Here is a 72,089-nt window from a genome sequence, read left to right on the forward strand (position 1 = left end):
TGAATAATTTATACCAATAGTAAACAAACACAGCTTTTGACAAATTTCATATTAATATATAGGTTCTCATCTGCCTAAATCGATTTGTGCCAATAGATGTGCGTGAAAATACAAAATAAAAAAGTTCCACTTTTTACGGAATATCGGGTGCGACTTTACCGATCTTCATATCCTTGCTACTTTAATACACCCTTCCCGTTTTGTGATTGTAGCACATACTTCAATGCTAATATTAGAGATCTGAAGTATAGAATTAAAACTATACAATATTATAAAATGTGTGTATATATCTTAATAAGCACGTCTTTATTTGTCTGTCCGTGCGCCTAGATCCGATCTATACGAAAGTTTTTCATATGGGCGAATAAGTCATAACAATCGCAAAAACAACGGTTTTGACACATTTGATATCAGATGACAAATTTGATTTTAATTGATACGTTTCTAATCATACTAAATCGATCTGTGCCAATAGACATGTGTGAAAATGCAAAATAGAAGGTTTTGTTCTTTTTACTGAAAATCGAGTGCGACTTTACCGATCTTCATATCCTTGCTACGTGAATCTACCACTGCCGTTTTGCGATCGTACTACATATTTCGATGCTATTGTTATATATCTAAAGCATATAATTAAAGCCGTACAACTGTAAATAGCATGTGTATGTATCTTATTAAGTATGTCTTCCTTTGTCTGTCAATTCGCCTAATGTCTTCCTATACGATCGTTTTCCATACAGGTGAATAACTCATAACAATAGTAAATAAACCCCGATTTTGACAAATTTGATATAAATTGATAGGTTTCGCATCAGTCTAAATCGATCTGTGATAGTAGAAATGTAAGAAAGTGCAATATGAAAGTTTTGGTATATTTGACTCTGTATCGCTTGTGAATTTAACAATCTTCATATCCTTGATACGTGCATCTTCCATTGCCGTTTGCCTCGGTACCACAAACTTCAATGTTAATTGTATAAATCTGAAGCATACAAGGAGAGCTATACAACAGTATATAATATGTGTATGAATCTTATTAAGTACATCTTGATGTGTCTGTATGTCCGCCCAATGTCTTCCACAGCGAGCGTTTTCCATATTGTGTATTGTTCCACTTCCTATTTTTACACTACCTAATTTTGACCTAGTTTAATAAACACCCATTTCTACAGAGGACACATCTGTCGCAGCCTCGACATTTTTTTACACTTATCAGCACCGAGTCACTCAGACAAAAAGATTTGTCAGAAGTCATATCATTATTATTAATGAAGTGAAACAAGGACACATACGATGAAAAAATAATACATTTCTCCAATTCACTTTTTTCCAACCAGGAAGTCCTCTTGAAATCTTTACCAACTATTCTGACAAGGCAAATACAATTAATACCATACCAAGCATCCAGTCTGCTACTCAACATGTGTTAGCTATGTGACTCACAGCTGATAACTGCATCTCCAACACTTTTTTAGAATTGTGTTTTGTGTTTTACATGAATATGTCATTCCTGATTTTCTGAGGTGGTTCTTGGGGATTTTACTTTGGAGTAATGAACATGAAACACACGTTTATGGCATATTTCATAAATAAATCATCATCCTCTACATTACTGCTAATTTAAATAAAATTACGTGCATTACTATTAGGATTTTTCTCTCAAAAATAGGCAATTTTACTTTAATAGTAAATTTTCAAACGTCCATTAAACTAGTCTTGATATTTAACTTATTTTGACAAATTAATTCTTTCTAAATGTCTTCTGTCTCCTATTATTTGCACTATTAGAGAAATAAGTTATGAAGTATGCAAAACAGTTTTGTACCTTAAACAGTACATGTACATTAAAGAATTGGGATTCTGCATATTCACAATGCCAATTAATTATTCCAAGGATGTTGTACACTAAATCTAGTAGTCTTTTATTATAAGTAAACAATTGTATTATATACCATCATGATTTTCCCCCAATTTTATTCTTTCAGCTTTTCCAACAAAATCTGTTCCAAAACAAAATTTTTTGATAGATATAGGAACAAATTCTGAGTAAACACCATTTTTCTTTTGTTGTTGTTGTTAATGGTAGACTGAGAGAAGAAAATGCAACAGCATATAATATGAACTTAAGTGAAGTTATGAACTTACTAAGCCTGGATTTAAATAAATGGTATCACTTGTATTTCTAATGACTGCCACAATCCTCTTAGTTTGGGCTCAAGACCAGCAATAGTGAATAGAGGTAATTCAAAAGACATATAACAGCTCACTCATTATAATGTTACTAATTAGCATTATTGAAAACTTCTTAGATATCATAATAAATAGCATATATGTATGGTGCTTGTTGGCGACATTGGCAGATTATTCACTCCACATCCTGGTTCCCGGGCAGTTGTGATCTCTCACAATAATAATCACGGGCACAGTGGCTCGTTACAAAGAAAATCAACAGATTTGGGTTCTAACCTGTAACACTATTAACATATTATATTGTTACAGGTTAGAACCCCATCCCTTGATTTTCTTTGTAACGACCACCTGTCATCATGGGCAGTAAATTTGAAACATACTACTTCCGGGTCAATCTATTTTTAAGGTGCAATAAATGCTAGTACATAATGGGAGGTAACTCAAGTTGTGCTATTCATTAATGAAAAAATGGAAATAAATAGGTAAAAAGGCAATTATTTATTTTGCAGATGAATATTTATCGAATATTTAACATTCAGCAGCGTAAATATGCATTTATTTTATTGATATTTATGGCAAGAGTGCAGAAAAGGACGACGTGCTTCGTGGGCAGATGGAAATCTGCCCACGAAACCGGTCCGAGGACGACAAAACTGCCCACGACCCACCTTAAATAATAGTATATATATATATATATATATATATATATATATATATATATATATATATATATATATATATATATATATATAGGTTTGATCACGAGCACTCAGAAATTTTAAGCTATTGAATTTTTAATAGCATCGTGTTTGCATAGGTTTACTATGGGAACTAAATTAGTACCGTGAGTCCTAGAATATCAAGAGCTGAAAATGTTCCGATTGTGATGCTGTCATCTTCCGCCGCCGATTTATTCTATAGGTGGCAGGGTACAGTTTCTTAACTTAAGGCTATGGTGTGACTTTTTCAGCTATTTTTGTTTACTGTTTGAAGATATGGATATATTTATGAACTAGGTGTTTCGGGCTTGTGTTGTTCTTGACATTGATGTCAGGCATGTACACCTTCCATAGTTACTCTGCAGTATGTTGATAGTGAAATACCAATAGTCCGCTAGGAAGAAGAACTAGCCTCCCATAGCAGTAAACACATGGGTTTGGGTCAAGTAGAATATTTCAAAAACGGCTTTCATGACAACTATTTTCAATTGCATTAGTCAATTGCATCAGCCTGTTTAGTACACACTGTTTTGCAGAACTGTCATCTTGGAAAAGGGCTTGTGTTTGCACTGTGAACATCACATACAGTCAAAATGACCTTCGGACATGTTGACGATGCGGGGTTTAACGCCATTTTTTAGCACACGATAGGCTATACATGGCGGCCAGTATTAATGGTGGAGGAAGAAACCGGGAAAACCCCGGAAAGAACCACCGACCCACGAGAAACTATTGGCAAGCTTTCTCACATACCCACATTAGTCCTACATGTAAGACACAGCACATTTTGATTTTGTTCAGGTGCTGACGCCTACAACATAAATATCAGCGTCGGGTCTTACAGGTAGGACTAATACCCACATTGGCTGAATCTGAGACTCGAACCAACGCAGAGGTGAGATGACAGTGATCAGTAACGGAGAGCGCTTTAGACCACTCGGCCACCCCCTTCGGACATGAAAATTGCAGATAGAAATTTGTGATTGGGGTGCATAAACATCTGCTATGAAATGCCATTGACCTTTTTGGTCAAGTGGATAATATTCTTATGTTTTGTTTCAATATAGGTATCCAAACATGTATACCTTTTGACCTCACTTGTGTGTTTGATTTTTTTAATGATTTTTTTCAATACTAGGTCGCTGATTGTGGCATTTAGTTTGTACGTTAAAAATTGGCTCCTGCCCCTATATGAACGAAAGTAGTTCAGAATATAGTTCTCGACGGTGACGAATTAAATCCAATGTTTATCTCCACTTAGTGAGAAAGACACTGGAATATGCACGAGGCTTTCCGATTAAACCTTTTTTTTTTATTAGTCTGGTTGCCTGCTTAGGTGGCAGGGGCCAATTTACGAAACTGGCCCCTGGCAAATTTCTTAACTTAAGGCTATGGTGTGACTTTTTCAGCTATTATTGTCTAGTATTTATAGATATGGATATATTTATGAACTAGGTGTTTTGGGCTTGTGTTGTTCTTGAAATTGATGTCAGGCATGTACACCTTCCATAGTTGCTCTGCAGTATGTTGATAGTGAAATACCAGTAGTTGGCTAGGAAGAAGAGCTAGCCTCCCATAGCAGTAGACATGTGGGTTCAAGGCAACTAGAGTATCTCAAAAACGGCTTGGATGACAACTATTCTGAATTGCATCAAACTATTTAGCAGACAATGTTTTTCAAAATTTTCATCCAGGGAAAGGGCTTGCGTTTGCACTGTGAGCACCACATGCTGTCAAAAATGGCATTTGGATGTGAAAAATGCATGTATAAAATAGGGGCTGGGGTGCATAAACCTCTTCTGCTGTGAACTGCCATTGACTTCTCTGGTAAAGTGAATACTATTCTTATGCTTTGTTTTAATATAGGTATATAAAAATATGGACCTTTTTGACCTCACTTGTGTATTTGATTTTTTATGATTTTTTTATACAGGGTCGCTGATTGCGGCATTAAATTTGTACATAAAAACTGGACCCTGCCCCCTTAGTATGCTCCATGTGTTGCACAACGCAGGGAGCATACAAAGCAGGCAACCAGACTACCCTTCTTTAATAGTAGAGTAGGCCTAGTCTGGTTCCCGGCTTAGTATGCTCCCTGCGTTACCCTCCGCTATACGCAGGGAGCATACTAAGTAGGGAACCCGACTAAACTAGGCCTACATAACATCGGTTGCATCAGCTTTGGTTTGCAGACACGTGGGGGAAGTGGTGCGTAAATGTTTCGGGGACAACACAACGTGGTACAGGACTAATCGGTCAACATAGCAACAGCTTCTTTAAATTGGATTTAAAACAAGCTTGGTTTGTTTAGAAACTGCGAAAGAACTAGAAAGGAAAACTAGGAAAATGGCAGACGGATTCAAAAACGTGGAAATTAAAGTTAATCCAGATTCAAAGAATTCCTCAGAATCAGGCTCGTCTGAAGCTGTTAACTTAAAACCAAAGATAACACTTCTCAATGGCATTACTGTTATCGTGGGAAGTATCATAGGTTCAGGGATCTTTGTGAGCCCTAAAGGGGTCTTGGAACACGCGGGGAGCGTTGGATCTTCACTAATAATATGGGTCCTCTGCGGTTTGTATTCAATGATTGGCGCTTACTGCTATGCTGAACTTGGAACTTCCATTTTAAGATCTGGAGCCGATTATGCCTATATATTTGAAGCATTTGGACCTTTCTGTGCTTTTCTAAGACTCTGGGTAGAATGTATGATAGTGCGTCCGTGTTCCCAAGCCATTGTGGCACTCACGTTTGCCTACTATGTTATCGAGCCATTGTTTCCCGATTGTGACCAACCAGACACGGCTGTCAGGTTATTGGCAACCGTATGTATCTGTAAGTATATTTCTTGTAAATTTACTTTTTCAGTTATGTTTGTAAGTATGTTCTAAAATACGATCTTCACAATAACTGTCCACAGTTGTCTACAGTTTCTTTGTCCTGAAAAATAACAGTATCCAGCGGTGAGAACATTGTGCTCTGAGTATAGTCCTACTTGACAAATTTAATGTATAACATATTGGAAATGTTCATATTTATTTCTGACAGAGACAAAATCACGGATTGGCGCCCTTGTTGAAAACAAAGCACATGGATTTTGCCAGCATATTGACCAGTTCTAAGATGCGGATGGATGACGCAATGCATTTTACAATAGTATAAAACAATCTTAAGCAGTCAAAGCTACCGTCAGTTTAAAAAAACGAAGAAAATAATAACTTAAAGCAGTTTTAATAAGAAATAAACAAGACAGGTTTGGTTCACCAATACCTTGAAGGTTTTCTAATTTAAATACTTTAAACTTAGTACTGTTAAGACTTGGAAAAGATAAAGTTGTTTAGCCGTAACAAAGGGACGCAACTCTAATTTCCTCAAAGCAAATCGCATTGTTTTCATGCCAGCTTGGGCTGATTGGTATTTAAATTATACTGATTGGTGTTTCCTCCGAATTAACAAAAACAGCGCATTTTAAACACAGAAAATAACATTATTTCATTTTGAATTGTTGATTTTGCTGCTGTTATTATCAAACTATTATTGTAAAGTAAAATAAAAATATTTTCAGATTAGTTGTCGGGTTAAAAAAATCAGTTTCAAATGTATTCCCCTTCTAACCATGCAGGAAATAAAATCCTTATACAGTCTTTGATTTACTTTGACTTTTTGACCATTTCGTGAGATATTGTACATTAGGCAGTAATGTTGATAGGAAATTTGGGGCATAGTTACTTGCAGGCATAAATTAAAAATAGTATCAAGTCATAATAATTGAATACATTGACTATATATGATATATGACAAATATTTTAATTTTGCTATGCTTTATACTTCATCTTTTATTTTCATGCACCCATTAAATTTCTTGCTTGAACAACGATGTAATGTATTGAAAAACAGAATCTGTGTATTTATTTGTTCACTTTGTCTTACGAAAAAGATTGCTATAAGCATACGGTAACATTTGATGTGCCCTTCTGTTTACTCCTTTTGTGAAGATGCCCACTGTTAAAATATCAGTAAAGATCAGATTTGATATGTAGCTTTGAATTGAATCAATAAAGATGCTGTAATTGGCATTGGATGTGGGAGGTCATGGGTTAGATCCCCATTCCAGTCATACAAAAGACTTACAAATATGGTACTAACTGCCTTGCTTGGAGCTCAGCATTAGGAGGTTAGTGTTATGACTGGTTGGCCTGGTGTGAGGATAATGTTTCTGGGTGCGGCATCACGCTACATGGCTGCAACATGTTGCCCCAGTGCTAAGCATCACTGTACAGTGTAGACAACAAGGTTACGGTGGCAAAAATGTCAACAAAAGCAAGATTTAAATTTTTTAGCACTACTTTAGTTCATCGTGACATGACAGAAGATGGCATCATCAATAAGGGAATTTTCTGATTTGCATCTGGAAATGTAGATCAGATCAACTTGTTTGAATTGATAACATAATTTTTGTCACCACACAGTAATACCACCCATTTCATCCTTCCTGAAAAAGTGGCATGTGCTCGTGTAATTATTCATTTTGGTCATGGAATTTTGGGATTTCCTTTTTAATGCATGACTAAGTGCTGATGGAAGCTGTCAACAGGTAAACAAACATAATGTGCATCTTCTAGTTTTCCATAAACTATTTTAAATTTCTTCTTAATGTCTATGATAAGATTTGTCTAATGAGTAGATAACGTAGTTCTTCCATGCTTTCCTTGTCAGCCAGGAGATTTTAAGGCTGCTAAACCAGGTTTTCACATTGGGGACAGTGATTGCCTGGCATTTGATTTTTAGTAGTTCCATGCTTCTGATGATGGATTTTTCTACCCATTTGGTGCTACTTTACTGAGATCTTAGTAGGGTTAGCAGGTCTACAATGTGGATTGTTCGTGCAATATTCAGTTGTCATTGGCATGATGTTTAATGTTAAACTGAAACATGGCTGAGGAGTAGTTTTACTGACAGACCTGTCTGTCCTTAATGGTTGAAAAAGATAAGTCTGTTCTTGTGATGTATCTTTGATACCTTGTTGATAGAAGGGAGATATTTTAGGCAAAAAGAGCAGAAAATGAGGGCTGTTAATTGCAATACTGATTCTTTGTACTTAGCAAGTTTTGCCCTTTTACTAGTTCCATACTTAATTTGTGTTGGTTGTTTTTTTGAAGTTAGGCTGAAGAGCAAGGTTGGTCTAAATCATGCATGTACATGTATCACACACTCTAAAATTCTAGAACTTGAAATACAATGAGAAGAAAATTTACGTTATGATAGTCTTTAAAAAAATTGTTTCATTTGATCAGGTGAAAGAGATCATTCATAGCACCATGTCTTTTGCTGCATGCACAGCACGAAGTATGGGTTGTTGATCTTTGGTTTAACGCCATTTTTTTAGCACAGGATAGGCTATACATGGCAGCTAGTATAACTGGTGAAGGAAGAACCCTGGAAAACCCAGGGAAGAACCACCGACCCACAAGAAGCTACTGGCAGGTTTTCCCACTGTATGGGTAGCTCATGTAGCAATTTTAAAGATGTACCATTCTGATGTAAATGTACCCAGGTTAAACCAGGTCATGAGCTGCGTCTGCCAGTTGGATGCAAGATTCACATAAATATTTTATACCTTCTTTTTATTGTAATATCAGGTACTAACATTGGTGTTGCATCACTGTAATGGTTGTTTTTATGGTATTAAAGCATGTGTTTGTTTTAGTTTTTGGATTGGGTCTGTTGTACCTTCTAGCATGGGCAGAGGTGGTTTGCAGGTCAGAGAAAAAGTAATGCACCGTTTACTTCAATTGTGCATTGGTATCATGATTGTTCTAAAGCACAGTGCTCATATCATATAAAAGATTAGAAAACTTTTCAGTTGGCTTTTTGCAGCTCAAGTGACTACAGTGCTCTGGTCATATAAAGAACTTGAAAACTATTCAGTTGTCATACCTGACTTGAAGGGCAAGTAACTTGGAAACTTCACTTGACATATTTCCTGATGATTGACACCTTATCTGGTACAATAAATGGAATTAAATACACAATTCATTAACATCTTGTTTAGGGCATGGATTCATTATGGTTCCTTGAATTTGGAGAATTTTTTATTTTAGCTGTGTAATTTGTAGCCAGCAAATCTAGTTCCATGATGTTTTCTTTTTCAGTAATTTTAACATTTGTGAACTGCTACGATGTAAAATGGTCGACCCGTGTGCAAGATGTCTTCACCTATGCCAAGCTTCTGGCTCTGGTCCTTATTATTATAACAGGCATAGTACAGCTGTGCAGAGGTGAGTTATAGGAATAAATTTAATAAAGGTTTCTGGAGATCCTGGTAACGACAAGTGCAAGGTCACCTATCCAAGGCCATGTGATTCCTTTGGTTTCCAGTTTTGTCCATTTTGATTCAGTTAGTCACAGTCATGCTTTTTAAAATGTAAAGTTAGCATACTTAAAAACAGTGCTGGGTTTAAACAGTGTATCCCCCAGGGGTGTAAAACTGAGGGTAAAAAACAAACTTCCTTGGTGTCAGAACTGGGGGTAAAAAAATGGTACTGGCAAATTTTCATCTGACTCGTACTTTTTCAACTTGAAATAGGATATTGCAACCTGCATAACATAATCTCTTTCTCTCAATATACAAAAAATCTAACAAACAAATGCATTGTCCATTCAAAGAATAATTTTATTAGTTCATTTTTCTTTTCAAGTCGTACTTTTAACAGTCTCCTTTCCTTATAATCTTTTTGAAGCAATATTATGGACCAACACATTAAATACAAGCCAATACAAAAAGCCTAATAAATCTTTTTAACCAAATGGCAGTTAGTTTACTGCCTGTCATAATTTGCTTACTATCATCGATTTCATTGTACTTTGTCCTACATCAAATTAAACAAAAAATCAAGGAGGCTAATGATTCATCTTGTTTCAGTAAGTTACACTTGAACTTGAAGATCTTTTATTGCAGCAAAGTTAAAAACCAACAAAATCTGTAATGACCCCTGACTGTGTAATCCAAATAAATGCATTTGTCTTGGCAAGTTTACTGATTTCTTTGTCGTGAAAGAATATCTTTGGGTTATAATGCGTTCTCCAGATATCTTGTGGCAAATAAGGGCAGATTTTAAAAAATTCTTAAACCCTGCCACTAAAGGATTATTCAGTTTTGCAGTCTTTGCAATCACGCAATCAGAAGTCACACCGGTAATCCTAATGGATGTGCCGTATTCCAGTCAAAGGAATTCTCCATTTTTCATTAAAGTTGGATGCACAGAGCTTGATGGAAATCACGTGAGAGCTTGCGAGATATGGGGAAGCTACTCGGTCATAACATTGCCTATGCTAGTCTGGTTCCTTATTTCGTATGTTCCCTGTGTTGCACTCCGCTATAAGAATAGAGGTAAACAAAGCAGGGTACCAGTCAGTGCCTATGCTCGAAGTATACACGATGCCACCCCTCGTCATTAAATAAATCCTGACCCATTTCAGCCCAATTTAGATATTTTAGCCAGTTGCCTACAGAAAAGTTTGAAATTCTCTGCCACTGTACGGTTGAAGCTTATGGTAGCTGTTTTCTAGTGGGTCTGGCATATTTAAACAACCTTAGGTCGAGCCATATCTAACCTGCATGAAATCGATAGGAAGATGATACATTTTCTCATAAGTTTTTATTATAATATTTGTTTATTTTATTAATCTGTTGACAGATGAGATGTAACTACAATGTTAATGAAATTTGACCTTGTGTTTGCTCGTTGCATGGCTAAGGAAATGATTAAACCTGCATGTCATCGGAGATCCAGTAATCAAGCGATATCAACATACACCAGTTCCATTGTTGTTGTACAAAGAACATTGAAACTATTAAATGTTGTGTCCTGTTTCTAAAATGAACTCAGGCATACTTAATTCTCAATATATTTATTTCGTGAACAATGCCCAAAACCGAGAGAAAACCAAATTCTTCAAGCAGAGAGTATATTCCAGCGTGGTAGAAACATGATGTCAAGAAAAATATTGCTGATATGCGCTTCATGAATCTGGCTTTCTCCTCCAGGTGGCAGAAGCTTCTAACTTTCTGATATCCAAGTGATTCTGTACCCACATGCCACTGTAACTGACAAAAGAATCAGACAGTAAAATCACAAAGGATTGCTCGTATGCTAGAACGAAAACAGTTCAGTAAGAAAATCACAGAATTGAGATCATCATTGAAAGTTTGTATGTTCAGATCAATAATGACAGATTGGGAAAAAAATATGGTGTTGTAAAGGCTCCTTTAAACAGTCTGTGTCTGAGTGTGCTGCACTATTGCATCTTCTGAATGGGATCCAGGAGGTACAAATGTGCAACACATGCATCTTTGACATTAAATAATTATGTAAAGCACTTTCCTACTTTTCTGATGGTTGTATATGTTGTAAATAGTTACATATACATTAAAATTTTTAAAAATCTGTATTTGTTCCTGAAAATCATTATTTTTGTATTTAGGCGGTTGGCAGCCATGAGATAGGATTCTAGGCTCTCACATGTTACATTGCGTCAGCAGTCCAGTACTATGTTTCAGTAATTTGACAGCTATGGGTAATCCAGCCCTAACTGCAAGTTGTCCATTTTAACAGACATAGGGAGGCAGAATTGTAGTGCATGTAAATACCATTATACCACGTGAATCCATCCAAGAGATAAGCCGACTCTTCTTCTGGTGCTGTGGTTGTTAATCGTTGATCAGAGTTGCCAGTTATAATGGGACTACAGTTACATGAAAAGAACAGATCGGCTTCTGAGACTTTGATGTTGAGACCGTTAACATTCAAGACTTAAAGACAGTTTGCTGGTGCATGAATCCAAGTCTCTTTTTTTTTGTGGGTGCAGCTAACAATTTTACCAGAAAAAAACTGGCATATACTAGATCACCAAAAGAATGATGCATTTTACATCGGAGTAAAATTGTACATGGATAGAAATCACAATGAAAATGTGTGGAAAAATAATTTTCTGTTATTTTGTCAAGCGTAATGTACATAACTAATGATACTAATTAAGGGATGTAGTCCTAAATCTAACAGAATATGAAATGATTAAATTACAAATTGATTATAATCTTGTAATATAAATCTCTAAATGGAGGAGTCTGTGACGATTGAATAAACGATAAATTAACTTTAAAATAATGCCATGATACATGTCTTTAATAACAAGCCATCTTCTATACATGTCCCTCATCTTTTGATGTGACATGGGTCCGTCATGATGTTGTAAAATATGGTTATTTGACATTTAAAATATATAGAGTAATTGAACTTCTTTCATCGAGTCCAAGGCTTGGCTAGCGTGGGTACATGGGAAAGCTTGTGCTGAAAAATGGCGTTAAACCCTAGAACAACAACTTCTTTCATGCTAATACAGCAAGACATGTACTACACTAGTGTAGTTTGATTTACAGACCTTAATAGAAATATTTCAGGGATTTAGTATACTTTATATAAGTAGGCTTGCACCAGGTCTAACAGCCTAGAAAATTTAACTTGGCCTTGGGAATTTGAACTTGCCCAAAACATAATACCCCAAAATCAGTAACACAAGATGATAAAATGTGTTATTTTTTAAAAAAGGAAATCGTATTATATTTATTTAATCTTTTGTTTCTTTTGCATCTCTGTTAGCACATTGCAAACATGTACAGATAATTAAAGTTATACATGTACCTTACAAAGAGTTAGAATGAAGAAATATTTGGATGAGCAATTATATGCTAAACAGTGTGTATTGAGTCTCCTGTGATTATCATGTACACAGGATATAAATGCTGCATATTGGTGCTACGTTTTCCTAACACCTCAAACAAAAATCTTCCTGGTAACTCTATTTGTCTTGTCTGATCATATATACATGTGGTTTCACTGAAAGATGTCTTAGAATGTCTGGCTGTTTTTAAAATAAAAATGTTGCCAATATAGTCTCCAATATGGCTGCCAGAATGGTAGTCTTGAAAAAATCTCTCCAAGATCGCTTGTCATAATTTACATTGCGCTTTCACCAGTAGACTTCTTTTGATGTCTAGATGGTCCTAAATTAATATGGTGCCAATCTAACATCCTGTATGTGGCCACCTTGGCTGCCATCTTAAAATCTTTATATCACTAAGTACCTTTATATGGGGTTTTCACCAGAAGAGTGCTTATAGTGTCTAGTTGGTTGTAAATGAAAATTCTGCACACTGACCCTGGCATTTTAAAAATATTGTTATCAGTACTTTTCCCAAATGGATGTTTTTTATAGTTCTGGTGCCAGTCCTGTCTCAATTTAAAAATGTTTTCACAGCTCTAAATGGATGGTCATGTTAATGTAGGATTTTCATTAAAAGACTTGTAATTAATGGTGTCTGCTTTGCCCTAAATGAATATGGTGAGAGTCAATAAGTTCTGTAATTATTTTTATTGCTGAAGAATATTAGAAATGGTTTCAACATGCAGAAGTGAAAAGGAAGAAATGGTTATATCTTAAATGCCTGGTAAATTCTATTTGGTCAGTCTCCTTAATGTTCAAGATGCAGCTGTGATATGTGATATGATGATGTGATACAACATAGCTGGTGATATCAATCTACCAGCCTACCTAAATAGAACCATTTTGTTCACTCCTGTTTCCATCATGTGTTTATACATTTTAATTGTTAACTCCTGTTTCCATCAAGTGTTTATACATTTTAAAGTTAATGTTAATGTTTCATTGTTTTATCTTGAAAATGTTCTTTTGCATTTCTCAGGAGAGGTGGAGTACTACAAGGATCCCTTTGAACACACGGAAATGAACTTTGCCAAAGCCTCCTTGGGATTTTACTCAGGATTATTTGCCTATAATGGATGGTAATAAAAGAGTCATATCCATTGCTACTAAAGATGGAACAGTTCATTGCAGTATAAAGGCATTGCAAAATTTTCTGTAACGATAAGCTATATAGATGTCTCCACATCTGCCATATTTGAATAATTTAAATAGTTTCACTAGTATGACAATGTTTCTTTGTATTAGTATCCATCTAAAATACATCCTGCATCTTTGTTTATTAGTATCCATCTACCACGTTTCAGTTCTCAAACCAGTTTCCCCATGTTGCAGGAGAACACCAGTTCAGGATAATGTTTTGGTATTTAATACCATTTCTTAAATAAGCGATACTGCACTTAAAACATTTTCACCCCAAAGGAAAAATATACGTGTTCCACAAGAAGTGAAGCATAGATTGGAGTACTCCAAAAATTGGCCATGAAACATCGATGAAGATTATGCTTTTCGTACAGTAATGTGCTGCGAATGTTAGAATTGGGAATGTGTACAGGGGCTCATACTGTTGCTTACATTTTACCTGTCATAAACATACTATATAGTAATATTTTTTTTATAGTACATGTGTGACATGTAAATTGTAAGCAGCAAGATGTACCCCTGTGGGCATGTGACAGAATGATGTGAAAAAGCACACTGCTAGCAAAAATCATATAGCTATTGGGAAAATTAAGAGCACCCACAGCATATAGATATTGGGAAAATTGAGAGTACCCACGGCATATAGATATTGGGAAAATTAAGAGCACCCATGGCATATAGATATTGGGAAAATTAAGAGCACCCACAGCATATAGATATTGGGAAAATTGAGAGTACCCACGACATATAGATAATGGGAAAATTAAGAACACCCACGGCAGATTTCAGCTCTATAGTACTTTAGGCCACCTATGCTGAAGCATTGTTTGTGAGTTATCTTGTTAATGGTCTCTGTCATATATATGCTGTACCTTCATGTTTGATAATTTTCAGTATATGTAAATTTTTGATGGGGTATCGGTAATAGCTTGTAAGCATAGAATCTTTTTCAATCAATTGTGCTTCACTTCTATTTTAATCTTTTTGTGCTCGTTTCTCTCCCCCTCAACCTCACTCGACATTTGAATGATCGGAACATTTCCACCCTATTTCAGGAACTACCTGAATTATGTAATAGAAGAACTTAAGGATCCATACAGGTAAGTTTTATTTTTTTGTGTACATCCATAATAAGCATTTTAATATTCTGAATTTACAAGGAATTTTCTTGAGTGATTGCAAATAGGAACTCTGTCATTCGCTGTAGTAACAAATTTGAGCAACTGGAAATGACATTTTTAGGAGTAAATGTCTGTATGTTTCTGTCACAGAGGCCCCCTCCCTCTTCTTCTTTTAGAATCTTAAACTCCTACTATGAATGTGTTATGGGCATATAGTGGTACCAATGCAGTGGTGTCACTAGGTAATTGGGTCTGGAGTTTTACCTCAGCAATTTTGCTGCTAGTACCCATATATATTAACCCTTTCAATACCACAGACAGGTAAAGCGGTCCAGGAACAATAACACCCGCTCAACACTGTAGACCGGTATTCCGGTCTCACATACCAGTCTCGTTTTGGCGATAAATTCTCTGATTGGTCAGTGTCTGGGATTTACCTATAGTAAATATTTATATCATACATTGATTCATTTAGATACATTCAGACTTAAAGGTAGGTTCTTTACAAGAAAGTTTTTTTTTGTTGATCTGTAAATGGAAATCTTCGAAGTTGGTGAAGTACATCCAAAATGGCAGACTCGTCTGATGATGAATCAGAATTATCTGGGGACTAAATAGTTGAAAATATCGGCAATTTTGATATTGTAAAGATAACTGATATTGTTGGCGATAATGATGACTATGAGGAATTTGAAGGTTTTGAACTTGCCGATGTGAACGAGACATTTTGTAAGTGGACAAAATCTCCATCGGAATGTAATGTTCACACTTTTTCCAAACGTGTAGGTCCAACACAAGTATTTGATGGATCAGGAACACCTCTTGAATATTTTATAGCGACAACATGTTTTCAGAAATGGCAAGTTTTACAAATACCAGCGCACCTGTAGTGAGAGACTGAACCAAATCAACACAATTGTGTTTCGACTGATGTCATGTTGTCAGAAATAAAGGCATTTTATGGCCTGTTCATGTTGATGCAAATTATGAAATCATAAAACCTTGTATACTTTAGTTTTTAAATGCCTCTAGAAATATCATTAACACACCTTTGGATGTGCTTGAAGTTTGAGATAACGCTGCATTTATTCAAGCGATGATTTGTAAGAACACCAAAATTAATTAAAATAAAAAGACCACACATTACTCTTTAAACACTTTATTCAACATTTTATAGATGATCCAGTGAAACTTACCTTTAACTTACCTTTTGAAATACCTGTATAATCATCTGTGTGAGACTAAACTTGCTTTTGAAAATATTTTCAGAAACCTGAATAAGTCTTCTTTACAGTGTACCAAATATGTATTATTATGACAATAAATGAAATTTATACAAGTCATTGAATATATGTTGCCTACATTTATGAAGGTCTTGAAAGTTACTTATTGTTGGTGGGTAGTCTTTCCTTTGTAGTTGCTTAGTGGTAAATTGATAAATGTTTTTGAAGAATAAAAAATATACCCACTCCCACTTCTTTCTCTGGAAAACCCATGTACTTGTAAAATTAGTGAACACACTGCCAATATCCTATATTAGTCCATTTAAGTACTACATTTATGACAGTTTTCAGACATGGCATTAAGGTTTGTTTCATGAGCACATTTCTAACGCCTGAAAATATTTGATCTTGTTTGCCGTTATGGTTGATAAATTCTTACTGCTTTGACTTCCATTTTAATGCATCCATGCCAACAAGGCTTTATTAGGCAGATCGAGTAATCAGATGCTTGAGGCAAGAATATACATGGCTGTAACATTAATGAAGTATTGTAACAGTGTGACATGTTTGAGGCAAGAATATACACAGCTGTAATATTAATGAAGTATTGATACATTGTGACATGCTTGAGGCAAGAATATACATGGCTGTAACATTAATGAAGTATTGATACATTGTGACATGCTTGAGGCAAGAATATACATGGCTGTAACATTAATGAAGTATTGATACATTGTGACATGCTTGAGGCAAGAATATACACAGCTGTAATATTGATGAAGTATTGATACATTGTGACATGCTTGAGGCAAGAATATACACAGCTGTAATATTAATGAAGTATTGATACATTGTGACATGCTTGAGGCAAGAATATACACAGCTGTAATATTGATGAAGTATTGATACATTGTGACATGCTTGAGGCAAGAATATACACAGCTGTAATATTAATGAAGTATTGATACATTGTGAGAAATGCTTTAGGCAAGAAATTACACACAGCTGTAATATTACATTATTGAAGTATTGATAACTGTGACATGCTTGAGGCAAGAATATACATGGCTGTAACATTAATGAAGTAGTGATACAGTGTGACAAAGCTGTAACATTACTGATGCATTGTAACAAATGTTTGAGGCTAGAATCCACATAGCTGTATCATTAATGAATTATTCATGCTGTGTGACCAATGCTTGAGGCAAGAATACAAATGGCTGTAACTTGAATGAAGTATTGTTATATTGTGACAAATGCTTGAGGCAAGGTTATATAAAGCTGTAATGATGTATCAATACATTGTGATGTGCTTGAGACAAGAATGCACATAGTGGTAACATTAATAAAGTATTGATACAGTGTGAATAATTATTGAGGCAAGAATACACACAGCTGTAACATTAATGAACTACTACTGATACACTTTGACAAATGTTACAGTGAAATATACTGGCATGTAATGTATTGGCAGCTGGTATTATGGTTTCCATTGATATATATATTTTCAAACTTTATAATTTCTCTATTCTACCACCATTTGAGGCTGAATAGACTGTCATAAGGTCTACATTTTCTACACACGTACTGTATAATGGTACATTACATTATGTTTGTTGATTTTGAACAGATGTTAAAATGTTTGGAATTGACTGCAAAATACATGTTCCATTTAAACATGTGGCACCCATTAAAAGAAGGGTATTCTAATTTCTTGAACAGTTCATATGAAATTTGTAATTCGTAATAACATCTGTGGGTGACTATGTCATATTGATAGTACCTTCCCAGTGACCCTAGTACTGTAACAGCCTTAAACACTTTTTTCACATGAAATACAGGATAATAAAAATAGCGGCCAGAATAAACATAGCATACAGCGAATTATGCCAGTTGCAAAAGGCTGTGTGTGTTAATTTCTCTTCTGTATTACTGTGGTTGTTGTAATTGAAAGTTGTGAACATTTGTTTTCTGTAGTATTCTGAGCTGGTGGCTGGTTGCCTTGTTTTATTGTGTTACAAAGAAACATGCTGATTAACCCTCATGTTCAAGTTAAGCTTGTTCATGTATTGTCGCATTATAGCATTGGTCCCCTGCCAATAAAACAAATTTTTGATTCTGATTGGTACGTTAAATGAGAGGGTGTGTTCCAACGCAAAATTTCATAGGTTTTAATATTGCCCGCATCGAATTTTAATCAGTCTAAGCTTTTCCTACAAGAGGGGACCCAAAGGTTACAACTCCGGGAATTTGCAAGAAATTTCCGTAAAACTGTTGTCCAAAAAGGGGACGATTGTCGAAAGGAACCGATGAACTAATTTACCGATTAGAGGGAGGAACGTTGAAAGCAAAGGGAGAAAATAGCTCCAGAGACGTATGGGATGAATGAGGGATGTTATTCTGAGACCTGTACGGAGAAGCATAGAGAAGAGTGCAGTGAGACATATAATCCTGTGACGCTACCCTGCGACGTATTAATTTCTGAAGACGAATTCTGAGAGTATCCTGAGACGGGTGGTAGAAAGTATCATCCCGAGATCCAAGGGTCTGAACAGCGACAGAGGAAGCAAAAACAGACTGAGGACGATCAGGTTATGAAATCGTACAAGACGTTGACTTCGATTGTTCACTCGATCCTATGATGAACTAAATCTATCAGTAAACAGATCGGCTATTTTATTTAAATCTATTTGCGTTTTCTTTGTATTTTGGTGAAAGTTAAATTTCTAAAAGCAGAGTACATTCCTGATGTAATGAATTTTCACAGTGTTTGTATGTAATTGATTAAATTGTTTGTTTACATGTACGGGGGCTCGTGTTGGTTTGTTCTATATACCTGCTCAGATCTCTATCTATTCCACCTATAAGTGTCACCACTTATATTTCTATTTACTCAAACCGGGCAATAACATCGAGGGCGGTCAACCCCTAGATAACGAAAACCAAATACGGAGGGACAATCACTCCCCCCGTGTAACATAGTCCTTCCCCCCACCCCTCCTGATTTGTATGTCTGGACATGTTGCAGAATAATACAATATCTTGATGATTGTATTGTGCCTAAATGGTCAGAGATATTCAACAAAGACTTGTTAAAACATACTCTTGTCTTAATAGAGCAAGATACTATCAACTGTCAGCCGATGGTTGAAAGTGCAGATTGGCGGAAAGGTCAAGTATGGAATCACTTGTTCAGTTATTGTATGCAGCATGTACATTTTGGAAAATGATACAGCTTTTCTAAATTTGGCGTCTGTAACTAACACCCATATAACTGGGAACAACTGAGATCTGCCAGTGTTTATATTTGACCCATTATGGTCTACATTCCTTCCATGGTGATCAGTACCAATAGTGTACATTGCTTGAATGGTGACCATGGTGAAAATCATGTCACTAATTTTGAACAGGTATCCATATCACACTGGTTTTCACTAGAAGACATGTAATTGGTCCTAATTGAAATTGATGCTAGTATGACATCCACTATGCCCACATTAACTATCCAGACCTGTCACTTATCCAGATTTACATGTAATTATCCCAATTTTTTGATTACAAATAAAATAATCCTGATTTTCACCCAAAATCCTGATATTTTTAAATCCCCTCCTTTAAAAAAAAAAACTCACACCATTACATGAGCAATGGTTGTGTTGTTGTTGTTGTTCTAGGGTTTAACGCCATTCTTCAGCACAAGATAGGCTATACATGGTGGCCAGTATAACTGGTGGGGGAAGAACCCTGGAAAACCCAGGGAAGAATCACTGACCCACGAGAAGCTACTGACAGGCTTTCCCACGTACCCACGCTAGCCGAGCCTTGGAATCGAACCCACGCAGACAGAGGTGAGATGGCAGTGATCCGGAACGGTGAGCACTTTAGACCACTCAGCCACTCGGGGCCCCACAATGGTTGTGCACAGAGAGCAAACATAACACAAGTTCGTGTTGAGTACACTACATTCATACTGTGAGATCTGTCATTTTTCCATTTTCGTCTATTATGCTGATATTCATTCTGGACTATGTTTTTATGGTTGTTTTATTATGGGTTTTCACTAAGGCTTATTTAGTTCATCACCAAACAAGCAGTGTACACCATAACTGGCTGGTGCGTACATAGAAGATAATACCATGGTTATTAACTTTGGTACATTTGGAGTTCCTTAAAAATGTCTGATTGCTTCCTGTACTCTGGGTTGTTAACATGACCTAATGACAAAGGAAAGAGACTTATAATGGAATTCCAGGAAATTCTTGTTGGCTTGTAGAGCACCATCTCAATGATAGTGTTAGGCCTGCTTAAAAATGATAATCATGCAAAATTGACATGTTGTAATGAGATTTAAATTTAGCTGTACATGGGAACATTCTCAGTGAAACCTGAACTCGTATGGTGGTCTGCTTTAGGTGCTTTTTGGTGTGCCTGCTGGGCATTTCTCTATGTGTTTCATGTGCCCAAACTGTACATGATTGGAAATTTATCAGGGGTAGGGGTGGGGGAGTGCTCAGAACAATGGCTGGTTTTAAGTTGATGAGACATTTCTTTAAAGTTACTTCTGCCAGGATTGTGACAAGGTTATACAGGATGAACAAAAAGAATTTTAGATACACCATATTTGTGGTGTCATTTATTTGCTTTGGGTAGGTTTCTTGAATTACCATTTAAAGCTTGGATATTTAAATCCCATAACTACTGGCTTATAGTAGAGTTTTCAGTTACCTATGTACCTTTATAAACATTGTCCCACCTGCCAGATGATTACTATTTGTGGCAGTATCATACATGTACATATACTAAGATTAAGTGACATGTTGTTTTGACTTGGTAACTAGTGTTGGGTTTCTCAAAAAGAAATCCAAGCAGTCAGCAGAATTTTTTTATCTTTCAGAGGATACATAGAATTTATTGAATTAAGTAAAGATTGATAAATGCTTAGTCATATACAAATCAATATAAACTTGAAAACCTTTGCAGGGGCTTCATGTATCATAATTAGTGATGCAATGTTGCATCAGCCTGATTTATTTAACTTACGGACACAAAGGCATGTGGATTGCATGAATGTCATTGCATCTAACCCATCGACTTTCAGTGTGATAGCATACAAATTTTAAAATTACAGTAGTTCAGTTTTAACCTTAATAAGCATGGGTTAGCCACCTGTCTGTTTAAAAAAAATGTCGGCTTCGTGATTGATGTAGGAACATTTTTCGTTGCATCATATGACTCACAAAGGATATGCGTAATAAATATGAAATTGAAGTGTTGACAAAAACTTTCAAGGAGACTAATGATAATGGACTGGTGGAATCCAGTTTACTTAATTGGCTATGTACAGAAGCATACTTCAACTTCCTGATTGTAGTTGAACATTGGCAAAATAAAGCAAAATTTATTTCAGGCATTAACATTATGTATTATAGAATGTCCCCCCCCCCCCCCCAACTGAAATTGATGTTATATTCGTTGTATATTGTATTTACAAATATAAGGGACCTGTATTGATGACCATAACTGCATTTAACCATTATCCACCGGTAAGGCCTTTTCATTAGGGGTCACATGGTACTGTGAGATATAGTAAAGCACAACAGCTGACTGCACCGACCCAGATCTGCCATTGCATTATGTACTTGGAGATCTTGGTCCATGCAGTTGTTAGGATTGATCAGTAGAACAAACATAATAGGCCTGGATCTGTCAGCACTTTGTGACAGCAGATCAGGGTCTGTTATTTGCAGTTAGACTCAACTTTAAGTTACCATATATGGTATGTGTTTGCATGGCATTGCCATCTACACTTGACAGATTTTCTTCAAAAACAAGTTCGTTCTTAAATTATTGTCATTATTTTCATCTTTTAATTGTTTCATTGTGTAAGATAGAGGAAAGGGCAGTTACTCCTTGTGTTGGCAGAATACTTTGTTTGAGTTCATAGGATGCTTCCTAAAAGTGGATTCAGAGGTTTAGAACATCAGCCTGGTACATCATCCTGCATGTCGTTAAATCAGCTAATGGAGGCATCCCATTGGCCCTGGCATATGTCATGTGATGATGTTCATGGGGAAATGGTCTTGGACTTTAAAAAAATGAACTTTATACATCCTTGAAAACTTGCAGAAACTTAAATATCTGATAGAACATGGAATTGGGTAAAAAGTGGACTTGACATTGTGTAATTCCTGTCTTAATTAGTTGTAATAATAGGATTTATCAGCACAGTACGAGCAAAAGTTGTGCTGTTTAAGGGCGAAACTCTAATGGTAAATATTATGACCCACCCCCCATCTGAAAAATAAGAGACTAAGTACTAATCATTAAAAGTGGGAAAGTAAAGGTGTACAAAATTGTAGACAAATAGAATTTTTATTGTAATGGGCCTTCCTCAAAGAAAACTGAATTGTCTGAGATTTGTATTTTGTGTAACATACAGATCTGCAGAATTTCCGCTAATTTCAGCTTTTTGCATCCATAAACACTTTTAAGAAAATGTTGCTTGAGTATGGCATATGAAAATAGAAAGGATTTGGGCTATTGATTTAGTTTCCTGCTTATACTCTTAGCACCTGATATCCTCTCAGGAAATGCCATGCACAGAAATAGTTCAATGATCGGATTTATTGTAGCCTAGAGAAATCATTGATTTTAGGGTGACATCTGAAAAAACATTTGGTTGATAAAAGATTTCATTGATTGCAATTACCTCTACTAAGAAGTGTGTAATAAATAACCACTTGTATTTACTCATTTATAAGTCGAGTGCAACTATAGACAGCATCTGCTGTCACATGTAGAATAGGGACATTGTTTGTTCTACTGATTGTTCCTACTTCATATAAGTTGCATAGACCCAGATCTGCCAGTGCATTATGGAACAGCAGATCTGTGTCTGTCCAGTCTGCAGTTGGGATCTGACTTGAAAGTCAGTATAGACGGTAAGTGGGTCAGCTAGAATTGGCAAAAACAAATTACGAGTCCTGTGGGAATATTGTTGCATTATTTGAGACTAATGTAAGGCATACAAAACAGAGATTAAAATGGGTATGACTTAATTAATCCCAGTGAGATGGTTCTTTTAGCTTGGGTTTGATATGCTTCTTTGAAAGCCATCAAAGTACTGGATTTTGTCTTTTTAAATTCAGGGCCGTAAAATCATTGAAAGTTGATATTTTGACGTTGAAATTCATTTTTGCTTCTGCAATGAGATTTTAGACAATTTTGTGCATTTATTACCTGAACTAACATAAGGATTTTGCTTTGTTATCTTGTTGCTCTCCACTGTATCAGCTTTGGTTTGTGTTGCTCATCATTAAGTACATGATTTTCACTTTAACTGTCTGTATTTGAGGTCCTAGTTAGTCCTTAAGTTTGCCTTAAATTAGTTGTAATATGTATAATTGCATAAATATTGGGTTCTGGGTTCAGTGCATAATATACAGGCATATCAGGGGTTAGCAAACTAAATAGACCTGGATCTGTTTGTCACATTATGCAAGGGCAGATCTTGTTGTTTGCAGTTGGATCAGACTTATATGCTAGTATGTAGTTAAATTAATATTCACAATTTCAAGATCCTCCAGTTTTGTGAGCACCAAGTATATTTTTTAAGCTGACAAGAATAAATTCAAATTTGAACACAAATTGTGGTATATTGTACCAGTAGTTAAGACCGTTCTGGTGGCCTAGTGGTTAGTGCATCCGCCTTGGATGCGGGAGGTCGTGGGTTTGATCCTTGGCCGAGTTGTACCAAAGACTTAAAAAAATGGTACCCACAGTTGTGTCGCTTGGCGCTCAGCATTAAGAAGTTAGTGTTAGAACTGGTCATCATGGTGTCAGGATAATGTGACTGGGTGGGTACGTCATGCTGCATGTCTGCGGCGTGATGCCCCAGTGCTAGACATCACCATAAATTGTTGCAATGCAGACATCTTAGCGATATGGCTGATTTTTATTTTATTTTAAAGCTACGTTCAAAATCCAGATCACACACACACCAGTAATTAAAAATGGGTGAATGAATAGAAGACCGCTAGACCTTGAAATTGATAATGCTACTTACATCCCAAGTTTCCCTGCCCCTTCCAGTTTATTTTAGATTTTTTCCGAATGAGAGTGCCAGAAACTAATAGGTACTTAGAACCAGGTTTTTTTCTTTTCTGAGAGGGACAACCATATTCTCACCACTCTTGATTTATCTAAAACATAAATTTATGCCATGTTAGTATGCAGATGTCCTAAATAATGCTAGTTTCAGTACATTTCATTTATACAAGTTGGATCTGACAGGGAACAATATAAACAAATCTTTTGACATTTAATGTGCCGACAGAGCAAGGCATTGTTATTGTTTTGCTAATTATGCCTGACAAACTGCGTAGATCCAGATTTGCTGGTGCATTAATCAATGGCAGTTCTGTGTCTGTGCTGTTTGAAGTTGGATCTGACCAATGAGTTCAGACTGTACTACACTGAGAACCACCTGATATTTCTGTCTTTGTAGAGGCCATCAGATTTTCTTACGGCCATTGGCTTTTGGGTGCATGTGAGAAAAGGGTACTGTTACTCTTATCATAAAAGATAACTCACTTCCAAATGCAAATATTCACTGCACACTTATTTCAATTGGCGTTATACATGAATAAACAGAAGGAAATAGCTAACACCAGATCTGCAACCAGTATTCTTTATCAGTAAAAGAAAATGTCAAAACAATATCATGTAAGTATTCTTTATTTCCTGGCAGTGATAAAATTGCAACCTAGTCAACCTAGTCGAGGTGCAACAGTACACAATAGAGACATTAATTTTCCTGATAAGATATTAATCAAAGATTCCTTTCGTTTGGACACCAATGCATAGTTGCCAACCTTCACGACTTTAGCATGAATTTCACAAATTCTCCAATACTCAATTATTTTAAATTTTCCAGTTAGCCAGTCATGATATTGGCAGTTGCCAAAACGGTCCGGTACTGCTAGTTGCGATATTAGTAAAACTATAGCTGATTGGTACAATTGGCCAGGTAGCAATCATTTTAGCATATTTTAATCTTTATGAAAAAGAGGAGTTTTACAAATGCTTTTGAAAGAAACCGGGACTTAACCTGAATTTTTCTCCACGTATGTGCTGCCAACACCGATTTGACTTAATGTTTGGCATCGCATGTTGAAAACGTCTTCACCACCAAGGAAAAAAAAGAAATGTATTGGACAAAAAATTTGGAATATACACAAAAATTGGCCCTGCATTCAGCCATCAGATAGCGATATACATCATGCTTTTTACACACATTGTGCCACACATTTTAGCATTGGTCATGGTGGCATGGGTGATGTGAGGAAGCACATTGGTAGCAAAAAGCACACAGAGGTGGGGCAGCTGCATGAAGACAGTTTTTTCGAGTGTTGGCACTTTTGAGATTGAAAGATTAGCATATATCATAATTTGCTAGAGTTCACATTTTTCTGTGCATGTGCTGACACCACTGATCATTCACTGTTCGAGGTTTCATCTTCTGGATCAAACCCATTTCATAATTAAGATTCACTACAGTTAAAATGTTTTCACCTCCAAGGAAAAATTGTATTCCACAAAAAGTGAAGAGTAGATTGGAGTACACCAAAGTTTGGCTTGGCATTCAGCCATCAAACATCGATCTACATTATGCTTTTCCTATGGTAATTTTACAGTTGTGAATATGCATAAAAAGCTGGTATTGTTGCTTACAATTTACCTGTCATACATGTACCATGTAGTAATATTATATAGAACATGTGTGACAGATAAATTGTAAGTAATGATACAAGCCCGTGTGGCCATGGGGCAGAACGATGTGAAAAAGCACACTGCAATAGCACCCCCAGCAAATTTCAGTTTCAGAGTACATTAAGCCACCTACTCAAGTCCTGCATGCCGCCATTGATGAAACATTGTTTGTGAGCTTTCTTGTTGAACATAACCTGTCTTTCTCAGATCATCAACAACGACAGTGGAAGATTATTTCCTATTGTGAGGATAAATAAGACAAACTTTAGCGCCTCCTTAGATGCTGAAATTTTGCAACAATTTCAGTCACCAAGATCATCCACCAGGCAAGAAGCCTGAACAGTTTTGAAAACAAATTTACCATAGCCTAATTGAGGAAGCTCAAGTCTGACAAATAGCATGAAATCTGTATATATCAGTAAATTTGGCTGCAAATAACGTAGTACATGTAATGAGTGTAAATATGTTTTTATTTTGGGATTTTCATGTAATGCATTAGTGACCATTGAGGTGGATGGAATTAATGTCATGATATAATTTTTCACTAATTGTGTTCCAAATTCACAAATTTTTTTTTACCCTCTTTTCACTAAGTGTGAGTCTGGAGGGTTGGCAGCTCTGCAAATGAACTCGACTGCAAGAAAAGTAATTATATTTTTTGGATTGGTAGCATAGATACATATATTTTTTGGATTGGTAGCATAGATACATATAACATTTAAAAAAATGTTATTCTATTATTCATGCATTAAAAGCTATCTCTAACCACTGAGATCTTTTGATAATTGTAAAACCACTCAGATATTTTGATAATTGTAAAACCACCCAGCTTGGGGCCCCGAGTGGCTGAGTGGTCTAACGTACTCATCATTCCGAATCACTGCCATCTTATCTGCATGGGTTAGAGTCTTGGGCTCTGCTAATGTGGGTGCTGAGAAAGCTTGCCAGTAGCTTCTCATGGGTCAGTGGTTCTTCCTAGGTTTTCCAGGATTCTTCCTCCACCAGTCACACTGGCAGCCATGTATAGCCTCTCTTGTGCTGAAAAATTGTGGTAAACCCTACAACAACAACCACCACTTCCCTCTGGACCCATTTCCTCCTCAAATGAGACTAAGATTGTAATGCCATGAAGGACATTACTCCAGAAATTTCCGGAAAAGATGGAAATAAGGTACCAAAATATACTCTTAAGTTACTTACTGCACCAGAATCATCTTTTTCATGGTCATTTCTTTGTTTTTCAACAATGTCTTTACTAGTTCTTTGAAAAGTCTAGAATTTTCAGTTTTGTCATTATAAATTTGTATCAGTATTATGTATAGTGAAAAACTAGAGTTCTTTTGATTTCCAGACAAATGAGATGGTTGGTTGGTAGTGATACAAGTAGCAGCTCCAGGAGCAAACTTGTGATACAAGTAGCAGCTCCATTCAGCCTTCCACCACACCACACACCACCCCAACAACTCATCAGGAGAGTTGTGTACATAGTTTTTACCTAAATTTATGTAGAAGAAATAAAAATCGTATTACTTTTATTTTCTTGTCTATTTGATTGACTTTTTTATTCTGTTCATTTTCTGTTTTTTGAAAACCAGTTTTATAGGTTTAATAATGAATTATATACAACTCTTGATAACCTTTTGCTGGAATTAATTGTCAAAATGATTTCCGTCATAAGGCAGTACGTGTAATTACTAAAGTAGAAGGATATATATATAATTTTGACTTATTTATTAAGCAGAAATATTATTTCTAACCAGTTTTGGTTCTCCAAGTTCAGTCAAGGGGTCAGTATAGAGAATATTGGGAAATGTATTTGGTATGTAACACCATCGAGAGAAAAAAACTGACGTTAAAGTGCAAGATACTTAATCAGAGAAAGCATCACCTTTATTTTAAAAAGAGAAGTAAGCATGAAGCGCAATAAGGTGAAGATGATTTATAGTTTCCCTCATGGATACATTTTGATCATTATCTGTTCATTATCATTTATCAGATCAAAATGTACTGTCTTGATAATGAAGTGTTACATGCAGGTTAACATTTCTGTAGACATGCAAATTAAATTTATACTGAAACGGCTTTTGATAAGCACATGATTGCTCTGCTGCCTGGCGGGGAAAAAGATCGCGGGCTTAATAGTATGGGGGAATGTTTCATGCCTTTTTATGATAAAACATCAGTACAGTATGTTCCTGGTGGCTATACTGTAACATTACATGTTAACAGCACATTTAGTGTTGACATTATAATTCGGGATGTACAGTGTATGCTGGAATTTCAGGTTGTCTTTGTGTTGACAGTCAGTGATTTGCATGATTTACTGTTTTACTTATTTTGGTGTGAATGACCCAATCCAGAACCAATGCAACAAAAAAAGTGTGATGCACTGTATAAATACTTATCAACCCTCTATACATTATATTTTGCAAGTTGGTGATTGTAGCTGTTGATAAAATAAAAATCTTGATAAAATAAAAATCTTTAGCTCTTTCACGTCCTTGTGTTTATTGCTGTGTGCCACATGGGCAATATTGCATCCACAGATGACTTTCATTTAAAATTTTTGTATGGTTTTTATGTTTTTATGATATTAAATTGTACACCTCTGTGCAGGGTGTACTACCAATGCATTTTTTATTCACATCAATTATTCAGTAAATGTACACTGCCTTCCATTATCCACAAATTTAAAAAACAAATCCCTAAATTAATTTGTGCATTTAGTTGAGCTGGATATTTGCCTGGTATTTGCAGTGCTTAATACATTATATATACAAATCATTAAAATATATGTAATTTAACAAAAAAAATACCTGCATGTACCTATCCTACTTTTAAAACCAATGCACTAGGAAAGCATATTTTGTTTACTTGGCTGAATAATGGTTTTGGTTGTAATTCAGTCAAAGTGAGTTGGCTTGCATTTAATTTGGCACAAACTATTTCTGTACTTATAGTCCTGTTTGTGTGCTCATTCAGCTAACATGTTTTGTAGTTGTAATCGGGTCAAGGTGAGTCGGCTTACCTTGCAGATGGGTCTATTTTGGCACAAACTGTGTCTGTACATGTCCTGTTTATTAGTTTGTTGAACAGTTTTATAAAGATCTGGGTTGTGATGTAGCAAATCAATTAATTAGGTAGCAAATCAATATATGATGTGTATACAATCTACTGTCAGATGCTAGTGTTTGTTGAAGAGGCAATGAAAAGCATTTCAGACTTGAATTGCTCATAAATATTACTTACTATACATGTTCATGTGCTGCTGTGATAATAAAGACAGTTTTGACAGAAAATGTGTTTGTTAATTATTATTTTCCTGTCATTTCTGAAAACATACATTCCAGATGGATCAAAATGGGACATTACTCGTCTACATACTAGCTTTTTATCTTTGCAAGTGCATGAAACTGTAGTTATTTTGCACAAACTTGTGTATTCTGATTTCTGACCTGAAAGTAATTCTCTAGCTGGTTGGAAAAATAATGTTTCAAAATACAGTTTTTATCACCGCTCTATTACGTGATGACCGCTCCGGTGGCCATAGTGGTTAGAGCGTCTGCCTTGGATGCAAGAGGTCGTGGGTTCGATCCCCGGCTGAATCATACAAAAGACTTGTTAAAAAAATGTTGCTAACAGCTGCCTTGCTAGGCACACAGCATTAAGAGGTGCCGCTGTGGTAGCCTAAGTGGTTAGAACATCTGCTTCGGATGTGGGCAGTTGCGAATCTGAATCCTGGCCAAATCTTATCAGAGACTTACAAATATTGTACTCGCAGCTACCTCGCTTTGGCTCTCAGCGTTAAGAGGCTAGTGTTAGGACTGGTTGGGATGGTGCCAGGATAAGGTGACTGGATGGGACATGATGCTGCATGTTATTGTTGTACTGTTTAACACCATTTTTCAGCACACAGTAGGCTATACATGGCGGCCAGTATTAATGGTGGAAGAACTCTGGAAAACCCGGGAAAGAACCATCGACCCACGAGAAGCTACTGGTAAGCTTTCTTACATCGGCATAATCCCAGACTTGAACCCACACAGACAGAGGTGAGATGTCAATGATTCGTAACGGAGAGTGCTTTAGACCACTTGGCCACCCAGGGCCCTGATGCTGCATGTCTTTGGCGTGAGGCACCAGTGCTTGACATCACTATAAACTGCCACACTGCAGACATTGTAACAATAATACTTGAAAATTGTTAAAGCTATTTTACAAATCGAACTAGGAAAATTGACAAGCTGAAATGTCAGATGTAAATCAGATATGTCAACAATACATATCACTATTGTTACAAAGTATAATGTGATATTTAGAGTGGAAAAACTGGCGCAAAATCAAGTTAGTATTGTTTAGTTTAATTACTTGTGTCTTACCTGTGGTAACTTTAATTCTTGGTTGCATAAAAAGACCATGAAATACAAAACCTCCATGCAGGTGGATCTTGGAACATTGACATACTGAAATGACATGTTTACAGTACACATTGTTATCATTAGATGCCTTCCATTATGTATGAAATATAATGTTAACGAAATAATGGCACAAAATCAGGTTATATATTGTATTCCTTAATTATTTGTGTTTTGTGTAAACCCAATGTAGCCATAAACAGCATAAACCCAGATTTGGTTGGTCACTGACCAGAAGAAGAGCTTATGAGATGGAATGTTATATATCCATCCATTAGTACAGATTTGTTATTGCTCCTTCTAAACTGCTTGGAGGATAGCCATGAACCTTGACACACATTCATTCCCTGGCCTGGTTGGTCCTAAATGAAAATGGTATTGCATGCAAATCCAATATGGTCACCATAGTTGCCATGTTGAAAAATTATGTCATCATACTGCTCCTAAGCGAATGGCCATATTAACATGGGGTTCTCACTTAAAGGTTTTAGATGAAATTCGGTCTGATCTGATGTCCAATATGGCCACCACATGGTCCATGTTGAAAATCCTGTCATTTCTATAGATTGACTGGTTATCACCATGGGTTTTTAACTAAAAGACCCCCTAGTTGGTCATAAATGAAATTGGTGCAGATTCAGATAATGACTAAACATCGCATCCTGATTTGTTGAGAAAGACCCTGACACAAAAAGTTGACGGAAATTAGTTGGTCAGACTATAAGAAAACTGAATGCTAGATGACTGACATTTTGCAATAATTTGCATTATGGTAATCATGGTTGGAAGATTTTGGAACAGCACCTACAAAAGAAGCTGCATACGGAAAAATTGAAGCTCAGAAGGCATCTGGAAAAAGTGCCGTTAATTACTGTAAGAAGAAAGATTTCTTGCATGGGAGAACAGATGTAGCCCTTAGATTATGTGCACTGCATGTCACCAATACATGCACCAGCTTGAAAGGAAAAAGGCTCTTATTGAGAAGGAAAAGGAACGAGTGCACATTGAGCCCAAAAAGTGGTGACAAAAAGGAAGGCTAAAGAAATCTTGGCCAAGTCTACAAAAAGAGCTCGACTGGCATATCAACAGGATGTGTCCACTGGAGAAAAAAGACAAGTGAATGTATGGGGTTATTTGTATATAGTTGATGTACTTGGGTGTTTGTTTTACAGATTTGTTATGAAAAGAGAGAACTATAATATATTTGCTACAAAAAATGGACAAATTGTTGTGACTTAAATTACAATGTGAACACTGACATGCACATGAAATAACTTCTGTAGTATTGGAGAACAAGTCAGGTTGAACATTTTTATTTTTGGTAAGTTTTATTAGTTTTTCAAATGCTTAATTTGATTTATTTTATGATCATAAATTGCACCAAGAGCATTTTTTTATTGGTGTAAAATGTATTTTTGCCATAGGGACTTCCTTCATTTGGACACCTGGATTGGTGGCACTGCACATCAAAATCCTGTTGGGGGCGGATCCCCAACCCTTTCTTAAAATTATTTTTTTTTATTTTTATGGAAGAACAAAATTGTGCTTGAAAGGTGGTCATTTCTGACTCTTGCTCTCCAGAAAATGTCCTCTAGACCAGTGCTGTCCAACCTTTTTGACACCATGGGCCACTGAAACGTTTTTCTTGAAGCCGATGGCCACAGCAGAAAACTGAAAAGCAACGACTATAACGATGCTCAAGGTCTGGCAGGCCATTTAAAATCATCCCATGGGCCACGGGTTGGACAGCCCTGCTCTAGGCACTTAAAAATATTGGGAGTGTTGGTAAGCGCCTTAATGAGCTTCATGTACAATACTGTTACTTAGAAACAGAAATGAAATGGTCACAAGATTAAAAAGTTAGAATTTTTTTTAATGGTCTGAAACATTTTTTAGGTGGTAGAAAAAAAAAGAGGGTTGGGAAACTTATATTTATGATTTCTGTTGAACAGTTTAGACAGATCTGCCAGTACACGATGACTTGTGATCAATTGGAAGATAGGTCACATGATTTATCTGCATGTTCCAGAACATCAGGTTGGAAACTACTGTGTTACACAGATACAGGTTGAATGAAGAGCTTTATTCACCACTCAGCCATTACATAATATGTAGACCCTAATGTGCCAGTACATTCTGTGATGGCGGATCAAATTTTCCACCCAACTTGTACATATTTAGGCCAAATAAACATGTTTTCTGTTTCACAGATTTTAAAATTCGGGCAGGCAGGTCTTCCTTTTTTTAAACATATTTTTTATGTGATTTTTTGTTGGTTTTTTTACCATGGGGAAAAAAGTTTTTGTCGGCAGTGAGAAGTCGGTGATCAGCCAATCAGTAAACACATTTTGTTTGTTTGGCTTTATATATGGTATTTAATTTCTGACCAATAGAAAATCTGATAAAATTGACAATAAGTTACTGATACAGTGTTGATCTTGAATTTCTGTCGTGTTGAAATATTAGACTTCACGTATGACATAAAGAAAAAATATTGACCTTGACACAGCTATTTGGACTGGTTATCTTCTGGACTATCATTATTCTAGGCTTGGGGAAGCTTTATTGTAATGCTACCAGTAAACTTTCAAGAAATTAAATTCTCGATTTGTTAATTGTACATGTAGCTATTAAAATGCTTAGTTTCGTGTATTTTTTTATGGATTTTAAAACTAAAGATGAGGAACCTATTTGAATATTTTACGCAGATTTATTTAAATCCACGAATACATTTATACCGCATTAAAAATATGTAACGCAATTTAGATTTAAGCCTTTTTTCACCCCAAGTTGTTAGTATATTGTTATGTATGCATGTTCTGTTTTATGATGGTGCATTCAGTTCATCCAAAGTTGTTAGTATATTGCTATATATGCATGTTCTGTTTTATGATGGTGCAAGTTCCAGGTGTCCCATGCACATTATTTGTACTTGATCACAATGAATGTCACTTGCGCAAATAGAACCATGTAGCTGTACACACCCAGAATTAATCGGTCACTAAGCTGTCTGACACATTGAGAAAGGCCTGATTAGTTAATGTCTTGATAACTCAGGCTTGGTCTGGTATTATAAGTTTGTACTTTGTGTTATTCACACGGTAACCATTTGAATTTTTTTAATAAAGACCCCAAAGCATTAGTTCCAAAACGGGGGAATAAATTACCAGATTGATTACATTCACATTTCTGGGACATGAGATTTTCATAAATGAAAGATAGTGGTGCTCAGATCAGTAATCGGAGGACACAGCTTAAGTCCAACAACAATTCCTCTGTAAATGATAAATTGTCAAGCAGATCTTTTTTTAGAATTTAATTAGAAACTATTTAACAGTAACCTATTTGAATATATCATGGTCACCTCTGTCCAAATAAATGTTTTCATGTTTTTCTACAATAATGTCTGTTTTATCTTTGATCTGAAAGAAAAATGTCACAAGTTTGTTCAGGATGACTACTGTCTACATCACAGTATGGTTCCATATTAGAACATTAACTAATATAGCTAATTGATGCAAAAGAACTGTTAACATTTTTGAAAGGCATGCATCACTGCACATTATTTGTGTCAGGGATTGTGTATATAAATTTGTTGTTTCGATTGTGCATATAAATTTGTTGATGCTATTAAAAAAAATCCGTAATATCCACAACAATTGGTACTATACAAAAGAAGCAATGTCACAGTTTGGCGATCAATATGAGACTTGAATGAAAACACAGTGTCTCATTGTGAAGACTCAGAAGCATTAGGATAAATATTTTGTCATAAAAGGTGGACACGGATTTGATCCTGATGTAAAGAGAAGGATCATAAAGAGTTCTTAAAACATGATACCGACTTCTGCTAGAAAATAACTAAGATGCTTCAATGCCTCAGTTGCATGCTTGTTGGAATGTCAGGAAAACTACTTCTGGATGACAAACTCAAGTACAGTAGACATAAGAAGTCATTTTTAGCTTTGAGACCTTTCCTTATTCTTGTTATCTTCGCTTAAAACATAATTCCCGCTGTAAAAAAGGAAAAGATGAAAAAGTTGGGAATGAGAATAGGTTTGTTTGTGATGACCCCACCCCCCTGCAGTATTTTTGCGAAACTTTGTCCGAGTCTGAAGAAAAGCAAGAAAGTTTCAGAAGTTAAATTTTGAAGATAAGTTGCACAAAACATTTAATTTTTTAAAAAATTTGATTTAACTTGCCATGAATTTAGTATGACAGGTTCTATTACCAGAATTTTGGAAGCTACAGAATTTCAATACCATATGCAGTGAATTGACACAAATGCTCTCAGAAAGAGCTGTCTAAATGAATCTCTCATTGCATTGATCATCCATTATTGAGAAAAACATGTCAGTCCTGTCAAAATAAGGTGGTGAACATGTACTGCATGAATGGGGAATATTCTGGCATGGGTGCTGGAACAGTGGTCCAGTTTCACACCATGTATGACATGGTTAAACATAGGTGTAAGGTTCCATTGAGAGCATCTGTTAATTACATGCCCAATCACTATTTCGAAGCGTGTTTCTAGCTATGAAAGTTGGTTGAAAATGAAAGTTAACATAAAAGTATATTGGTCATTTGCTTAAATTTTCAAGCCATTACAGGAATTAATTCATTCTTTTGAACGCTTTGGACTGAGGCTTTTTTGACAAAACCTTGTTAGCACAATTTTGCAAAAACTATTTTGATATGGAGATTAAACATTTTGGCAAGCCTGTTTTAGACACAATTAAATAACTATTGGATTTATAGCAATTTATCAAAATGAAATTTATTTTGTATAACTTAGACTTATTTGATCTGCAGTGGTTTTAGAAACACAGATCTCTTTGGTTTTTGTCCCCGATTTTAGCTCCCTGGCCACACCTTTCTTCAAATATCACAACTACATTATCATAATAGGGATGAGAGAGAGACAGTTACAAGAGTCTCAAAATGGGGGCAGATTTCTATTTTGAAAATGTGCAAAGACCTGGAACTTGTCAGTTTCCAAAAGTGTAGGAACCCTATAAAGAGCTTCTTCCCTTTGTGCAATATATTAATAGATTTGTCTTTGAAAAACTTTTATCAAGTCATGATGCCACGTAGCCATATTAGCTTAGACCTGGATCACCCACATCAATTCCAATATGTATGCTGTATATATTTGGTTACAAGTTTAGTTCATCTTCAAACAACATAGACTCTGCCATTGCACAAGATATGAGCAGATTAGGGTCTGTTATTTATTCTATTGACTGCTTTAAAAAAAAACCTGCATAGACCCAGATCTGACAGTGCATTATTTGATGGCAGGTCTGGGTCTATGCATATACATGTATTTTGCACTGGATTAGCTTCTAAGCAAGTATGTAGGTAGATAGGATATTGTACTTGAATGACTGTATGGTCATGGTCATTTCAGGTGAATGTCTGGTCTGTTGATGAGTTGAATAACCTTGTACAAGATGGAAAAATCAATTCAAGTTGTTCACAAAGCAAAAGGGCAAATACAGTTCATGTATTCATGTATAACCATAACAAGTAACTAACCATGCAGTTTGGAGAGATGAAAATGTTGGGCACTATTGAAAATTCAACCCTCAAGGGTTTGTAATGTAAAAGTTTAATGACCGCATGTTGTGTTTTCATACAATTTGAACTAAGCTAATGTAATTTAAGCCAGTACGGTTCAGGAAATTTTAAGATTTTACTCGCAAGGTTGAGGCACAATTTATCCTTATTCATCTGCTGCTTGAGACACACCTCATCCATCCACCCAGCCAACTGACAAGGATTTAGATAATTTTCTCTTGCACAATGATCGGACATTTCCGTTCCATGAATACATTTAGAGTTTATATCATTTTCTCTTGAACAGTGATGTGGGCATTCATGTTTCATGACTACATTTTTGATTCCTTTCAGATGGAATTTTGACAGTTAAGGTGTGTTTGCACTGCTGCACACAGTGGATGTCTATTGCACATAACATTCAGAAAGTTGCTTTTATCCAGTACTTCAAAAACTGGATAGCTTTGTGCCCAGGGAATCTTTGAATCTTGTATAGACCCATAACACATTTGAATCTTGTATAGACCCATAACACATTTGAATCTTGTATAAACCCATAACACATCTGAATCTTGTATAGACCCATAACACATTTGAATCTTGTACAGGTCCATTATCACTGGAGTACTTGCCAAATGAGCTTAATGCATTTTGAAAGTTTGCAGGCTCTATAGTAGAGTAAGCTTGCATGGTCCTGTGCTGGATGCTTTAAGCATCTATCGAGAATTGCTATTTTAAACACGTTCTCAGAAACCACTGTATCAGTTTCAACCAAACTTGGCGGAGAGCATCCTGGCTTGAATGTCTTTGGAGTTTGTACAAATGGTATGCCGTCAAATATGCCAGCTGCTGCAAAAAACATAAAATCTTAAAATGACTTCACAAAATGCATGCTCAACAGGTTTGGACAAAGAATTCTGGTGTGAAGGCATTAACAGTGTACGTATGATGCCATTATTTCATCATGTATGGCAATGTTTACTATAAAAACCTTCACACAAGTTCCTTCATTTAACCGAATGCATTCTGATGGCCTTTCAAATTTATACAAATGATGCTGAGTTTCCATTAAAAATATGCCCCCACCTCAACACACCCCATTGTTGGTTTTCTCACTGTGTCCTTGGGACAGATCTTTGAGCTCCCATTTCCTCAGCACATATAACCAGTTAAAAGTGCATTTACCCCCCCCCCCCCCCCCCCCCCGCCAAAAAAAAAACAGACTTGAAAGTAACCATTACATCACTTTAACGAAAAGCACCAAATAGAATTTGACCAAATCAGATGAAAAATACCCTGGCATAAAGACATTTCAAATGTTTGTACACGATTCCAATCGGCCATCATTATATGGATCCCATTACTAAAAATAGAAGAAGCTTCAGTGGTCATCTTAAAGTAAGCTAAGAGGAGATGAGGAAATTTGATAGAAAATGATCAGGCATAAATAAATGCCTTCTGTTTTGCACAGATAATACTGATCTTCATTATATATGGCTGCCATCATTCAGAATAGAAATTAGAAATAGACTTTTAGCTCTTTACTTCCAAACTGCTGAACAAAATATTAGAAAGCATGTGTGATTTTATTTGTAAAATGGTAAAATATCTTAAAAAGACTTCATTTGAAAAAAGCACTAAATAAAATTGAACCAAATTTAGCTAAAAGGTTCCTGGCCTGAAACGCCATCCAACTTTGCACAATGATGAACCAAATTTAACAAAAAGGTTCCTGGCTGGAAACTCCATCTAACTTTGCATAATGATGAACCAAATTTAACAAAAAGGTTCCTGGCCTGAAACTCCATCAAACTTTGCATAATGATGAACCAAATTTAACAAAAAAAGCTCCTGGCCTGAAACGCAATCTAACTTTGCACAATGATGCTGATATTGCCTCCTTGTATTTAAATGTGAAAAATGTCAATCAGCTGTCAGTGTTCCTGTTAGAACATAATTAAGTGCCAGAGTTCAGTCAAAAGCACACCAGCTATGTATTATGATGTCAATTAAGTCTTTTGTATCAGATAAAAGAAAGTAAAAGGGGATGAAAATCCTATCCATGTAAGAATGCATTTCAGTTGACAGACCAGTTTTAGCTATTGTTATGCAAGCAACATGATTCATATATCTAGTATTACTTAATGGTGTATCGTGCTCATATGCAAATGGGGTGGCCGAGTGGTCTAAAGCGCTCTCCATCATGGATCACTGCCATCTCACCACTGTCTGCGTGGGTTCAAGTCTTGGGCTCAGCCAGTGTGGATATGTGAGAAAGCTTGCCGGTAGCTTCTTGTGGGTCTGTGGTTCTTTCTGGGGTTTTCCCTGGTTCTTCCTCTACCATTAATACTGGCTGCCATGTATAGCCTATGTTGTGCTGCAAACTGGTGTTAAACCCCATAACAACAACAACAACAACATATGCAAGTGTTGTCAGTGGTAGCAGGGTGACCAAGATTCTGTACAAGGGATGCAGGGTAACCAAGATTGTGTACAAGGGATGCAGGGTAACCAAGATTCTGTACAAGGGATGCAGGGTAACCAAGATTCTGTACAGGGGTAGCAGGGTAACCAAGATTCGGCACAAGGAATGCAGGGTAACCAAGATTTTGTACAAGGGTAGCAGGGTAACTATGATTTGGTACCAGGGCAACCTAGATTCATTGCCTGAAAGGCTCATTTTCAGCGTTAGCATTCATCAAGAAGTAAGATGCTTCATATATGTATGTGCCCATTATTTAGGAATTAATACAAGCCTTACTGTATAGAAATCTGAAATCATTAGCAATCCATTTTTGTTTCTTTTTTCAGTTTGACAAAAATTCATTTTTGTTGATTTCAGAAACTTGCCAAAGGCTATATTTATATCCATCACCATGGTAACTGGAGTCTACACTTTAGCCAATGTTGCATACTTCACAACTGTCAGTCGGGAAGAGGTACTTAGTGGTGCTGCTGTGGCTGTGGTAAGTAACTGATTCTAATTCATAATAACAAACTTAATATATATATATAAAATTGTAAAGTGAATTCTCAGACACAATGAGGATGCATTCACAGATGTAACATTTGTTATCACTCATCATTTCTATTCACTTGTAAGTCATCCATTTACAAACTGCGCAGACCAGATCTACTGTCACATAATAAAGTGGCAGATATTCTAAAGTGGAGGTCACTCCGGCATCCTGTAAGTCAGAACACTGTGTGAAATGGAATATTATAGTGGAGGTCACTTTGGCGTCCTCTAAGTTAGAATACTGTGTGAAATAGAATATTATAGTGGAGGTCACTCTGGCATGTGCTATGTCAGAACACTATATGTAGTAGAATGCTAACATGTATTGTTTCTGCTGTGCTTATTTGAAGTCTGATGGCTAAAACAGTGTAATGACCAAGACAGGCAAATAAACCTAAGGTCTTATGGTTTAAACAGAGTGTAATGACCAAGACGGGCACATAAACCCATGGTCCTGTGGCTAAAACACTCAGTGTTATGACCAGCAGCACGTAAACCTAAATTGGAACAAAACAAAGGTCATATATATATGAATTGGTCTTATATTGGGCCCTTTCAAAAATGAATTCCATTTAACTTTTCTGCTATACTTTTCTTGAAATAGTTTCTGGCCCATCCAGAAAAGAACAAAATTGTTTTACCTTATTCTGCCTTTATCAACGATATTAATACTGTACTTGAATATAATGTAATAGTAAATGGTGTATACATTTTGATTGAGATTAATGCTTGGAATATTTTGATGCGGAGCTTGCTTTAAGTGATGATGTAAATTTAATAGTGAAATGCAAATAAATCTTTCCATTGCAAATTTTGTTTGTTAGGTTCAGTGGGTGGGGTGTGAGTACACATACATATTGGTACTACGTATGTACATATATCTCAGATATTTGTCCATTGAACCAATAATAAAATCAGAGTTGAGCACCAGAACATGTAAGTCCTGCAAACATGGACGTGATTTAATCTGTATATGCCTTAACTTTAAAAATCTAACATATGATTTTTAGAGTGAAACTGATTTTTGTTCACATTTGATTTCCTAATTTTGCAGATGTTTTCCAAACGACTGTACGGCGTCATGTGGGTGATCATGCCAATATTCGTGTCCCTTTCCACCTTTGGAGGTGTGAATGGGATTCTCTTTACATCGTCAAGGTGAGTTGTCACTGTACATGAATTTCGATAGGCTGGAATAAATTGCATTATAGGCAGGGTGAAATAAAAATGTTGAAACCCTTATTCGTCATGCATCCTATGCTGTACGTATTATTGAATCTGCGGAAAATGCCACTCGTCCAATTGGATGAGCATCTTAAAGTGATGTGCCCAATCTCTGCCACCACTTGCAAATATGAGTAAATGAATGGAATTTTCAAGCTGTAGTAGGGATTTAATACATTGGTTTGCTAAGAACACGAGGGAAGAGTTGAACTCAAATTGTTCATACCATAGTCCCTGAAACTTCTGTATTTGACGGACATGTCTCCAATATTGAAGGTTTTGACTGGCGCATACTGTAATCAATCGGACATCAGTCATAGAAGTTCTCAAATACTTTGCATCAGCTTGTATTTAATAGTAGTTGTGCAATAAATTGCCAGATAAACACCTAATGGGGGTGCTCTACAGATGTTGTGAGAGTGACAAAATTTGAAACTGTGCCACCTTAATAAAGTAAAATTAAAAGGGCTACTCTTTTTACAGGTTGTTTGTTTGTGGAACAGTCAGTATAGGTGTTGCAGGCTATGCCTAATTCAGAGGTGACTAGGTCTAGTTCACACATTGTTTCTTTACTGGACTATGAATGTATTTGTTGCTGACTTTGGTCAATATGTTTTCCCTGTTATTTAAACTCTTTACAGCCACCAAACACAAGACAAAAGCGTAGTACAAGCTTATCTCCTGGACTTATAAAAAAAAACCCACTATAATCAAATGACTACCACAGAGTTTGTTCTATAGACATTCATTTAGTCCTTCACACCACATGGTATATCAGCACTTAATGCCTTTACAAAAAAAAAATGTGAAGCCTCTGCCTGAATTTTAAAAAAAATCCTGGCAACAACAGTTAAATGGTATTATCATTCTTAAAGACTTGTATAGAGACTTGATCAAATAAAACTTGACCATTTCACTTTACTGGAAGTGCTCATTTATTAGGTGTTCGATATTCCATTTAGCAAGTCAATTTTTTTTGGTGTGGATAATTAATAATTAATTTTTAAACAGATTTGAAGGGAATAAAATACTATTGTTGTATGACATTTTATAGTTTTCTGAAAGAAAAAAGATTTTTTTAAAAAATTGTTAATTAGAGGAAATCAGTTAATCATGCCCAGATAATGCTAATACTAAAGCAGCAGCAAATCTGGAGCTGTAAATGACACATTTTCTGGTACTTTTATTAATTAACTCTGTCAGTATTTTCTTTTTTGTTACAACTTGTCATATGACCTTTGAAGGATTTTATAATAAAACCGGTCCAGTGGCCTAGTGGTTAGAGCATCTGTCTTGGATGCAGGAGGTTATGGGTTGAATCCCAGGCTGAGTCGTACCAAAGACTTGTAAAAATGGTACTAACTGCTCGCTCGCATGGTGTTCAGCATTAAGAGGTTAGTGTTAGGACTGGTCAGCCTGGTGTCAGGATAATGTGACTGTGTCAACATCATGCTACATGTCTGCGACACAGACACAGACACACAGAAAAGCCTTTGTACAGTTCCCTTGAAGCTTATTTTGTATTTTGCAGATTGTTCTATGTAGGAGGCCGTAATGGACACATGCCCCAGATCCTCAGCATGGTCCAGATCAAGAGAATGACGCCCTTCCCAGCAGCACTTTTTATGGTATGATTATGACTCCTTGGTCTCTAGTGTTTTTCTTTATCCTGTGTATAGAATATACTTCACGATGTAAAAAAAAAACATTGTACATAAGATGAAGACTGAAGTAGACCATAAATATGCAGAAAGTTGCATCAGAGATGAATAAAGATGCAGATAATTTGGGAGGAAAACAAATGTTTATCAGCATAGTTTTGAGCAAAGAACAGATTCAAGGATCCAGGTTTGGGATGAATGGAGATGTCAGTTATTTTTCTTGGTCATTGATAGTTATTGGAACGCAGGGGCAGAGGAAAATGCAGTTGATTGAATGGAAATTTTATACTTATAATGAATATGTCATCCATTCTGGATTGGTTGCCAAGGTTATGAAAAAAAGGATTCCTGCTAAGCATGCTTTTTGGTTGTCAATGCTGAAGGTCCCAGCAGAAATCAGGGTCTCGCGCTTTCAGCCCTAAACAATTAAAACTTTTAGTATGGGCTGTGATCTGCATGTGTATTGTGTAGCAGCAGTTTTGGTTCTATTCTGTTTGTGGTAGAATACATGTTTTACATAGGAAAATACTGTACAGTTAAAATTCATAATTGATGATTGTGCAAAAGTGTGCAAATGAGATAGCCCTAGCCTTCCAGCATTGACTTTTAAGCCTCATTGAGCCTGTTATATGTGAATTGAAACCTTTTGAGTGGAAACTGTATGTTTGTCATTTTGTTGATGGGGAAAGAAAATGGGTTCACAGATAAGCAAATTTTCTAGATTTATTGGTAATTTTTTGGAAACTGTCGGTATGGTGTTGTAATATATTTTTGCTTGTACCATATATCCTTATTTTCAAGTCAAGTCCAACTGCAAATGGCACAAACCCATATCTTTGATCGCATATGCTGCGAAATCTGGGTCTCTGCATTTGTTAGGAGTAATTAGTATAACAATTAACACAGATCCTGATCTACTGGTGCATTATGTTGTTTGCAGTTGAACTCAACTTATAAATGAGAATATATGGTAATTTGAGACTCTCCTTTATACTAACACAAGTTACCATTATTAATTTATGAAGTGTCCAAAAGTGGGCTGACCCCATAATGTGTCAGAATTAAGTGAGTAATACATTATGATGGTAGACAGTAAACAAATTATTATACCATATTCAGTACAATACCTGAACTGGGTGCTGAACAAATAGTATTAGGTACATTTTTTGTGGTCAAGCTTGTCATGTTAAATGCACATTAGCAATTTAAAAAAGTTTTATTCCATCACCAGGATGAACTAGCTAGATAAACAGTTGGCTCCCTTTGGGTATTTTGTGAGCTCTTCAGTTTGGAGGCTCATTCTCTCTCTCAGCTCGATTGCATTGAACAAAACATGTGAAATACATTTTTTTGATTGATTTACCCTAAAAGTCAAGATGCGAGGAATCCAGAGGCAAGCATGGTAACAAGTTCCAGAATAATTACTTTGTTCTGTGTGGGTTTTAACAACTGCATTCCACCTATTTGGGCTGAAAAGTGCACTCCAAATGGATTTATCTTAATCAGGAGAGACAGAGAGAGAGAAAGTATGTGTGTTTAAGGGCATGAACAGATATTACATTGAATACAGTCCATTTTTTTGGCTTACTGAACTTCAGCCTCTGGAGAGTCCAAAAATCAGGGTGAAAATAGTTTGGGTTTCTGAATAAATACCAAGGCGTATATTAAACTGATTTGGGCATTATCCCATCTCTGACATTTGACGGGGTCAGATAATTGTACATATATAATGTGAGAAGAGATTATGTGATCATAATGAATCAGTAGAACACATAATTGGGTTTGTGCAGACACCATGACCTGTTTAGTACTAGCTCTTTATAGCTCCATATTGTGTCACTAACAAAACATGTAACTAATAAATCTCTACTCATGATATCATTTTTCTTGCCTTGCAGGGTTTGTTTTCCTTGGTGTACCTGTGTTCATCAAACATGTATGCTTTGATAAACTATGTCAGCTTCGTCACCTGGCTTGCCATTGCTGTCTCCATCATTGTTCTTCTCTACTTTAGGTGGACACGACCAAACATGGATAGACCAATCAAGGTAACAAGTTTCACATGTACAAAAGCTTGTACCTGTTTTTCTGTTTGTAAAGTTTCAAGGCTGAGAGGTCTAAATAAGACAGATGTTTTCGTACTGTACTCAGTGTGATTAAATTCAGATCTCCACTTTCCTATGTGAAGATCTGACAGTGATTGCTTACGGGTTATGTTCTGGTGACCTTTGAATTCGTTAATGGAAATACAGCTTTAAAAATCAGAAAGTGAATCAGATTGTTTGGCAGATGTTACTCTTGAGGCACACTACTCAGATGTTGATAAATTGGCAATTATGGTAATAACATAGTTCACCAGAACATTACCCTGGCTGTTAGATCTTCACTTTGGACGGTGCAGATCTGGTTGTAGTCAGATTGTTGCTGTACTCAATAAATATATCAAAACGTTTGTTACAAGTTTACATCAGGATATATGAATCTGCCTCGGATGTGGGAGGTCGTGGGTTTGATCTTTGGCCGAGTCATACCAAAGACTTACAAAAATGGTACTAACAGCTGCCTCGCTTGGCGCTCAGCATTAAGAGGTTACTGTTAGGACTGGTCAGCCTAACATCAGGATAATGTGACTGGGTGGGACATCATGCTACGTGTCTGCAGCATGATGTCCAAGTGCTAGACATCACTATAAACTGCCACACTGCAGACATTGTAGCAATATGACTGAAAAATTGTTAAAGCTATGTTAAAAATCCAAGTCACACACAGAGAGAGGAATATTATGTCCCGACAGCTGGAGAACGTAGAAATTAACATTTCTCTTATTGCTTTGTACATGTTTGCTGTGATAAAAAAAACCAACTCCCGTTTACCATATATATTAACTTATAGGTCTGATTCATTGCATAATGCACCAGCAGATCAGGCTCTCTGTTGTTTGCTGTATGGATGACTCCTCACAGACATTAAAGGCCCAGATTTCATGGTGCATTATGCAATGGATGATCTGGGTATTTGCTGTTGGATCAGCAAGTATATACATTATTTTCATTCACATCATTGTCAAGATACAAAATTTAAAGTCTTGAACATGTTAATATTTTTCCCCAACCACACGGTAAATATTGACAGGTGAAATTTGTTCATTATTGTTTAAGAGGATTTTAAAAACTCTAAAGATTTCAAGTGTTACTATTGTGATATTTAGTAAAACATCTTTATTACCAGTCATGGACTTTTCTAGTCATTATGCACATGTTATTGCATAAATGAGATAAGTAATGTAGATCCTTGCACACAAGTCGACTCCCTCTGCAGTAGACACATATCTACTATCACATAACGGGCTGGCAGAGCTGGGTCTATGCAGTTTTTAGGAGTAATCAGTAGAAAAACATAAAATACAATGGTAGGTCAGGGTCTGTGTTGATTACAATTTTAACAGATTTAAGGTTAGTACATACACTAGCTGAGAATCTTCACTCTTATGAATCAGTATTCTTATATGATCGGTATGGTTTTTCTTATTTAAAGCATCAGGTTTTTTTATGTGAGCCTTTAACACCATAATTACACATGCTGTTGTAACGTAGGTTTTCTTAAGGTTTATGAAACCTTTTTGAACAATATTCAGCATATAATTTTTCTACCTATAATAATAATAATAACAATAATAATTTATTCAGTAATTTAGGCTACTGGCCCATATTACAAAATTCAATGCAAGTAAATATTGTGTACACCATGGTGTGCATGGTATTATAATGGTGTTACTAGCACTGTATCATTCACCATTACAAATAGTCACCAAGTACATTTTGCAATGTGAAAATGTTTGCTTGAGTACTTAGAGAAGATTTTTCAGTTTGTTGTCTTGAACTCATCCCTCTCGCTCTATTACAATTAACAGACAGCAAGCCATTTGGGTCTGTTACAAATCTGAAAATGGAAGGGGGGAGGGGTCATTGATTTTTCTTTTGCAGGACATTATCACATGAAACACTATTTAATGTCAAGCCATTTGGAGTCCAGTGCTATGCCTCGAGATGCTGCTTTGCATAGCTGCCCTGGTTGAATTTTGTTTTTCTTTTATGACCAGATTACACTGGTTCCATTTGACAGCTATTTTATTACTTTCAGATACACATACAACTGTACTTATTTTTTAAATCTAATTTCAGATACATTTAGCGTGGCCTATTATATATCTGGTTTGTTCAGTATTTGTTGTCATTTTGCCAATGTACTACAGTCCAGTTGAAACAGGTAAGTTCTTGATCTTGTTATTAGACACTTTTGCTGATAGCTCGGTATATCGCTCACTTTGTCCATGTTCATTTCTGCATGTGCATTCATCCATAAAAGTCCTTGATGAAGGTCAGAGATAAGGTTTTTTTTAAAAATTTTTTTAGAACAGGCTTAAAGTTAAAGTTTTTTGTTTTATAGAAAAATAATTCTGGCTCAGAAATGCTACCAGGGCATGCAAATGTACAAATCACACAAAATCAATACAAATTCACACACATAGAATGCAATCTCTCATAAATTAGTTTAGTCATGGATATTAAAACTTATCTGCACTTAAATACAATTTTTATTTAACTATTAACCAGTTAAAGCACTTGTCATGATACAGGTCATACTACTGGTAAAGGTTTTGTAGCACTTGTCATGATACAGGTCATACTACTGGTAAAGGTTTTGTAGCACTTGTCATGATACAGGTCATACTACTGGTAAAGGTTTTGTAGCACTTGTCATGATACAGGTCATACTACTGGTAAAGGTTTTGTAGTACTTGTCATGATACAGGTCATACTACTGGTAAAGGTTTTGTAGCACTTGTCATGATACAGGTCATACTACTGGTAAAGGTTTTGTAGCACTTGTCATGATACAGGTCATACTACTGGTAAAGGTTTTGTAGCACTTGTCATGATACAGGTCATACTACTGGTAAAGGTTTTGTAGCACTTGTCATGATACAGGTCATACTACTGGTAAAGGTTTTGTAGCACTTGTCATGATACAGGTCATACTACTGGTAAAGGTTTTGTAGCACTTGTCATGATACAGGTCATACTACTGGTAAAGGTTTTCTACCACTTCTTGTGCTGTCATTTCTCAGGTAGGCAACTGTTTACACCTGGGCCCTTCAGCATGAGTTGAATGGTTGTTGAACTAAATTTGATTGGTACATTGGGTCCTGGAACAAGCATTCTGTAATAGATTTAACAATTCACAGATCAAGAAAGTTTTAAGAATATTTATTTGAAATATGAGCTACTTAGAAAATAAAATATGGCTGACTTCCAAAATGGTTCATCTGAAGATGGATTTCATTCAGATACTGACTTTAAGATAGCGGTGAGGATGATGATTTTTGAAGGTTATGATAAATAATTTGTGATTTTGAGCTCCTCAAAACATTGTTCAATATGAGTTCAATGTACGTAGTTGATGTAAAAATTGGGTTGCCTTTCAGACTCCTTTTTAGTGGTATTTTAAGATTAAATATCAAAATTAAGAAAACCAAACTTACATAAAGCCATTTTAAAAGTAGAGAGCAATTTTCATTTCTATTTTTTAATTAATTCAGTATTTTGGGATCTTGCGCTACAAAACTGCAAGCACATTAAGGGTTAAGATAAACTGAGCAAACAAGAAATTAAAATATGGGGTTTTGTTTTTGATCAAAATTCTTGTCAGGACAGCAGATTATGGCATTGATGGACTTAAAACCCAAATACAGACAACATTAAGGAACAGGTAAGAAATTATAAAATTATAAATATGTAACAAAGCTTTGTTGCTAATATTCTTAAGTCTTATATATTTATACATTAAACAGTTAGGTTATGGCCCCATAATCCTAGTCCCATGTTAATTTTGGCTCTTATTTATCTTGCACACAAGCATTTGTTTACAGGGTAATGCATTACTAATTTGGTAGCATAGTGTAGGTATGTTTGTAATAATTAGGAAATGTTAAATGTGTTATCAGTTTTGGACCCAAGGGGAGTCAAAGTAAAGTGTTCTCTAAATGGCTTGACTTGTATGTTATACTTGGATTATTTGCATGCTCCTCAAGCCAAGTTTTGAACAAGCTGTACCTGCAAAGGTGAAACAGTTCTGACTTTGGAAGCACATTGTCAGTTAACTTTAGATTGTTATTATTATTGTCACAACATTGTAGTTAGAGATGTTTTAATACTCTCAGTTTGACAGATTGTTATCATTATTGTCACAACATTGTAATTAGAGATGTTTTGATGATCTCAATCTGGTAGATCATCATTATTGCAACATTGTAATTAGAGATGTTTTAATACTCTCAGTTTGACAGATTGTTATCATTATTGTCACAACATTGTAGTTAGAGATGTTTTGATGATCTCAATCTGATAGATTATCATGATTATTGCAACATTGTAATTAGAGATGTTTTAATACTCTCAATCTGACAGATTGTTATTATTATTGTCACAACATTGTAGTTAGAGATGTTTTTATGCTCTTAATCTGACAGATTTTTATCATTATTGCATCATTGTAATTAGATATGTTTTGATGCTCTCAATCTGACAGATTATCATTATTATTGCATCATTGTAATTAGATATGTTTTGATACTCTCAGTCTGACAGGTTGTTATCATTATTGTCACCAGATTGTAATTAGAGATGTTTTGATACTCTCAAGCTGTCAATAAGACTATTATCATTAGTATTATTATTCCAATGCTGTAGTTGGAGGGGATGTTTTGATGCCCTTGTTCATCTGTTTATAACTACATCTTGTGAACTGCTGGTTGCCGATTAACCAGACTTGGTACATAAGTTACCCAGGTTGTAACTACCTGCGAGATGGGTTTAATTTTAAAGGCCTGTAATTCTAAGATTTCTGGGAGAGTGTTAGGGGTCAGATATAAACTACACTATGTTAAAAGAAAGGATGGGAATTGGTGATGCAACTGTTATTATTATTATTGTTGTTGTTGTTGCAGGCATAAGTTTTATTTATTTATTATTGTTGTTGTTGCAGGTGTCAGTTTTATTTGTTATTATTATTATTATTATTGTTAGAGGCATTAGCTTTATTACTATTATCATTATTACTATTTGTAATTAGATATGTTTTGATACTCTCAGTCTGACAGATTATTGTTTTTATTGTTAGAGTCATTAGCTTTATTACTATTATTATTATTACTATTTGTTTTATTATTATTATTATTATTGTTGTTGTTGTTGCTGTTATCATTATTATTATTGTTCTTATTATTACAGGTATTGGCCTCCTCATCATTGCCTCCGGTATTCCAGTCTACATTATATTTGTCTACTGGGAGAACAAACCCAAAGTGATTCTCAACTTTATAGGTAAGTTCAATGAAATAAGATGAGTGACATGTTACTTTAGTTCCATTTAAAAATGTTTGCCAAGATACAATGAACAGGGAAAAAATGTCTTTGTAATGCTGGATGACAGCATGGATATTCATTTTTGCTGACCAGTGTGTTCATTGCAGATCTGTTGATTGACTTTAGTGCATAGAAAGCCACCCTAATAAATGCTACATAAATTTCTTTTTTTTTTTAAATCATGTCAGCTAGTGAATACTATATCATTCATATGGTAAAGTGGGACATAAAAGTTAGTTTAGAAAATTTTGAATTGCATGGAAGGCAAATAAACGAATTTCTTTACTCTAAGAACACACACATTTTTATGATAGGATGTCAAAAAGTAAAAATAAATTATTCAGTTTTGGCTAATGGAAATAATTATATTAATAAAATCACTTACCCAGAGGGGGCTAATGGAAGTGATTGTGGCTAATGGAAGGAATTACATTAATAAGTTTACTTTGTGTGGGCTAATGGAATTACATTAATACGGTTTGCCTACTGTGAGCTAAGAAAGTAATTACATTAATAATTTTACCTACCGTGGGTTAATGGAAGTAGTTTCATATATTTATTGTTACAGCACATTTTAAAAGTATATAGCACTAAATAGGGCCTGTTGAATATAACTACATATTGGAAGTTCAGACTTAAGCATATAAGGTCCCTTGAACCAACGACTGATATTGGAAGCTTGACCATCAGTAGAGGACAAAGGGAAGTAACTCCTGCTAATCAGTGCCATATCTCATTGGAAATGGTTTGTAGTCAAATAGAGTAGATAATAGAATCATGTATGTGTTCTATACCTAATATTGTTTGATCATTCACAGAAACATTTTAAGTAGAAAACTTGGTCTAATCTACTAGACAAAAGAAACATGCAGGACATAATGAACCAGTCTAAAGTACATTCTTATTAGCTGCAGGGGATTGTAGAGTGCACTACTTCTAAACTACTAGGAGGATTGCTCTGAAACTATACACAAACATCCCATGGTCTTGTTGTTTCTGAATGAAAACTGTACTTCAATGACAGTCAACATGGCTGCCACAGCAGCCATCTTGAACTTATCACTACTCCTTAATGGAGAGACCTCCAGTGACCAAGTGGTCTAAGCAGTTTACCTTTGCAGATCACATGCATATCTCATCTCTATCTGTGGAGTTTTTTTGGTTTGGCTTTGGGAACATGAGTTTGTGAGAAACCTTATCAGTTGCTTCCCATGGGTGGGTGTGTCTTCCTGGCATTTTCCTGGGTTCTTCTTCCCACAAAATATACTAGCTGCCATGTATGATGCTGAAGAAAGGCATTTTATCCACAAAAAACAAAAACAGAAAAGAACCAACCTCAATTGATGGTCATAGCAAGATGGGGTTTTCACTTTGTGTAGTTGGTCCTGAATGAAAATTTTGCCAATCTAAAGTTAATTACCGTCACCATGGCCACCATCTTCAAAATATTGTCATTGCTACTCCTCCTGAATAGGAAGTCATTGACACGGAGTTTTTACTTATTATGATGTCTAGTTGGCCGAAAATGGTGGTTTATTTTTTATGTCTAATACGACTGCCATAGTGGCTGTCTTCAAAACTTCACTACTTCTGAATGAATGGTCATATCAACACTAAAAATACTACTTTTAATGTCTAGTTGGTCCTGAATGAAAATGATTATGACCCAGCATCAGTATAGCTGCCATGGCAACTATCTTTGAAATTGTGTAATTGCTTCATCAATAATGGAAAGTCATATTGACATGGAGTTTTTACCAAATGACATTATAATATCTAGGTGCTTATAGGTGAAGATAGTGCTGATCTGACATCTGTATCACTCGCCTGTTATTTCTAAGTCAGAATGTTTTGTTATATTAATATGTGGTTTTCACTAAAAGGCTTCTGGTTGGACCTTAAATGAATGATATTGATCTAAAGTTAAAGTTGTATTTACATGGGGTTTTCATTAGAAGACTTCTTTCGATGTATAGTCGATTTTAAATGATGATGTTGCTGACCTGATTTCAGTTAGGCTGCCACAGTGGCCATCTTTGAAATCGTATCTCTACTCTTCCTGAATGGATGGTCATATCAGCATGGCGTTTTCACTAACAATTTCATTCTGCCGTAAAATCTGACTGATGTCACTAATATCCAGAACCAGTGAACAGATTTTGATAACATTTCCATCAAGACCTTTCAGATTAGTATAAATGACAGTAAATTATCATCAGGTATGTCCACCATTACCAGAAACAGAAGAATCTCAGTTTTTCGTGAACAATTGCTGTTTGAGCTTCTTTACAAAAAACCTTTGGACCAGTTTAAACCAGAATTCATACAAAGCATCCAGGCTTTTTAAGTTTTGTAATTGATACAGATCTACATATTGTCACCATTACTAAAAAAAATCCCATAAATGTTGAACTGCTGAACAGAATTTAATCAAATTAGACATTAAGCATCTAGGTATGAACACCATACAAATTTATGCAAAAGCTGCTGATCCACAATCTAAAAATAGTTACGGCCTTTAAACGACATATCCAAAACTGTTGAATAGAGTTCGACCAAATTTGCCAGAAAGCATCCTGTCAAGAAGACCTTTCAAGTTGTATAAATGATTCTGATCTGACCAAATGTATGGCTACTTACTTAAAACAGAACATTTTCTTGGATATTACTGAATGGAATTTGACCTAAATTTGCATAAATGTCCCAGGCATAAAGTTCTTCATCATTGATAAAGCGATGCTAATCTGCCATGCATTTAGTACAAACCTGAAATAACTTGGAAAAATCTGCTCAGTAGAATTTGACCAGATTTTACAGCAAATGTCCTAGGATGTGTATCTGTTATAGATTTATACAAAAGATGACATTCTGCACTCAAATTTGGATGGCATTACTAAAGGAAAACATTTACAGAACTCTATTACAAAAAAATCTTGAACAGAAATTGACAAACTTAGACCAGAAAGATCCTGGCACTGGCAAATGAGTTCTTTCCCCAAACCCTATACAAAACATGAACATAGTTTTGTATTTATTCCCAACCACTGTTTTTATGCATTCTAAATATTTTAGTTTTATGATCGAAATTCAGTATGAACTGGGATTTTATAAACGTTGGATTTACTGCATCTAAAAACATCTACACGTGGATGCCAAATTAGGCAACTAAGTAGTTCAAATCTGGGCGTGTGATATGGAATTGCAGACTGAATATCTCTCCCGAATGCCAGATCAGGTATGTAAGATTAAATGGGCTTGTAATAAAAATTAGAACTATTCATAAAAGCAACATACATGTTTATCACTGGAAAATTGCTGTCATAGTCTGAAATAAAATGTTCCATGTAAGATTAAATTTACATAAATCTTCTTTTTGTTACTTTAATTGTCAGTTATTCCTTTGTGATGAATGTTGTTAGCATTAGTGGAATGTATTATCTTCTGATGTTACAGAACTGTTTGAATGCTGAGGTTGATGCAAAAATTTGTAATTTCAGATAACTGGACCATACGTTTGCAGAAGTTACTCCTGTGTGTACCTGAGGAGGCCAAGAATAAATAAAGACCATATGAAGACACTACCTAGCTACCACTGGGAACACAAAATATAAGAACAGACAACAACAACAGTAACAGTAACAACATAAGAGAGTTTATAATTTGTATAAATTTCCCTTATTCTTTACTTGGCAGCTTATCAATATCTAGAACGCTTTTTTGAAGAAAATATATATATACAAATATGGGTATGATCAGTGTGTGAGATGGCACTGCTTATGAAATCTTGTTGACATTTTATACATCACTAAGTAACAGTTGTTTGGTGGTTGCATAAATGCTTTGCATTTGTGCAGTCCTGAGTTTAGGCCCCAGGTTTAACATATTCAAGGGAAAGTGGAAGCCCATCCAAGACAAGTGCATTTCTTTTAGTTAGTGGGTTACCTTGACGTCATAGATGAACCTGCTCCAATGTTTGAATCATTGAGTGTACTGAACTTGTTATGCAATCAAATTTTTAAATTAGATGAATGTTACAAGAGGCCATTCCTGTTCTTAATAATGTATTGTAACTGGTCTGGTTTTATAATGCAATGGGAATGGTCTTTTTTAACCTGCTTAGTCAAAGATTCTCCACACTATTCACTGTGATGTGATTTCTGATTGTCTGTTCATAGTTTAGATTTAGTTTTAGTAGTCGTACTTGTTTCAACCTGTTGTAAGGATTGGTCAGAATATTTTGGAGTAAGATGTAAAGTCCCTTAAAGTTTTATAATGGTAGGCCCTTGTTAGCAGGAAGGTGGTCTCAGGCTTGAGACTGTTTACATATTCATCCCATGTTGTTATTAAAACACTACTATGTGTGTCTTACATAGTTTTTGTAATGAATAAGCATAATTTAATAAGAACTCTAAAAGTGTTAAGTACGAGGGAGGCAGATTTTAATCAGTGTCACAAGTTTTTAATCTAATGCTACATAATATATTGACAAGATTTTTAAATGCTTAAACTTTTGGGTTTGTCTGTGTTCAGCATTGCTTTTGCTCGTTGGGATGGCCATAAGGTCATGGTGAACTTGTTGTACAGTCCTTCATCCATCATGCCAGCAATTACCATTTACAACTTTTCAAAATCTCCTTTAATCAATTTACATACAATTTCCACAGAACATTCAAATTCAAAGGCTTTTCAGATTTGTTGATTGGATGCTAGTCCAGTCAAGCAACTATTTCTAAAAGTAGTTTTAAAAAAGTCTTTTCAAAGGTGATGCTAACAATATTGGCTCTCAGTGGTGAAAACAGAAGCCTTGAAATGACTACTTCTAAAATACTGCAATAGAATTGGTCCAAAATTTGACAAAAAGTACCCGGTATCAAGGTCTTTTTTTATATACTGAGTGTCAAACATTGCTGCCATTACAAAAAATATTAAAACCTTCAGATGTCTTAATAGAAAAAAAACACTTTTTACACTAGTTGAGGGTGTGGCATTTTTATGTAGGCAGAAGAGAGTTGTTTTTCATTTGAAATTTACTCTTCATCCATATACGTTATTTCATATTGAGGTATCTTTTTAGTTAACCATCTTGGTTAAACATAGTTATATGTTGCTTTTTTTAGGCTATTCTTTGAGACACAAAATTGAAATAACTTATTTGTAACCTCTAGGATTTATTTTTATATTTATATTTTTTTTAAAATGAAATTAATGTCGGTGTTGACAAGTCACCTTGCATCATTTTACCTGGGGTTTTGTCATAAAACAGTTAATAAAAACACCAAAAATAAGCAGCACAATCAGTGCACTGCCTAATTTCTGTGAAGATTTTTTTAATAGTTATTTCATATTTTATTTAATATTTTATGTTGAACAAAACATTTGTTAACATAAATCTGGTCTTGAAAAATGTCTTTTAAAATTTGTAGGGGAGGAGTGACATAGTTTAGTGGAACTTATTGTTTTGTGGTGTATGATTTTCACTGTGTTGTAAGTTTCTGTCAATGAAATGATGTCATGTGCAAACTGTATTCTTGATGAAGTGTTAGTTTTTAAGTTGTACAAATATGTATTGGTATGTTTAGCTTGTCACTTTGTAGATGTTGTTCACTGTTTATTTTAGTTCTTAAATATGCTTCATTTCATAAAACATCTTAATGTTCACATGATCTTTGATTGTAAATAAAGGTATTTTCCCCATAAATAGACTTCATTTTTATTGTAATTTTTTCGAGAAAAGTAATTTTGGTTGGTTTTTTATAATAAAAATCCTCCGTACCTTTATATTGTAAATCTTGATGAGAATTATCGAAACAAGTGAGAACCTTTAGTATCTTATATACGCACAAGTCTAGTCCAACTGCAAACTGCATAGACCCAGATCACCATAATATTGTACTAGCAGATCTAGGTCTATGCATATTATTAGGGGTAATCAGTAGAATAGACATCACAGACCTGAGTTACTGGTATGTGATGGCAGATCACGGTCTATAATGTTTGCAGCTTGACTCTGCTTACAAGTATAAACAGTACTAAATAAATTTCCAAGACTTTATTTTGAAATTGGTTATTACATTTTGCACAGCTTCCTTGATCATAATGAAATTATAATCAACAATTTATATCTTATGTTCACATTTTGTTTGTAAGTGTGGTCCTTAACATTCCTAGTCATGGATTGTTTAAACACTTTTATTTCATTATTGACAACATTTGTCTTTGTCAGAAGTGTCAAAACACTTGCAACTTTTTTATTACCTATAAACTTACTTTTTGCTGACTTTTCACCACATTTTTAAAATAAGACTTTAAAAGATTAATGCATCATGTAACAAAAGATGCATAAGCAAATTTTTAAACTACATTTATAACAGGAGCACTATCTGATTTGAAATGTTGTTTCCTTGTATTTAGTTAAACACTGTTCATAACTGCCATTTATTTTGTTGACTTCATCAACTTTGTTACTGTACAGTTACATATATTGAAATTCACTCTTTTAGCAGTTAGACTATGTGTTTGATAAATGCACTTTTGTAGAATTGTAAATAATTGACCTGAATTCACTGTTAATGCCGGGTATATGACTTGTATGGACATAGTTAGGTATGGACATGTTTGTGCAAGTATTTTGTACACTCATAAATCTGATCTAACTGCAACCCTCATCTGCTGTTACATCATGCAGTGCAAGAGCATAGTTCTATTGATTACTCCCAACAAACTGCACAGACCCATATTTATAAGTACATTATGCAATGGCAGATCTGGGTCTATGCAGTTTGCAGTTGTACCCAACTTAAAAGTGAGTACATATGGTAGTTCTTGACAAAGGAGTTTGCAATGTATGCAAAGTGTCATGTGTGTATCAAAGAGTTTTCTTGGATATTGTGGCCAAACCAAATGATGCAGGCAGTAGATTTTATTTAAGCAAGTTTTTTCTTATGACCAGAATGCAGAAAAGAAGGATTGTATACTTTAGGACCTTGTTCCAATAGTGATCTGATTTAGCACAATGGTCAGTATGGGAGATTTGCAATTATAAGGGTGCAGGTTTGAATTCTGTCGTTGGATTTGTTATGGTCAGCTACCATGGTATGTTCTTCAGTAGGTAAGGCACGTTACTCCAGTTGTCTCTGTACCAAATAGCAGAGTGGCCAAGTGGTCTAAAGCACTCATTGTTATGGATCATTGCCTTCTCACCTCTGTCTGCATGGTCTTGAGATTGGGTTCGGCCAATGTGGGTATTTGAGGAAGCTTGCCAGTGGCTTCTCGTGAGTCAATGGTTACTTCCGAGGTTTTCTCAGGCTCTTACTCCACCGTTTATACTGGCTGCCATGTATAGCCTAGCTTGTGCTGAAAAATGGCATTAAACCCTACAACAACAATGTACCCAGTAGCCTACTTGTGTTGCTGTGCCATACAATATGGAAGCAAAACAAATCAATCAAAAATCTTTGATAGAAGATATCCTCATTCTGAATTACAGAATCTGATGGCTCTCACAGAATAGAGTTAGTTGGCTGCGATGTTGTTTACTCAAAGTGGTTCTTTCTGGGGTTTTCCCGGGTTCTTCCCCCACCATTAATACTGGCCGCCATGTATAGCCCATCTTGTGCTGAAAAATGGCGTTAAACCCTATAACAATAACAATCCTCTTTTAAGCATTTTATGTGTAAATTGTTTATTTTATTATTTTTCCTGACAAATGTCCTGCCTGACGTCTTTTCACTGCCATTTCTCACAGTGTTAATTTCTGTTTGGATTGGTTGTTCAGAGGTTGTTTGACCAAAATTTTTATGGATACTGTTATTTATTAAAAAGTGTGCAGTAAAATGAATGATGCAATATATTATAAAATTTAGTAACTGTTAATTGTCATTCAAAATGTTGACTTTAGTTTCAGATTAATTATGAGGTGATTATTTTGTTTGAGGGTGTACCAATGTTTTGATTTTATGGTTTCAAGACCCAGAGCACAGAAATTTTTTGGAGAAAAAATTGGACCCCTTTCTAAATCTACAAATCTAAGTACTGACAAAAATGATATTTTTGCAAAATGTTGAAGATTTGTACCCTAAAAGTATTAAAGAATTCAGAATTGTGTTGTATTTGCTGTTAATCAACCATTTTCAAGTGATGGAAACCATAACCTGAGATTCATACTGTTATATGCACATCTCAATGAGCTGATGAGTTCAAGAATATTTTAACCTTCGTTATAAAAATTATTTTTACCCAAACTTACACCATGTCCCCATATTTCTTATTAAGTAACTGTAAAGTCATATTTTGTTGTTGAGCCCATATTAATGAAAGACACATCTGACTTTTTGGATGATATTGGTGGCACAAACAGTTCATTGAGGTTTTATTTTTTTAAAGTTTTTCATTAACAGTTGTTTTCATAGATTCTCATTCTATTTTGTATGATTCATTATGCATCTGAATTGCTGCATTGTACAACATGCATGCTTACCCCCATCACCTTGGAGTCAAGGTCACTGGCATCAAAGATTTTTCATTATGGTTTTGGTTAATGGTTTCTCATTTGCACACATTTTCTAAACCCCATGATGGATTTTCTCCATATTTGGAATGAATCCGACAATTTGTTACAAATGCTTTTGCCTCATTGAGCTTGGGGTTAAGGGTTACAGTGAATATATACATTGAGGAATACTTTATTTTCATTCCTTATATTTCTGGAAGCCAGTAGTGCATTTTGTTTATTCATTGGCTGGATCATTAGAAAGCTCAAACAATTAATACTGTGACTTGCTGATTTTCCCCATTTGACTATTGGGTTAAGATCACATTTGAAACCAGAATTTATATGGAGAGTTCATATAGTGAATTCTTGAGTATGAAAAAATATTTCATGTCCACAGAGTTAAGGTAACGTGAGTTCTACTTTGGAAAAATAATAAATTTTTAAAATAATTTAAGTTATACAAATGTTCTGTCACTTTAAGTTGTAATTTAGGTCTATTTCATTTAAATCTACCATGCAAAGGCATGCCTCATTTATTTAAAGAGCATGATCCAAAGGAAAAGAAATAATTTTAGCAAAATCAGAATGTAGAGAGTAATAATGTTACCCCCCCCCGTAGCAGATTTAAATAGAATGAGAGCTACACAGTATAGGAGAAAAGTGTTCCTGTCTCCCCCAAGGCAGATTTAAATAGAATACTCGTTGATTTTTATTTTTAGCTTATAGTAATGCTTGAGCCATTTGACTAAATATTTTATGCTTATTGTATGTGCCTCTCCTGATTGATTCACTTGTTTTGATTGCTTTTATTTATGTCTATTTCCAGTGTATAGAAATAAAAGTAAGATTTCCAAGAGAGACGAAGGAATCACCGAAATTTCAGATGATAATACAGATTATTGAATGAGTACATTGAGTGTGTAGTTGTAATACAAAAGCTCAATATTTCAGACATTACCTCAGAATGCAACTCGGGTATACAATTGATGTAAATAAGCAGACTTCAAAATTTGGGCATTATCTGATAAATATTATTTTGATTATCATAGCTGAAGTTTAACATACATGTTCTCTTTAGTCTGCTTTATGGGACTTTATTTTGTGCCCCCACAACCTAACAAATGTTATTTAATACTGTGCAGTCATTCACACTGTTGCTGGTCCTGATATGGTGGAATTATTAGTTTCATGCTGGCAATAATGATAACTTTGCCAAGGTGTGCTCTGTAATTGAAAATCAATCCAAAGATTTCATTTGATTATTGATATATTATTATTGGGCAGTTGAATGGGTTGGTGCATAACCGAACCTGTGGATTTATGGACATTTGAATGGGATGGTCCCTAATCTAACCTGTGGATTTATGGGCTTTTGAATGGGATGGTCCTTAATCTAACCTGTGGATTTATGGGCATTTGAATGGGATGGTCCTTAATTTAACCTGTGGATTTATGGGCATTTGAATGGGATAGTCAATAATCAAACTTGAAAATCTATGGGCATTTGAATGAGATGGTCCCTAAACTAACCTGTGGATTTATGGGCATTTGAATGGGTGGTTCATAATCAAACCTGTGGATTTATGGGTAGTTTAGAGAGGAAAATGCCCTCTTATGCAAAACATAATGGTAGGGTAAATGTTAGGTGGTGGAGAGGAGGTTATAGATATATGTAAAACATTTCTTGTATAACTAGCTGCAGCACCTTGTACCTATTCATTATTACAGCGCCAAAGATATTTATATCTTGATAAAAAATTTCATTCCATATTTTTTAAAAATCTTCCCCACATTGACAAGTATATGCTAAGGATATTTTTGTCCAGTGATAACAAGCCCATCTATCATTGTTATAACATTGTTGACAAGTAAATGCTAAGGATATTTTTGTCCAGTGATAACAAGCCCATCTATCGTTGTTATAACATTGTTAACAAGTATATGCTAAGGATATTTTTGTCCAGTGATAACAAGCCCATCTATCATTGTTATAACATTGTTAACAAGTATATGCTAAGGATATTTTTGTCCAGTGATAACAAGCCCATCTATCATTGTTATAACATTGTTAACAAGTATATGCTAAGGATATTTTTGTCCAGTGATAACAAGCCCATCTATCGTTGTTATAACATTGTTGACATGAAGTAGTGGTAGTAGTAGATCGGTTTAATGGCACATAATGACAATACTGACCATATTTTGCTGACTAAAAGTCAAGTTAACGTGTGTGAGTACAAAGAACTGCAGTGCCCCCCAACCCCCCAGGAACATAAAGCCTTAAAAATATCTTCCAAACACCAAGTACGAAATGATAAGAGCTTAAAAGGTTTTAAAATAAAAGATACGGGTAAAACTAAAAGTTAATAAGACTTGGTAGTTGACAGATGTGTTATAAGAATATTTATAGCTGATGATTAGCCTACCTTATAGTATTTGGCAGGTTCATTGGGGTGGTCTTGTCTTGGGAGAAATACTGTGTTCAGTTGAGAGATTCTGATGTGTTATTAAATAATAGAATAAGTTTGGTTTGATGATGAAAGTTTGACTCAATGTGTGTAGCAAATGATGTAAAGAATAGTCACAGATTTCATGTTAAAAATGGTCTTCTGTAGTGAATTGTGTAAAGAATGGTCTTCCATTCTGTTTAAAATAGTCTTCTGTAGTGAATATTGTAAAGAAGTCTTTTTTTAAGGTTTATGTATCATTTTGTTTGCTGTACAAAGCTTGTAAATGTGATGGGAAATAAATTAATGGAGTGCAACGTTTTGGTCATTTATTTGTTTGGATACCTATCCAGAATACAGCAGATATGAAAACTTATTCACACATATACAATAACATATACCATAATTGGGAGAAACACATGCATAAACACAAGTAAAACACACAAAGACTTTAACTAGAACGAAAAAGTAACTGCCACAGATAACAGTTTTGTGTATATCTAATTTATATTGTGTACCTGACTTTTGTCCATGATTTAGGTTTGTACATACTTTTGCCTTGTTTCTAAGAAGTAAGTAAGATTTTTTCTTAAATTTGAGTTGAAGGCTGAAGCTTATTTACCAACTTAGAAACTCCTGTAAGTGAACTTGTTTACAGTTTAGTGTTTTTTTTCTTTTTTCTCCAGAAAATCTGTTGTGTTACAGATCAAGTGAAGTTTGTATATAATATGAATTGGTAAACAGTTATTTTTCCTGTTTTAAGAGCAATCTATGGAATCTTTTTTTTTAGCTTGGTATAATTTGTGAGGAAATATTTATTTAAATTATTGTTTCGAATTACAAAGTTTTCATTTACCTTTTTGATTGTGGACTCGTTAAAAACCATTCTTGATTATATAGTTGTGTTTCTTCAAGACATTCAAGATTATCGGAAATTTCATTCGGAACATTCTATACCTTTGGGGTTGTGATAGAAATTTAGGATGATTTTGGGATTTAATTCACATTACTGTGTTGTTTGAATTTTCACTCGTTATTTTAGGGAAATAAATTATTTGTTGATTTTGTTAAACTTGCTGGTTTACTTCTCTCTGTTACATAGGTAGATCATGTATAGAAATTTAGGGCTTTTCAGCGATCAGAGTTTTGAAAAAACTTTGAAGATATATTAAAATTGTCTTTGAAATTTCAGTTGACTTATTTTTGTTCGGAATTTTCATTGTCCCTGTTAAGATTTTAATTTCACAATTATGAGGTGATTGTTGTGGTTATCATTATCTAGAGGATGATTGACCTAAGTGTTTAGCCTGGATCGATTGAATAATAAAAATATGAAATTAATTGATGGAATAAATGTAGATCTGAGAATAGGTATATAATAGAACAACACGAGCCCCCAACTTTAAAATAGAACAATTTAATCAGATAAAAGAGAAGTGTAATGCACTTCTGCTAGGTAATTGCCAAAAGTAAAATAAAAATGTACTTGTTCGTTTATACAGATGTGACAAATTTCATCATCAAATCGAGTTTTCGAGCAACATTGTCCAGCATGCCTGCATAACCTGATGACCTGAATGTAGGTCACTCCAGATTCAGAACCAACAGTAGGTTGGGGTTTATTTATCCCTAAGGCCCCTTTGTACTGCTACCTACAAATACCTCTTTCGCATCCAGCCTCTTGCAGGTCATTAATTGCAGTATGGGTCTTATTAGTTTTAAATCCCTCGTTGGAGATATTTCCCTTTTAAAATAGATAAATATGCAACCTAAATAGTGGGTACTTCTTGGATGGAACATCTCAACAGATGCTAACTACTAATACAGTTCCAGGTCGTAGCCCGACATTATACCATACAAATTCTAGCTCAGTTCCTTCAATAAACAAAGCATAGTACAGTAAGATTAATGCATTTCTCCAACGGAATTATTTAACTACTAATATAGTTCCAGGTCGTAGCCCGACATTATACCATACAAATTCTAGCTCAGTTCCTTCAATAAACAAAGCATAGTACAGTAAGATTAATGTATTTCTCCAATGGAATTATTTAACATCCGTACTCGATCTATATCATAGTTTGGCCTCACTCATATAATTAAATAGGCCCATGCATTGTGAACTATTAATCACTACCTTGACTGATATTGGATGCATATACAAAAACTGAATGGTCCCTACTGTGATTTCAACGCCAATACACAGAATCCATAGGTGACGAGAACTCGCATCTTAATTATGTCAATTATACAAAGTTCACTTTTTGTCTTGACTATGATGGTTGCTAATTAACAATTCAGTTGCATAACATCCTACAGGCCTAATTATGTATAAATTTCTAGCATACACGATTCGTTGTTGTTGTTGTTCTATGGTTTAACGCCATTTTTCAGCACAAGATAGGCTATACATGGCGGTCAGTATTAATGGTGGAGGAAGAACCTGGAAAACCCCCGGAAAGAACCAACGACCCACGAGAAGCTACTGGCAAGCTTTCTCACATAACCACATTAGCCGAATCCGAGACTCGAACCGATGCAGACAGAGGGGAGATGGCAGTGATCCGTAACGGTGACCGCTTTAGACCACTCGGCCACTCGGGGCCTCCTACACGATTCGTATGACATCTAAACAAATAAATTCAAACAATTATCTCAAAACTTCTATCAAAATAATTCTTAGGATACAAGGGTGATTAAACATTGAAGACAAATTAATCTGAACAATAATCTTGAGACTTGTATCAAAGATTTTTAAAAAATGAAACTAAGATAATTAAATTAAACAATTATTTTCAGACTCCTATGAAAGATACTTTGCATGAAACTACTTAACTTTAGACTCCTATCAAATACAAATTGCAGGAAATTAAGATATGGTACCTTGCTCACTTCCTTAATAAACCGATCTCTGCAAAGTTTCAACTTATGACATATTTCAGCACGAACAAACGCTATTTAGGAAAAATTTCAGCCCTTTGCATTCTTGACAAGCAACCATTTCTTTCTCCTTTAGCCTGATAGAATTATCGGACAAACCTCATTAAGAATCAGTCATGCCTCCAACGGACACATACAAATACCGTATCCTTAACCCGCAGCCATATATTCATTGTCAAATCACATACATCAATTTAAAGTTGCTGCGTGTCACCCTGACATCTGCATGTTTCACTCAGTTGTGTGTTCCAAGAATATCTTGTTCAGTAAAATAATAAAATAAAATAGAGACGAACAGTCATACATATACTTATATTGTTTTAAAGGATATACAATTTATCAATGTTTAAAAAATATTACTTTTACAATTTTTTTTATAGTGCATTAGTATTAAGGCCATATGGAAACAAAGTATCAAACGTATGAATCCAGTAAGTTTCTTTTATGAGTGTTCATGTCTCCATGTACAATATCTATTGGCATGAAAGAAATATTGAGTAGAGAGTGATTATTGGTATAAAAATGTGTTGAAATATTAGAGGAATGCTGAGGATCTGTATAATTGTTTTATATGAAAGCGATGATCAAAAATTCTCTTAGAAACTCGTTGAAGTGTTTGTCCAACATATTGCAAACTTGTTGAAGTGTTTGTACAACATATTGCGTATTACAGTTTTTACAGGTTATCAAATAAATCACTCCAGTTGATATGCAGTTAGTGTTATAATGCAGAGAAAATCGTTTATATTAGTACTACTGAAAGAAATACTTTCTCTTATGTTTGCACATTGAGAGTACCAGTGTATGTTACATTTAGATGACTAAAACGTATTTTTTTAATTTTCTGTCTGTTTTAATTATAAAATCTTGCAAACTCTCGGGTCTTCCATAAGAAAGAATTGATTTGTTTTTATAAGGTGTTTTTATGCTGTTTTTATTTGATAAATTTAGGAGACTCCAATATTTATTAATTATAAGGCCTATATTAAGCAATGAAGGATTATATTGTGTTGTGAAATGAATTATATTTTTCTCTATTGTACACTCTGCTGTGTTTAAAGCCTCATGTTGAGTAACATTACTGGCTTTGTTCAGCGCAGACTTAATTATGTGTATGATAATTTCTATATTAGAAATATGTTTTTTAATGCATTCGACGAATTTTGTAATTGACAATCATCTGAAATAATGCGTCGATATCTTTTTGTCTGGCTATATGGTATACCGTTTTTACATGACATGGGATGACATGAAGAATATTCCACATATTGGTGGATATTAGTTTCCTTGACATGAATATTTGTAGAGATAGTGTTATCAATAGTTTTTTAAATTACATTTACATCTAAAAGTGAAACATGCGTACTAGATGCAATATAAGTAAATTTAATCGTCGGGTGAAAATGTTTTGGCGATCAATGAATTTTTTTCAGTTCATTTGAATACTTCCAGATCTTAAACATGTCATATAAAAATCTAAACCAAACAGATCAAATAAACAATCCGTTTTGAAGAAAATCTTTTCTAAATTACCCATAAAAAAAAAAAGCGTATGAAGGAGCTATAGAACTAGTCATTTCCGTACCCATTATTTGGATGTAATTTGTATTCTTAAATTGAAAATAATTATTTTCCAAGATAAGGTTTATTATTTTACAAATATTTTTACTAGATAGTGTTTTGTTATTTGGATTGTTATCAAGAAAATATTTACACGCTTCAATACCATCTGTATGCGGAATGATGGTATATAGTGATGTTACATCTAATGATACAAGGATTGAGTTATCAGATAGCAATGGAATAGACTTCAACTTTTGAATGAAATCAGTAGTATCTTTAATATATGAAGGAAGTGATTTCATTAAAGGTTGTAAAACACTATCAATGAATTTAGACAGGTTCTCAGTATACGAATTAGAACCTGATATAATGTGTCGTCCTGGATAATTTAAAGGTAAATTATGGTCAGATTTAAAAAAAAAAATTAAAAAAAGAAAATCCGAGTTTTGGGTAATATGTAGAATTGAGGTGTACGTATGTTAAGAGGGAAAGTATCAAATTCCTCCATACGGAATTATATTTTTAGCGATCTCATTAATGCATGTTGAAATTTTCGATTTAATATCTATTGACGGGTCTTCGTTAGTGTTTGTAGTATTTTTCATCATTTATTTAACGTTCAACGTCTTTAGCACAATCTTCTTGATTCTAAATAATAATAGTGTTTGATTTATCAGCTTTTTTGAATATCATATTTTTATATCTTGTAAAATTCAAACTGTTACCCACACAGTTGAGAAGTATTTAGAGAAACTAGCAAGCATTTACAGTGTCAACTAATGTAGAGAACTTGTCTTAATTCCAACGCAGAAGCGTTTGGAATCTATGAAAAGGACGAGTAACTTGAACTTACCCGTCATTATCTTTATGAAGCGAAAGAATGTTTAACAAATCAAGAAATAAAGAATATTTTGGTTCAGTATTTGGTGGGAAAGGGAATTCTGAATGATAGTGCTTTGGAGATGATTGAAGTAAGTACAGTTTAAAAACTGCATGGAATAGAAATTAATAAAGCCTCATCTTCAGACAGAAGTAATGGAAATGTAAATTCATAAAGTGGAAAAGGAGAGCAAAATGCACAGAGAGATATACGAAAAAGAGATAGAGAAGAAGAAAGGAAATACAAATGCAGTTGCAGCGAGAAGAGAAGTAATGCAGATGCAGAGAGAAGAAAGGAAAATGAAATATAGATTAAAAGAATTAGAACTGGCAGACAGAGCATGTTTTCCCTCCTTTACATACAAGTTCAGGTTATGATGTTGCAAGAAATATTAGGTTGGTATCTCTTTTCAGGTTTAAAGTAATACTTTTTCCATTTGAGAACATTGGTGAAAAAATTAAATTCCTAATAGAGGCTTTGTTATTACTCGTGTATTTATTGGCAAAGCTCGTGAAGTCCACATTTATTGTCGATACAACAAAGTGCTGATTATGATGTGATTAATGAATGTATCTTGAGGGGTTATGAGTTGGTAACTGGGAAATATGAACAAAGGTTTATGAATTGTAGAAAAGAAACTGGATAAACCCTTAAATAATTTGCAAGGGGGAAAATAAAACTCTTTTATATGCAGTGATCAGCCAAGAAGGCGAATCAAGATTATAATAACCTCAGGCAGATCATATGAATAGAAGAGCGTTAGAGTTGTATCTAGAGTAATGTGAAGAACTACCTTGATGAGCAAATGGTGGAACTTCAGAATTGCTGCTCATACAGCTGTCGATTATTCCTTGACTCGCAAAAAATTCTTTTAACAACAGGTCTTTCTCAACACTTTTTGGGGTAAACAATCTAAGTCTCATACAAGTCCATCCAAATCTCAATCTAGCATATTTTGTTAAAATGAAAAATCTGATAAGAAATCCCAATCTCTTTATAGGTGCACCTATTGTAAAAAGAAAGGGTACTTCATTTCTGATTGCTACTGGTTGAAAAATAAGAAACTGTAAAAACAGAGCTATTCCAAATGCTCTTATTTTAAAGACGTCAAGATCACGGTCCTGGCATTGAAAGCAATACACAGGTTGGGTCAAACAATCCTTAATATTATTATATTATTCCATTTATGTCGAAATGTTCTATATCATTAATATCTTATTCTGCCAAGACTACCCCTATTAAAATATTGAGGAACACATGCTATTTGTTTGTTGTTGAGTCTTTTGTTATTAGGTAATTTGCCTTTGTCTGAGAAGTCTTGTTCTAATGGAAATGTTCATATTCAGATAATATGGTTCAGCTTTATTAATGTTCGTCTCTATTGTGCTAGTTTGGCATCAGACTTGGGTTCACAATATGTGACTGTCAGAGAAGTGACTTCTTAAACGACAGAGGGTATTAATTTATTGCTAGGTAATGCCCTAGCTGGAGACAAGGTCGTGCTTAATCCACTTTGAACTGACAAGCCCTGTTTAGATTTTACAAAAAATGGATCCTGTAAAAATTGAAATCCCTAAATAATACCCGCCTTGTGCAAATACTAGAGCTAAATCATAAAGAGCTCTTGAGAAGGATGTTGATCAGGAAATTCATCCTTTAGCTGACACCTTTATTGATCAATCTTTTAATGACGTCAGTTTTGCTTCTGGTATTGATCAATCAATAGGTATTAATCATATTGATCCTCTTTTAACCATTCACTCTCTTTATTCTAATAAGGTTGACAGGAACAAGATCATGTGAGCAACTGTTTGTTTCAGTGGGCTATTTTTCAAAATGAAGCCACCTAAGTATCAGTTTATTATTTTATGAAACCCGAGGTCTTTATGAGAAAACGCAGTTCACTTAAGATAGCCGCTGGTGACGAGTGGTCAGTGAGCTGTCAGGTTGTCGTAACATAGTCATATTGACAGGAAATTCTTAGTTTAGCCCATGAAAATCCCTGGCTGGTCATTTAGGAGTCAAAAAGACTTGTCCCAGAATCCTGAATCATTTTTATTGGCCGGAAATTAAAAGGGATGTTTCTAAATACAGTATATCTTCTCACACTTGTCAAATGGTAGGAAAACAAAATCAGAATATATTTAAGGCTCATTTGCAACCTATTCCTGCATTGAACGAACCATTCTGTAGAATAATGGTAGACTGTGGATCCCTTGCCTAAGACTAAGTCACGCAGCCAATATTTGTTTACTATAATATATGCGTGATAATGGAAGTTGTACGAATGGAAGGCGCATGTAACGAACTTTACTCTTTATGGGACATGTATGCGCGTTCCATGCCTTCCAAAACTAGGTCCGAATATACAGCGCAAAGAGCTCGATGAAGTTGCTTATCCACTGGGGCTTCAGATATTCTAACTCCACTGGGGCTTTAGATATTCTAACTCCACTGGGGCTTTAGATATTCTAACTCCACTGGGGCTTCTAACTACCTGGGGCTTCAGATATTCTAACTCCACCGGGGCTTTAGATATTCTAACTCCACTGGGGCTTTAGATATTCTAACTCCACTGGGGCTTCTAACTACCTGGGGCTTCAGATATTCTAACTCCACTGGGGCTTTAGATATTCTAACTCCACTGGGGCTTCTAACTACCTGGCGCTTCAGATATTCTAACTCCACTGGGGCTTCAGATATTCTAACTACCTGGGGCTTCAGAGATTCTAACTCCTTGGTGCTTCGGACATTCTAACTCCACTGAGGCTTCAGATATTCTAATTTCCTTTTGTAGGTAAGAGAAATATCTCTTATAATAGATTTAAAACTTTGTATTAGTAACTACAGTGTGGAGAGTAAATATTTTTTCTCTTGTAACTTGTACATTCTTTCATTTTATAATATTAATTATAAATAATGTGTTGCTTAAACTTACTGTCAATTTATACTTATTGTAACTGAAGTATTGCTAAATTGAACGTGTTGCCAACTTTATGCTCAATAGTAATTGATTTAGAAATGAAGCTACAACATATGCTATTTTGGCATTCAAGACCCACCATTTAATAGTTTGTCCCTACGACAAAATGATTTCGGAATTAGAAATATTGAATTCGTACTATATTTTATGTATATTTTGTTTGTCTTTTATTCACTAAAAATTTAACTATTTACATCAAGCTCCAAAGGACAGAGATTTCATAATCGTATGACGTTGGTAAGCTTTGAATAAGTTTAATAATTTGATGTGTAATTCTATTAATTTTATGTGTAATTATATACCGCGAATGTATCACCTTACATGTCTGACCTTCTTTATTGGGTACTGCCCCCCATCGCCTACTCCAGTCATTGTCCCAATTGACTGTAGCTTCTGAGAGTGCGAAGGCAGCTTGAGTAACCTCATCATCCCAAGCTTCAGTTTGCGGGACCCTGAAGACTTCTATCTGTCTTCTCCTACGCCAGACCCGGGGATGATGTTGCTCTTGCAACTCCTCCTCCCAGTTTTCCGTCTGGGTGATAACGGCTCTTGGTACTGGTGGTAGTGGTTGTTGTTGTGGCTGTGGCTATAGCTTCCGTGGTTGTGGTGATGCTATTGACTGTGGAGGTGTACTAGCCATTGGCCACCCACAGATCTTAGCATCAGGTGAGGCGGGATCTCTTTCGTATTTTCCTTCTCCTCTTCTTTTTGTTTTCCCATCCTCTTCATTCAGCTGGTCTGCTTCTGCAATGGCCTCCATGGCCAGCTCGTCCAGGAGGCACCTGGCATACTCCAGATGCATCTGAAGTTCGATAGTTTGTGTAGTCTGCTCATCTTGAATGTTGTCTCGTTGAAAATAGGTAGCCAGACTTACGAGCACTTTCGCTTTATATTTGTGAAGCACGGACGTTACCAAAACTTACAAGACCCACTGCATCAGCCAAAACAAACATGGAACCCTCGGACCTAAAAGAAGCACTCAATCTATTTTTACTTACAAATACGAACTACAAACACAAACACATACATAATATTTGTTTGACAAGCCACGAAAACGATGTGCTTATAAACACGCTTCTATTTATTTTGGACATTAATCAAAGAAATGAAGTGCTCATAGACACACTCCAATGTTTTTAACTTACTAACATACAATTGGAAATTGAATTAGTATCTCTTTTCTAGTGCATTGGGGTGGCCATGAAAAGGGCTGTTTTTTGTAGACGGGGAGTTATAGCAATCTTTTATCATCTAAGATTGCGTCCCCGTCTGGCGAAAGGCTTTCCGACTGGATAAGGTCTGCTTCTTCGGAAAGAGCAGGAGAACTCTTTCGTGTCTACACGACTGACCACAAATCCTCGGTCTGGTTCCTGATGTTGCTGATATGTTTAGTCACATAACTAACAACCAACAATTAATTTTTTTCTTCAAACAAACAAATATTTTTCAAATAAAATTTTATTTTTGACAGGGTTGACAACGTTGTGAAGTGAAGCTAGACTTCCATTGATGGAAGTCATTGGGCCATTGATGTACATTATGTTTCCTAGCTAAAGACAAGAGATAGTCATAATGGTTACAAAACCATCGATCTACTTTGTCGTCGTTTCTAGAAGAGTGACGATCAAAATAAGTCTCTAAATTTTCTAAAGAATATCCAAGACTAAGTTGATGAAGAAAATACACACAGTATTGTCCACATACCATGGAATCTGTGCCTTGTATTTTCACACTCTTGAATCGTCGTCTGGGCATTTGTTCTCATAAAGTCGTTTATGTTGGCTTCCAAAATTGGCAATCCATACGAATCAAAATACTCCACACAACCATCACGTGGAAAGTTGACGGTTACCCAGTGAGTTCCTGGGAAATGACTGTCGTCCGTGTTGATGACATCAGCTTGATGGTCTTGAGGTTTGCGATGAGGCAGTTCATCTTTGGCAAACACGAAAGGATTCCAAGAAGCAGTGTACGAACTGTGGTTCAAAGGGTAATAAAGTTCCCAGGTATCCCTGGTTTGTTTTCTTGGCCTTTTTCATCTGTCCCGTGGCTTGGTATAGGGACAAGTATGATCTCAAGTAATTCTTCGTCTTAAAGTTAGGTTCGAAGGGTCTGGTACAGAAGGTCTTGCCATCGTGACTAACCTCGATCTTTTTTACGTTGAGGTGCTGAAAGTTGAAAGGATTCTTTCCGAAACCTCCAATAAAGGCTGAATTCTCGACGATACCAATGATTAAACGTTTGGATAACTGCCCTTGGAACAGATGATCTTCGATCATGGAATGATGATTCTTGGAAATGGTGAAGTTTTCACTTCCACGCGTCGCATCAGATACTTGCAGTCGTTCTGCTCAAAGTGTGACTGATGTCGTTTCCCACTTAAGCTAACACATCCATGCGACGCACATAGAGTTTGATGTCGTCGATTTCGGTTATGTAATTGGGATCATCAGCCATTAAATGGAAAGCGATATTGCTCAGATTCAACCTCAGACGGACATCGACAACGTTCAGCAAATATTTCCCTTGCAACCACATGTCCAAATGGAAGTGATTCATCAGTTCTACAATCTGCCCCTCTTTGAATTTGTTTCGTCGCTTTTCAAATCAATCATTCTCATTCGATATTTTGACAAACTGGTCCGCCTCGTCAGTTTCCCATAGCACGCAGGCACCCAGATGGATGTTCTTGGCGTCCGTTCAGCACGTCAAGAGATTTTCCAGGTATTCACGGCAAAGTATCCATGCTGATGGTGACTACTTTGTTACTCAAGTACAATTCCACTCCGCTAAACAAGGAATGCATGAAATTTTTGACAGGAGCTTTTTTTTCTCCAGCGCCGTCTAGTCTATATTACTTCCATTCTTATCACGAATTTTGACGTTCAGGTACAATTAACTTCTGTTCAGATCGATGTAATCTTCGGGCTGTCCTTTGATTTCATATTTGATGAGAGCTAAATCAGTCAGAGGAGACGGGACGAAATTCTACCCATTGAGATTCTTGCATTGTCATCATGGTGGGTGGCATGGCAAACAGTTCCGACTTGGAACAGGCGCAAGACTCGGTGCGTCATTTTCTTCATTTCTTGCTTTTTTCTCGCTGTGACGTTTTAATAATCAAAAATCGTCTAAGTGTCGGGCGGTTCTTTTTTTTCTTAGTCTTTCTAGCTTTATGAGTGTGACGTCTTGTAAAGGGGTGTTTTCGTCCGCTCTTTCTGCCTTGTCCTTGCTGTGGTGTTAGGAAAGCAGGAATGCCTGACTCAGCAGTGTCCAGGGCATTTATAGGAGTTTCTCGTCGACTCAAAATGTATTTGCCCGTTTGCAGAAAGACATTTTTACCTGCTCTCAAGAAAGCTTCTTTGGGGTTTGTTTGTCGATCATGACATTTTGAAGAAATTATTTACCGTGAGTCAATGCGGCATCTTTCAAAGCGTGCAATCCTCGTGTCACCATCGGTTTCAAAACGGGGACCACCGAACGAAAGGCCGATTTTAACATATCTCCTAAACCATGTCCTCGTTGTCGAGCGGTT

The 72,089-nt window shown here is 35.4% G+C and overlaps 1 protein-coding gene across 1 annotated transcript; it reads left to right on the plus strand.

Moving 5' to 3' along the window:
• Nucleotides 1-5,078: 5,078 nt before the first annotated feature.
• LOC149778822 (large neutral amino acids transporter small subunit 2-like) lies at nucleotides 5,079-60,505 on the plus strand. Its single transcript, XM_089939577.1, has 11 exons — nucleotides 5,079-5,745; nucleotides 9,063-9,188; nucleotides 13,673-13,772; nucleotides 14,889-14,933; nucleotides 38,765-38,888; nucleotides 39,996-40,099; nucleotides 41,697-41,793; nucleotides 43,725-43,874; nucleotides 46,008-46,092; nucleotides 49,116-49,208; nucleotides 52,748-60,505. The coding sequence occupies exons 1-11, from the start codon at nucleotides 5,256-5,258 to the stop codon at nucleotides 52,810-52,812; spliced, it is 1,479 nt and encodes a 492-aa protein (XP_089795703.1). The 5' UTR covers nucleotides 5,079-5,255; the 3' UTR covers nucleotides 52,813-60,505.
• Nucleotides 60,506-72,089: the final 11,584 nt, after the last annotated feature.

The sequence above is a fragment of the Sinohyriopsis cumingii genome, chromosome 17, assembly GCF_028554795.1.
Source record: "Sinohyriopsis cumingii isolate HCF-2022 chromosome 17, ASM2855479v2, whole genome shotgun sequence".
NCBI classification, from domain to species: Eukaryota; Metazoa; Mollusca; class Bivalvia; order Unionida; family Unionidae; genus Sinohyriopsis; species Sinohyriopsis cumingii.

Bases quoted from the DNA above. Each gene is read 5' to 3' on its own strand.
- LOC149778822 (XM_089939577.1), top strand. From the start codon at position 5,256: ATGGCAGACGGATTCAAAAACGTGGAAATTAAAGTTAATCCAGATTCA. The intron at 13,773-14,888 runs GTAATAAAAGAG...ACCCTATTTCAG, and splicing joins TTATTTGCCTATAATGGATG to GAACTACCTGAATTATGTAA. The intron at 38,889-39,995 runs GTAAGTAACTGA...CTAATTTTGCAG, and splicing joins GTGGTGCTGCTGTGGCTGTG to ATGTTTTCCAAACGACTGTA.